Here is a 72,089-nt window from a genome sequence, read left to right as displayed (position 1 = left end):
CCAAAATTTTCTTACAATCATCATTCCAACAATATGTAGCATCCTTTTTCAATAACTATTCCATTGGTGCTGTGATTTGTGCATAGCTCTTAATAAAATTTCTATAGTAACCATTGTGCCCCAACGTGGCGCGTAGTTGTTTGACACTTCGCGGTGTTTCTAGATTGAGAATAACATAAATCTTCGTAGGGTCCACCATCAGACCTTGTTTGCAGACCACATGGCTGAGCAGAGTTCCAAAGGGGATTAGGAATGTGTGTTGGGTGTGGAGCCTGATTATCTTCTATATTCAAAGGTATCGCCACATTGGACCCCAGTTCGAAATGGGGGCGGCAATGCCGCCCGTAAAATGTTCACTGCAGGGGGGGTCTAGGGGGGGGTGGCTATGACCTTTGGGAGCCCCCCCTGGCGGGGGGTTTCGGGGGCAGCGCCCTCGAAGCTAAAAACAGCTGTAAAATTGCCTTGTAAAAGTATTGTAATTTCTTGTCAATCTGGGCCGTTCATTAGGCGGATGATCTGACGGTAGAACTTATGTTTAGTTTAGGGTTTTTTGCCCTAGAAGGCAACCCCTCTCTTTGTATGAGGGTATTGTATTTGAGGCTATGTGATAGATGTGTATTCTGTGAGCGAGAAACAGAGAGGTGAGACTGTGAGAGAAAACAGAGGATATTACAACGGATTTGCTGTAGGTTGTGTCTCTTCATTTTTGCTGGATAATAGAAAGGAAGGACTGGCTGTTCGGGGTGGACGTAGCGCAAACTGGGTGAACCACGTATATCTGTGTCTCTCTTGTTTTGTGCATTTTCTGTGTTTATATTTCTGCAATATTTTATGTGTTCCATTGCTCCGTAATATATAATTTTCTAACAATGTGCACTTCTTAAAATTCAATGCAATCTGGTGTCATTGACAAGTGTCTAGCATCAATCGTAAGATCACTATATGGTGTTTAACTAACCCAAATACAATCCAATCATCCAGATAGACCTCTAAAAACTTGTGGATGTATTCCTTGAATGCGGCCACCACTACGTGTGAAAATATCACCGGCGTGTTCTTCAGTCCAAAGGGCATAATGGTGTATTGAAAATAGCCCCATTCGGTTGCGAAGGTTGTCTTGCTCCTATCTTTCGGCACGATCTTGATCTGATGATACCCTGAGAAACCATCAGTGAATGAGTAAGTTTCCCCTCCACCAACATTCTCCAATACTTCTCTGTAAACGGTATCGGGAATGGATTGTGAACACAGGCGTCGTTAAGCTTCCTAAGGTCCATGCAGATTCTAATTTCGTCATTCTGTTTTTTCTCTTGTACTACCATAGGACTCACCCTGTCTCATTCTTCCGCTGGTTCAATAATTCTGGTTGCAAGCATTTTGCCTAATTCTTCACAGACCTTTTCTTTATACTTCAGATTCAAGCGGTTAGGTCGTTGTTTAATTGGCTTCACGTTCGGTTTCAGAGTGATCTTCATCATCCCTAAATTTCCAATGATCCCCTTTAAGTTCGTGATCTTGGTCGGGAACAAATCTTGATATCTGTGGAGTAACTCGGTGAACTTATCTACCATAGCATCATCCCAGTAGTCCCTAGGCGTCATGTACTTTGGCTCCGCATCTGTACCTATGTTAACCTACTTTGTTTTTAGTGGCGCAATGATGTTGGGGTCCTCAATTGATGGTCCTTGAACTTCGCAACACCCTTCAGTTTCTGGAATATTAATGTTTCGGAGGTCATCATCATCCTCTTCTACTTGTATGTTATAACATTCTAGGGCACAACTTAACTAGGTTGCCCATGATGGTTGAACTTCTTCCTGTGGTTCCTGTGGTATTTTGAAGATGGTGGGTTTCACGGCTTATAGCACGTTGTCAACAGTATCTAACCATCGGTCTTCAAATGTGAATGTTAATAAAAATCCCTCGCGCAAAACATCCCATTCGCCCGTACCATGTCGTTGTTCCATCTCGGTATACCAATTCATGGGTATGACGTCCAGGGTATGATAGAATAAGTGTACCCATTTCGGCTGAGGCTTTTCTCCATAGGCCTTGGTCTATTTTGTGAGTTGTGTGCGCAGGTCATCACATCCATTATATTTATCTGCTAGCCATAGTTCTGGTTTTCTAAATTGTAATTGCATCATCCTCTTGCAACCGCGCCAGTTTTCAAAATTTCCTTGATGTGTTCCCCACCACTGCGTAGGTGTCACATGCAACACCCACTTCAATGCATCGAACCACTGTTGCTCTGGTATTGCACTCTCATACTTGCTCAAGAATTCATCCACCACTGTCAATCCATCATATGTCAGTAGATCTCGGGCCTGGGTTGTTATGCAACGTAGTGATCTAGTCATCATGTTGCAATTCAGCGTTGTCACTTCATTCAATTGATTGTGCCAGCGTTCGTCTTCTTCGTCTGAATTTGAGGTGCAGGAACCTGTGTGCTCCCATGAGATTCTTCCATCTACAGTTGGATTCACCCAATCCTGATCTCACACAGTTATCTTGTAGATACAATCCAAATCATCATCACTGCCATCGTCACGCACAGGTTAAGTGTAGTGTGCTCCTTTGGCTGGATCTAGCGAAATGACTATGCATAGGGAATTTTTCTCAAATATCATCTTTCACTTCTTCAGGTTGATGACTCCATTCATATCAGTGGCCCAGACTATTCCTAGCAATGCAAGGTAATGGTTTCTATTGTCAACAATCTCTATCACTTCAAAGTCCATCTACATGCTCACGCCTTCGATGTCAATTATCACCCCTTGCAACCTCCCCATGGGCAAGATATTTTGTTGGTTTGCCATCCGTAATTGAATAGGGGACCACTGCAATGTGGGCCTGCCCATGTGTTCCCACGTCTACTTTGGTAACACATTCACATCCGAGCCCAGGTCTAGAATTACCTGATCCATTTCATATTCACCAATCTGTGCCATTAATCTCATCTCCCTCCTAGTGCAAAATGTATGCTTTCCTAGTTTCCGGACTACGCATGGTTCACCTGACCCTATGCATCGAGTTATCAATTCCTATAGTCCTTTAACTACCTTATTGTAACGCAACAATTTCATGCATGTCTCTAAAAAGGTAGTAAGCATAGAAGGATCCATTCCTGGCTCTGGTTGATCCTTACTACCTGAAGTAGAGGCCTCCACAAAGCTCTTCTTAGCTTCCATAAATGTCTCCTTTGTGCGTTCCAAGTCAAGCTCAAGTTCCTTTGTAGGAGCCTTGCGAACCGATGTATCTTCCTTAGGCTGCTTCCCCTTGTCTTCCCCTGTGGTCATGCCACTGCTAAGCACCATGTTCACATTTGGGTCTTCTTCGCACAATTCGTACCTCATCATTTGAATATTTTACGTTGGATTAGGCTGAAGTACCCCTTTCTCACGCATCTATGCGATCAACATAGGACAATCTACTGCTTCATGATTGAATTGAGCATAGTATGAACAAGATAGTCTTGTCGGGTTGGTACAATAGTGAGCGTAGTGCCCCAGTCCTCCACAATTGTAATAGATTAATTGTCGACGACCCCTTCCTGGCCCCATTCCTCCTCATCCCGACCTCGCCCTTGAAATCCAACGTGCGCCATCCCTATTGTTGGGTTGAGACATTGCATTTCTGTCTGCATTCTATAGGCGAGGGTTTGTTCTATCATCAACTCATAGTTGCGACAAGTACGCTCGTCATGGTCCACTGATCTATAAAAATTGCAAAAAAACTGTTGGGGAGTCTTTGTATACTTCTGTAACAAATGACAGTTACCTATCGTGTGCTTTCCTCCCACCTGACAAATTACACACCAAAGCACGGGTTCCATACTTGGCCCTACCTGTGCCTCTAGTCTCAATGGAATTGGTCCCCCTCCTGCCAAGTAGTTCGCGAAGACTAGACAGTGATCCTTATCATGGCCTGGCCTTTACATTTTATACACGACACTTCTTCACGTGACTTCAGCCATGGCACGCTATCCTGCTTCAAACTCTGCATCTCTAGGCAGAGATTTTGAAGCTGTGTGTGGATCTGTTGAATTCCCAATCCCGGGTCCTGTATTAGTGTTTCATGTAACCTCATTGCCATTTCCAACGCTTCTGCCTAGGTTGAAAGCTTCTGCTATGACAGCGTCGTCCTCAAGTGTGGGGTCAAAGACGCCACAAACCACACGTGGTTTTGCGCATCCATTAGTGTCATATTAACCTCGCAGATCGTACTCTTCAATCTCTGATCCCGATCCCAAGGGGTCTCTCCTAGAAGCATCGTGATCTCTTTAAACCTGATGATTGACGGTGTCTCTGATTTCTACCAATTAAATTCTTTTTTCAATGCCATCTGGATCTCCACTATTCCTGCATTTGGGTGATCACTTGAGTGCTTAAGTGATCCTTATCATGGCCCTGGCCTTTACATTTTATGCACCAGACTTCTTCACACACCTTCGATCGTGGCGCCCTATCCTACTTCAAACTCTGCATCTCCAAGCAGAGATTCTGAAGCTACGCATGGATCTGTTGAACTCCCAATCCTAGATCCTGTATCAGTGTTTCATGCAACCTCATTACTATTTCCAATGCTTCTACCTGGGTTGAAAGCTTCTCTTGTGACAGCGTCATCCTTAGGTGTGGGGTCTAAGACACCACAAACCATGCATGGTTCTGAGCATCTATTAGCGTCATATTAGTCTCTTGGATCACACTCTTCAATCTCTTATCCAGAACCAAGGGGGTCTCACCTGGAAGCATCGTGATCTCTTTAAACCCGATGATTGACTGTGTCTCTGATTTTTGTTGGCTAAATTCTTTTTTCAATGCCATCTAGATCTCCACTATTCTTGCATTTGGGTGATCATTTGAGTGCTCGATATACCATGTCAGCGCGCGATCCTGTAGCGCGCTCACCAATGTGGCCTTCTTAATTTTTTCATTTGTGACCCCTTGTGCTTCCCTCACTACTCTTACCATGAACCAGAACTGGTCCGGATCATCATTCCCTACTCCTCTGAATACAGGTAGCTTGATTGCGCTTGCCATGTTGAACAGTGGGGTGGGTGAAGATGGAGGTGAAGTAGGTGAAGCAGGTGATGGTGTAAGTGGAGGTGATAACTGTGGAATGCACTATCTTATCAAACTAACTGCACTTCTCGGAGAGACCCGAGTGCACTCTTCCTTGCTCTCTCGCGAAGGTGAAATTAAGGGACTATTTCCTAATCCTTCGATACCTTTGTAGATCTTTCTGCTCCATATCGTTCCAATCATTAATGTGTTCACATAACCTACTTTTCACATAACAACATCTTAATCCAGGTGTTTAGGGATTTAATGTACCTACCTCGCGGTCCCTTGAGAAGATGTCATTCTACTTCGCTATAGCTCATATTTGTGTCTATCGCAAACTCATTGATAAATCCCCCTATTATCCAGTCGAGCTAATGGTCTATAGCCCGGATGATCTTATCTTCTGATGCCTCTAGCCTACGCACTAACTCCGGAGTCCACACTATCGGTTTATCGAGCTTATACCTCCCCTCGCTGTCAGCTAACCTCACGATCCAATCATACAACTCTGAAGAGAAGGATGCAAAGAATATCTAGTGGATTTCCGTATACAAGTAGCGATCTAGCCACCTCTTATTGGATATCTCTAGAGTTATGTTTTCCTATGTCACGAACTCGTGAAGTTTCTGATCCAACCAATCTTCAATTTCCTTGTTCGTAGGATTCCATTGTTCCGACATCAGACATCCCTTAGATAGATCTCGGTCCTAGCAATGGAACCATTTGTTGTCTTGTTGGGGCTTGACCCAGGTTCAAAAGTGATTTAGATGAACAAATCCTAAAACTACCAGCCCTTTCGGCAACAGTCCGTGGTGCGCGGACTGAGGTCTCACCCGAGGTACTATGGGAGGGTGTTGGAACCAGGCTTCCACACCCTAGGGATGTCTTGATGAAGTCTAGGAAGTTCGTGAACCGATCTTGTGTGCTCACAGTGCTCTGCGCAACTGTCTGACCTTCGTGTATCTCTATAAAGAGTGCGAAGAGGCGTGGTATAGATCCTTTATCCTTACTACATTATTATTATAGATCTTAACTTAATTTTGGGGGCCCAATATTCTTATCAATCATTCAACATTCATAACAAGTGTGTGCAATCATAAACTATAAGGAGATGCATAAACATATAACAGAAGCATAAATATACACATCTACTAGATGCACAATATTTCAGAATCTTAGCTTTTATTAAACTTTTGTTCCGTTACAATCCCAACTCCGCCCTGCGCACTCAGCTGCAGGGGTCTGCGCACATAGCTATGGAATCTACCAAGCCTCTGCACACACAGCTACATAACCTCTTCCTATTCCTCCAACCCAAGACTTGGACTTATAGACTCAGAGCGAATATCACATTCAAAAACCCATAACACTTAAGATCAAGACTAACTAAAAACTGTCTTCTACACTTAGAGCCTCGCTCTATTTATACATTCCCATGGTCCATGGACCATGGGTATGCTGACACATTCTATATTAAATTACAATATTTTAGGGCAGAGAACCCTAGACTCTCACACTCTACGCACGCATTTTGTGGGGTCTTACATTACTTTTGACCAAAATTTGGGCTACAAGCCCCAAAAGTCTACTATGGGGGGATCCAATACCCAACATATACAAAAACAATACATTATTGTGTGCACTGATTATTTGACTAAATGGACTAAAACCAAGGCAATTAAGGCAACAACAGAAGAGAAGGTGGTTGAGATCTGAAGGGAGAATGTATTCTACAAATTTGGGTACCCTAGAGAGCTAGTCACAGACCAAGGCAGTCAGTTTACCTCCAACATGATTGAAGAACTTCTCAGCCATCACAAAATCAACAATAGGACCTCCACTCCCTATCATCCACAAGATAATGGGCAAGCGGAGGTGACCAACAGGGCACTAGAAAGCATCTTAACCAAGGTAGTGAGCAGCAGCAGAAAGGATTGGGCAGAGAGACTAGTTGAGGCCACCTGGGCCTATAATACAACATGGAAAACCACCACTAGATTTACACCCTATGAGATGGTCTATGGGAAAAAGGCTTTGTTGTCCATTGAGTTTGAATATAAAACATTAAGGATGGCAAACCAACTAGATTTGGATCTCATTCATGCATAGAAAGAAAGATTATTCCAATTGAATGGCTTGGATGAATTTAGAATGTAGGCCCTCCTACATACAAAGATAGTTCAACTTTAGAGGAAGATCTGGCATGATAAACAGATGAAGGAGAAGAAATTTCAAGAGGGCGATTGAGTATTGTTATATGATTCTAGGTATAAATACTTCAAGGGCAAGCTAAGGACAAGATGGCTCGGACCTTATGTGGTGGAGAGATGCCATGATAATGGTTCAGTGCAAATCAGAACTATAGATGAAGAAGCCATTCCATTTCTCATTAATGGACATCGATTGAAAATGTACAAGAGGCCTTTATCAAAGCAAGAGTTCATTGACAATATCAATAAAATAGTGATGATGGTGGAGCAAGTTCTAGCTCCTCCCTCATCAGGTCACTAAGAAAAAAAATAATAATAAGGACTCAGGTGACAACCTCCATGAGGTGCCTGAGTGCCATCTTTGGGTTGAAAACCTTGTGAGGCAGTCCAAGGATGAGAAAAAATAGAAAGAATAATAAGAATATCCCTGGGTGAAAGCCTTCCTTGATTCGGCCAGGGCAAACATCTAGGGTGAAAACCTCTCTGAGGTAGCCTAGATGTTTTAAAAAAAAAAAAAAAAAGGAGAGAGAAAAAGATGTAATTGTTTGCAGGTGGGCGAGAAAGACAGTCAAGAAGCAAAAAGAGGATCCAAAATGAACCATGCCTCACACATATCCATCTCCTCCACTCCTTACCATGCATCACTCCATCATTTCTATCATTTTCCACTCTACCGCTTAAATTTATGCATAGACTGTTTTTTCTACAGGATCCCTTGTATTCCTACACGATCCCCTAAAAACCTACAGGATGATCCTGTAGGAATTATAGTGGCCCGGAAAACCTATAGGAAGAAATCCGAGCATGAATGGTAGGGTTGGTAGTTGCCTAAAATTCATCCTAGACATTATCTAACACTTCACCTCGTCCATTATCATCATCCCTGCAATCACCATCCAAAACAAAAAGAGATCAATTTGTGCCAGTTATGAAAAAAGAAAAAAAAGGAAAAACAGAGGAGAGTAAGAGCATTACTTGAATGTTTCTTGATCCACACAGACTCGTACTCCCTATGTCCATTCATTACACCATCCTCATAGCCCCAGCCAGCAACATGATTAAGAAATTCTATGGGAGAAGCAGCCACAGGACATCCTGTAGGAAATCCTGTAGCAGTCTATCCCATAGAATGTCAATCATCTACTACAGGTATGCACTAGGATGATCCAAGAGCTCCACAGTAGTACTAGCATTAAATATTTAGTCAAAAACACCTACAAAATCCAAGAAACCATCAGCAAACAGCAAGAGGAGAAATACGAATGACCATGCAACAAATAAACAATGTAGCACCTTTGATCTTCGACAACTACATCATGGCATCAAGACCACAAGTAAGTATCGATTACACAGTAATTTGTCACCAACCCCACATTCCATGATTTTGGACACTGCCCGTCCGTGTTATTGACATATTCTTTGTGTCATGTTGAAAATTATGTGTCAATGTCTTCCTTATCATCTCAGGAAGAATATCTCAGTTTAGTTCTCCTGGAGCAGATCCTTTTTTACTTGTGTTTTTGGATCATTGCAGGAAAATAGTTATTCCATCCACAAAGATGGCCAATATTTCACTAGCCCTAGTGAAGTCTTCACTCTATCTCTATGTTTTACCAGTGACGAGCTACTTTTGGCAAGTTTTTTAAACAACTCGTTGAAGCTTCGAAGTATAACAGCTTCATGGGCAGTCCTAGGGTTGGTTGTTGGATCAAATGAGCTTGCATCTCTCCTTTGGGATAGTTGTTCCACCTTTTGTGCAACCTCTCAAAGAGATAAGCTCTTTCTCTCATCTTTTATGGAAGCTCCTCCTCCTATAAATACTTCCTCCATGACTGAGATCAGCTAGCTTCAAAATCCAAGAATTCAATAGTAAGAGTAGAGAGTTTTTGCTAGAGTGCGGAAGTAGCCTCTCATGTAACTTACATTGGGATGGTTTTGAGTGGAGTTAACTTGGTTATAAGAGTATTCTAACATTAGCCTTTGGGTAGGAGAGTGAGAGTTGTTCATGTTTTGGGAGACAGTATACAAGTGAATGCTTGTGGGGACATGCTGACAGGACCCTTCAAGGAGGCTTATGACGTCAAGGCTTGGTTGTAAGTTCTACTTTGATTTATATTAATACAAATCAACAGTTTATTTCCTATATCTATGTCGAAATGCATAATGATAGCTTGAAGCTCCTTGACTCTTTAAGTAGATAGTTTTTGTCATACTCTATTATTCGCGTGGTTGTATTTTGTATGTTGTTTTTAGGTACAAGTGATTCGAAGAATGAAAGCTGGAGCAACACAACAAGAACTCCATCAAACAACAGTTTGAAGGTAAGCCTTCATGACATCAAATTTCTAAGGAAATTTTCTTTGGTATTGTCTTTGTTGTGACTAGACCCACTGTAGGGCTGAGGGGTTACCTCTTTCCACAGAGGGAAATTGCCTGTGTCACAAGTTGGTGACCATACTAGGGACCCGATTTGTTTTTTTTCCTTTGAATTGAGTTTGTTATTGGTTTATTGTCTCCTTTACATTTAGGATGGATTTTTCATTTTCTGGGTTGTTTTGACTACTCCTGATGGTCTTCCTTCTATCATGAGTGATAGGTCTGACGTTCCCTCAGCTAGTTTTTGAACTTTTTCCTTTGTTTTAAGATATTTGTAGTTTATTTTGTGACAGTCGCGAAGATAGTCGCACTTGAATTGTCTGTTTAGGTGCGCCTTCTGCTATTTGGCGTGATTAAGTTGCCTCACAGTCACGAAGAGATCTGAAATCGGCTCGGCGCTATTAACTAGTGTACTTTGGCGATGACGTTGCCAAGTCATTGGTTAGGGAGGTGTGACATTTTATGGTCGGTGCATGTTTTCCATTTTATGCTTGCAATGATTCTTATAGGTTTCAATTTTGAGGTTTTTCTTGCTGATTGGCCAGTGTGTCCTATCTTTTTGAACTTCTCTTCTATATTTTACTGTGTGTCAAATTGTTGATTACTAGGATATATTGATTTCGAGTTCCATTCCCTTGAAACTTCTTCGTTCGAACTGTGTGGCATGTTTACCTTAGGGTTTCCTGAAACATTAGTTTTCTTAGGTTACTTGTTCGTTTGATCTTTGGGTGGCGTTTGGGACAATCCCTTGCTTAGTTTGAGGCTTCTCTTTATTAATTGTTTTTTTTATCTTCTTAACTGGTACGTGACATTTGGCTACCAAAGCTTTCAAGTCTTGGTCATTTGGTTTCCTTCCTTCACTTGGCATAGATCACATTGCTTCCCGGTCAGTGAGAAAAGATTTCCAGTTTTGCAAAAAGAAACATCTTCTTGGTTTTGAGTCTTTGATTCGTTTTAGAGTAAAATGTTTCTCTTCATTCATTGAGTGATTTCATTCTAAAAATATTAAAACTAGTATGTTTTAGATTTTTTCATTTGGTTGCTAGCTATTCATTTGAAAAAATCAAAATATTGCATTCATATAGTGTTAAGAAATATGAACAATGTTTTGCATTAGTAAGTTCTTGCCATTTAGAAATTGAAAAGAGAAAGTTGTGTTGTTCATTTTCTTGATTAGGTTTCTTTCATTTCTCTTTACTCTTAGTTGGTATGCTTGCATCTACTTGCTTGTTAGTTTATTTGCTTCAAAATGAACCTCTCACTTTGCCTTAGTTAGTCGTTCATTGAAAAGAAATGGTTTCTTCACTCGTCTATTTGCATTCTAGGAGCTTTGGAAGATACATCCAGTAGGGCCTTGAAACTGAAATTTTAATTCAAGATTAATAACTAAAATCCATTGAATCAATCTAAAAACACATTGGAACTTAATGTTTATATCTAGAGGTTTAGGCCAGAGACATGTTCTAGCGTTGTTAAACCTAGTGGTTGTGGGTGATTCCTCCTTATATGATTCGACAAGTACTAGTATGAACTTGTGCTCTTTGTACCGTCACGTATATGATGGGAGACCCCACTAGGTTGTAATCCTATTATCCATAGGAATCTGAGTCGGCCGCCTTGTAGATGTGATACACCAAACACAGCATTCGGGGAGATAGCCTGCTCATACTTCTTGGTTCTCCAGGAGGTATTTTTTAGTTCACGCTTGCCTGGTAAACCTTTTGCCTAGAATTCCAGAGTAGTCACTTTAGTTCCTTTTCGACTCTTTAAAAGTAAAAGGATCATCTGAGCACTTGTCCTTTCAGGCTCATTAAACTTCAAAGGAGACTAGAGTCATCTTTTGCCCTTTTTCTTGACTCTATAAACATGAAAAGGAAAAGATTTGTTCCAGCGTCATAAAATTTATTTGCCCATGATAACATCCTGTCTGTTCAAGTTTGGCCACTATTAGCACCCAGGTTGTTCCCTATGACTCCCAAGGGAATACGGCCGGGGTAACCACTAACCAATCTTTGGATCACAGTTTCTAGCCAAACTGTAATCAGAGAGGGCTCTCTCTTTATGATTTGTCTCTGTTATGATGGTGTTTTAGGCTAGGTATTATGCTCAGGTTTTGGTTTATGTTTTGGTTGAAGGATTTCTTTCGGGGCTTAAGATGTATTGTTTAGAGAGTAAAATATCATTGGGCAATGGAGTCTGGAGTTGTGAAATGCTTTGAAATGCAATATTGGTGGTGTTCAAACTGCAGGGCCTATTGTGTATCTCAGACAAACAAATTTAACTTGAATGGTGAGGCATGTCAGCCAACAGAAAACAATTAAGAAATTCTCTATTAAGCTGGTGAGGTGAAAATGAAACACGTTGCACAGGAGCAAACTTGAATTCCTGAGACAAAGGTCACTGTGAAAGATGTATTCTGAAAGTGCAACAATCAAGAATTACACTTATCAAGATTACAGCTGAAGAAAACATTCATTAACAACACAGATTGAACTCAGGGTATTTCTTGAATAAATCCTGAAAGTTATTCTTTTTCCTTGTTGCTAAATATTCAAAAATTAGAAACATATATGGATTTTAACAAATCAAAAATACATAACAGAGAGAGTTACAGAGACTTATTGTATTGTGTAATACACAGGAATCCAGCAGTTTTCAACAGACACCAGAACGCATTCAACACTTTAGAAATCCGAGAAATTCCATCACTTTCTTTATTAACCTTCTGAAAGGATTACAGCATAAGAACTTCTTCAGGAGAAATCAACAACAACCCCTTGCAAAACTCATGCGAAGGGGACTTTATAGAAGTGTTTATACAAAATATCTCAGGCATTGAGTCATCTGAGAGAGAAAATATCTTCATTACTTCGTACAGAAAAGTAGAAAAGAAGTTATTACAGCTTTGAATGCAGTATAACTGCTCTTGAAGTCTGTCAGAGGATATTTTGACCTTTGGAGGTCAGTGAGTCGGTTGAACCGCTTTGCTTTAATGCTGGAAAATGTGCCTTTAAGTTTGCTGCGCTGTATTTTCTCGGCTCTGCCACCTGTGGTTTCCTACTTTTGCTTCATTGGCCTAAATTTCTGCTGAGTTGGCTCAGCTCTAATCTTTAATGCATGCTGATTTTGTAAACTGTGCTTTACATAACAATTCATATTTTAAAAACAAAATTTGGTGAATGACTCACTGTCTATAAAATTTTCTGTATTGTATTTGTCCACCAGTCTTGTGTAGGGAGTTGATGCCTGAGAATTGCATCCATGGTCTCCTCTGCCTCTGTATACTTGTAAAAATTGGGAACCACCTCAAACAGGTGATTGATCTCATTCATTATAAAAAATAGACTTTCCACCTTGTTGTAGATAGTCTGTCCTGTAGCTGGCCCTGTTTCTTCTGAGTTGCTGGGCTTCTCATTGATTTCGTTTGTGGAAAATGCATTCACTCTTTTGGCATACTGCTCATGAATGAGCAGTCTCCCTGCGCTGTTCAGTAAGCTAGGGAGTCCTCTGTTTTGCAGCACCAGGAATTTATCCATGAACCTTTTCACCTCGGTCTGCATGTCCTGGGTTCTACTCTCCAATGTCTACACCAAATTTCTCAATGTGAGAACCCTTTTGATCAATTGAATGGTCTCAGTTCTATTGGGAATTCCCATGTTTGCCAGCTGAGTACTTGTTCTATTATTCAGCACATTGATCATCCTGGTGGCAACTTCAGGCATGTTGCCTAGAGTAGCCCTTGACTTGTGAATTTCAGCTTGTGCTTTTGGGATGAGCTCTAGCTGCTCATGGATTGTCTCTATATACTGCCATTGGTCAGTAATAGACTGGCCAATGTTGGCCCATAACATTGCCTTAAGCCCAGCTATAACTTTATCTAATTTGAGCTCATTTTCTAGCTCTTTTATCCTGTCTTTGAGGGCTTTCACCTCCCTGCCCTTTTCTGCCACCGCTTGCTTGGATTTATCATATCTGTCATTCACCTTGGCCAATTTATCCCTGGTCTCATTCAGCTCTGCCATTTGAGCTTCCAGGGCTTGAATCTCATTTTTTAGCTTTTGCATGTCCAAGCTAGGGGCCTGTTCTGTTGGTGGAGGTGCTGAAGTAGGTGGTGCAGCTTGATCAGTCTGTTGGGGGGGAGGAACAGTAGCTAGGGCAGCTTCCTCAAGGTTTATGATTTGAGGAGGAGGCTGAGAGGTCTGCCCTTATTCTCTTTGTTTTAAGGCTGCCTGTAGTGCTGTTTCTGCAACCTCCGATTCTCCCAGCTTTTCCTGAGTTTGGATTAGCTGCTTATACAGAGATATCAACAAGGTTGTGGCCTGTTGATCATGTCTTTGCTGGGCAACATCATCTGTTTGAGGGTGAATTGTGGCTGGGAGTTTGATCTTTCTCCTCAAGGCTGCCATGTCTGCATCCCTCAATTTTAATATCTCTTGTATGCCTTTGATATCTTTGGGATCATGCCCCATCTCTATGATGATGTCCTCTAAGGACCTTATTCTGTTGTCCTTTGCCTGGGATGATGCTCTCTCCAACTCTAGCTGAGAGGTTGTATTGTTAAGGCTATTTTGTAGCCTGTAGTTATCCAATGTTTGGTCTGCCAAGGAAGCATAGACCATCTCACCCGTTTGCTTATGCAGTTCTATCTTATCCATAGGGTGGATATCCTTGGCAAGGACTTCCAGGTTAGTCCTCAAGTAGTCAGAGGCAGATTGGGGCTGCACTGCTGTTGGCATAAAATGACTCATGATCATTTCGCCTTCCTGCACATCATATGCAGACATGAGTCTTTGTTGATTGGTGGGAGCCATGTTCAACAGATGGTTATACAGCTGTATCTTGATGGGCTCATTTCTCCTCTTAATGTCGATGAACTGCTGTTTAATGCTGGGTCCACCTTCTCTTTGCTGATTTGAGGAACTTACTTCTCCTCCCATTGCTCTATCCTGTTCCTGTTGAAAGGAACTTGCTGATGCTTCCCTGCTGGGTGGGACCATACCAAAAGACTGTCCTATTGGCATTTCTTCCTCTGAGAAGGGATTAATTCTCTGTCTTTTCTCCCCATGAGATGCTGATGTTGTAAGGGGAGTCTCTCTGTCCCTTTTCCTGCTTGTGTCCTTCTTTTGTGGAGTTTGGAGGATTGATGCCTCAGCTGAAGTTTCTTGCCTTGGAGGCACAGTTTGTTTAGTGGATTTAGGGGCTTCCCCTGTTTGCTCTTGCTGGACAGGCTGTTCCTGCCTTTTTTCTTCCTGTTGTTGCTGTTCTTCTTGCTGCTGCCCTTCTCCCTGCTGCTCCATCTCTTCTTGTTGCTGCACTAGTGTTTCCATTTGCTCTTCAGTCATAGGAGGTGGTTGTTCCACCTGCTTTTCTTTGCCTTTGCTGGTTTTCTGTGGAGTATTCATGGCAGCTTGCTGATGTGTGGTTGAGGATGAGGCAACTGCTCCAAGTTGTCTTTTGTATGAGAGGGGGACCTGTCCACAAGTTTCTAAGTCAGTTTCCTTTTGAATATTTCTGGCCTCTCTTTCTAGCAGCTCTTCACTAGTGATTTCCTCTTCTAGGGTGCCCTCTTCCCAGCTCAATGCATTGGCATACTGCTCAATCTCAGGCTGCCTCACATGTGAATAGGTACCCAATTTGTATCTTATCCTCCTGAGGGAAACAAAATGATTAGGGTCATAGGGTATCCACTCAAAACTAGTTTGCAGTTTGAGAGCCTCTAGGATACTATTTGCCTCTTTCCATCCCTCTTCTTTTTTGTTATATAGGAAGGGGCCCAGCTGGCTCCTTACCTTCAACTGTGCCTTCTTGTTCTTACTTTGGAAGTGGAGGTAGTCGGCATTCCCAAATTGCCTGAAGTATTCTAGGGCAAAAAGCCTCATGGGGACATACCTTGGCAGCCTAAAAGGCTTCAACTCACAGCCATATACTCTGATGACTGTGTGGTCTCGGTAAAGGTACCAATTACCAATGCTGTAGGTTTTGTTTAGATGGAGAATTCTCCTCATGTCATCAGTTAACCTTGGAGGAGGAACACCATACAATAATGTCATAGCTGGATGTATGAATAAGTCTATGAACTCATAATATGTGTATGGTGACACAGAGGTGCAATGAAAAACAGAGGTCCAAAACACAACTGACCTTGGATTCCCCTGGGCATTAACTTGTTTTAGGGGAATGAGGAAGCTGCCTGGTTGATTAAACAAGAATAGATGATAAATGTAGGAAGTATATCTGAATAGTCTTTCCCTTTGCAAATTCATTAGCTGGTCATGGATCCTATCTGCAATATATGTGGCATAGTCATAATGTACAGCTGGAGGCTTTCCAGGAGAGAATATAGACATCATTGCCATTATAATTTGATCCACATCCTCCATTCCCTTGAACCCTAGGACATAGCTGATCAAATCCACTAGCATTCTGCCCAATTCATTTAAGTAAGCATATCCAATAAGAGGAGTTCTGATGGTTTCAGAGCCTGATTGTACAAACAACTGGTTGATTTTGATGATCTGGTCATTTGACAACTTATTCCCCTTCTTTATCAAGTTCTGCATGTAGAGGGGGGTTAATGGTTTTGCAGTGTGGAAATGCAGCATCTCATTTATGCTCTCTGGGGTGATATGGAACAGAATTTAGCCTGTAGGGCTGAGGACACCTCTTTGGCATGGATCATAGCACTCCTGGCATCTGTGGATCAATTCAGGCATAGGATTTACCTGGGGGAGGTTGTAGATGGGCAAGTTTGAGTCCCAAATCCCTAGGATATCAGCTCCACTAAGGTGCTGGGCTTTCAACTCATTTATCATCTGAATATTATATTTAGAGCCTAATGGAAACCAGTCTAACATTTGATAATCCATATCTCCCAGAGCTTTCCATTCTAACTCCCTGTGAGGGGCATTGAGAGGCTTGATGTTCAGTGCAATTGGAGTTTCCATGGTCTATTAAGCTTCTGACTTGTAGGTGAACTGGTTGAAGTAGGCAGAACAACACAGCGGTGATTACTTGCAATAAAAGTGTGAATTTCAGGGACCATAGGGTAAAGTGGGCATACAGCAATTGAAATACTGTTTGAATTATGAATAAGACCAATGTCTGGTCTTACTTTGTCTTTTGTGGCAGGTTTTTGATGGATTGACCAACTGTTTCACGATTGCGCGAGTAGTTTACAGTTTTTTTTATAAGAACTCGGGAAATCAAGGCTCAGCTGGTGGTTTTCGGGCTCACAGTTGTAAATGGGGGCTAGGCATCAAGATTCACCGGTGAATTTTGAGAGTTTTATGTCGCTTAAGCTCTTTCGAGGGAAATCACAGACAGAGTAGGTATATGAAGGATTTTAATGGAGAATACCTGGTAAAGAGCAAGCAATGGTCACGGATGACTGTGGAAATGGCGCGATGGACGTCTCCAAGTTGGCTTCAGCAAAGGTGGTGTAACTTGGACGTAACAATCATGTAGAGAAAGCAACAGTTCTGGCAGCAAAAGTACGAAAAAACGCAAAAATTGGCGTAAATATGGACTTTTGGCATTTTGGCGCGTTTTCTCAGATGACGTCAGCATGACATCATAGGGTGGGGTCAAGCTCAGATGACGTCAGCATGACGTCATCGGGTGAGGTGGCGAGCTACTATTGGTCCATGGGGATGATGCGGTGGCAGACACGTTGGCACAGGGGCGGACAAGAGTACTGATGCGATGGCAGGGTGGCGATGACGTGGGTCTGAAGCGGGACCAGCGAACCGGGCGGTAAGTGACATAGCGGTTACGGTTAAGTGCCATAGCGGTTACGGTCTCCCGGAGCGGTTACGATACGGCCCTGATTTTGTCAGAGGCCGCTCCGAGAGACCCGAGAGGGTGATGCGTGGCCGCGCCATGACGTATCCCTCCGTCATTTTCTCGGGCGCTAATCGTCTGTCGAGGGGGCCGCTCCGATATCAATGAGGGCCGTCGGATCCCACGGGTCCGATCCGACGGTGGACGGGAGGGCGATGTGATCGGTGGATACGGACGCGGGCGGAGGAATAAACAAATATTTCTTTTGGGACACGTGCTCAGCAGGAAAGGTTTAGATATGGTATTTTTCAATGTTTTCAATATATTTCGAAAAATCAAATATATGCGCCAACTTTGGTTAAGCGGCAAAAGTGGGTTTTTTGGTTTTTTTCATAATTTCAAAGGGGTTATGGGTAGGAGGGGTTTTTATAGGGTTTTTCTTTGCAAATGAAGGTTTAATGAGTGGAATGACTTGAAACAAGGGAGAGAGATGAGGTATAGGTTCATCAAAGTGACCAGATGTCATTTTGATTCCTTTTTAGAAAACATATGGCTATAATGCCAAGGGGAGGGATATTTATACAAAATTTGGGGTTTATACACCATGGTGTTAATATTAGTAGGGGAAAGGTAATATAGGGTATTTACATAGTAAAGTTAGAGTTAATATGGGGGGGAAGATGTGAATGAGGGGGGAAAATCACTAAGTTTATTTGAAACTTACTTAGTTTGGGGAGTAGATCAAAATGAAAAGAGTTTAGACAAGAAATGTGGCTTCTAAAAAGATTAAGAACCACCATGAAACCATAATCTCTTCCATGAATCTCAGCTGATGAGGGAGTGTTAGTAATGAAATGGAGAGGGGAGGAAGGGAGGTTAGACATGCTTCCTGCTTGCTGCAACTTGATGAAGAATGACACCTTCTCAATTCATTGATTTTGCTTTGGTAGACAAAGTTAGCACACATGCAACTGATAAGAAATGGCCCTTCTGCAACCCCAACTGCCTACCCATCTATTTGCCTAGCATTTTTTATTTCTTCTTGGGGGGTGCACTTGGACTTGCAGACCCTTACTTGCCTTTTCTTTTCTTTGGATTTTCTTTTGTTTTTCTATCTACTTCTGCCCTTATTTCTTCCAAGGTCCCAGATTAAGCTGTTGGGAGCCTTTTTTCTCTACCTAAGCTACTTGTCTGCCAAGATTAAACAGTTTGGACAGACTCCTTTCTCTATTCTACAACTGAAAATTTAAAACATGACATGGTCCAGATTAGACTGTTGGACCATCCATCAAAATTTGAGTCCATACCAAGCTTATAAGCACAGCTTGTATTCTTATGGAAATATGTGATCTTTGCATCATCAAAGCAGAGCATATTTGGACCTTTTCATAGCCAATCATGAAATATGAAACCTATTGGTATAGGTAGCTAACAGCCACATCATGAGTAATATCTTTGAAAAGCATTTAAAACACTCCTAATCATATCTTCTTTCCTGGTCTTTTGAGTTTAGGCCATCCTAGCGGACTCATCTATTCCATCGTCGTTACCAAGTGACGGAGAGCCTTCTTCCCCCATCCCATCTGAGGTACCATTCATTAGTGTCTCTCTTGCTATTGTTCCAAGTGTTCAGCCTCTTGCCTCTCAAGCTCCGAGTGGGGAACCTTTTGATATCAAATGGACTCCTCCCAACGTTTGGGAATATTTAAATGAGGATCCTCCGTCTACTCCCCCTGGTGCTTCGGTTCCTATGGCCTCTTCCGACATGGATGAATTGAGTCCTATTAGTAGTCAAGAGAGCCTTGCGTCAACTGAGGAATATTAGTTTCCTCCAGAAGGTTTCCATTTTCACACCTCTTTGGATGTTTCTTTACCACTTCGTTTTCGCACTCTAGTTGACATACTTGGTTCTACATCTTTGCATCAAAGCTCTATATGGTCTTGTACAACAGTCCTAACTTCAGGGTCATTCATGTCTACTCAATTGGCTTCGACCTCCATCCCTCAGACGCAGGTTACATCGGTTACATTTGTTCTATCGATGCCAACTATTTGTGTGGCATCTTTAGCTCTTCTTGTTAGTGTGGTTACCACATCTTCGGTGGTCACTCCTATTACTGGAATATTTTTTGGACCCGTTGAAGGTGATCCTTTGCCTCTAGCATCTAGAGTCAGTAAACCTATGGGTAACATACCTATCTCCTTGAATTCCATTTCGGGGGGATTTTCCTATGACCAATATCGGTTTTTTCTTCAAAATCCGACTTATAACCCTCTAGGTTCTCAGCAGATGTTCGTTCCTCATAACCCTTCACACTATTACGATCACTGTGGAGCCCATATGTATCATACTAGACCTCTTCCTCAGAAAAATCTAGTTGATAGTCAAATTCCACCTTCGGTTTCCTGGAATCACACTACTTACTACGGCTCACAAGGAAAACCTTATGCCTTAGTAGGTCAAACTCATAGTCAGCAAGGGCAACCTTTGGGTTCACAAGGAAAACCCTTTTAGGGACAACCTTTAGCCCAAACAGGTTCATCTTTGGTGTATTCAGGACAACCTCCTTTATCCCAAGGACAACCTTCTGGTCAAGTAGGTTAGCCTCAGTTCCCGCAAGGCCAACCTGTTGCCCAGCAAGGGCAACCTTCTGGTCAGTTAGGTCAGCCTCAATTCCAACAAGGTCAACCTGCTACTTAGCAAGGACAACCTTCTGGTCAGTTAGGTCAGCCCCAGTTCCAACAAGATCAACTTGCTGCTCAGCAAGGATAAGCTTTTGGTCAGTCAGGTTAGCCCTAGTTCTAATAAGGCCAACCTGCTACTCAGTGAGGACAACTTTTTGGTCAGGTCAATCCAACTAGTGGTCAACCTGGCATTTAAATTCAAACCGAACCTCAAACTCAAGTTGGTCCCCAACCTCAACCCAGTCCCAAGACCCAGTTTGGATTCCAAACCCAACCTGTCTATTAGATGCAACCTAGGCCCCAGGCCTAGTTTGGGCCTCAGTCTCAATACGGTCCTCAAGTACCTCAACAACCCTAAGGGTAACCTCAGGGTAATCCATATCATAACTATCAACAACCTTAGGTTAATCCTTATCAAAAATTTTAGCAACCATATGCTGCCCCTGTTGGTCAAGCTGGTCATCATTGGTTTTTTGGAGGTCAAAATCTAGGTCAACAACCAGGGTATGGTTTTAATCCATTGAAATATAACCCTTATGGAAAAAATCCTTCGAGACAAGATCCATGGGGGCAACAAGGCCCTGGTTGGAAGCTTAACGCTGGTCCTTATCAAAGACCCATGATGTCTTTCAATCCTTAGTTACTGTTTCTTGCGACTTTGGAACTACCTGATGTGTCGAAGTTGACAAATGATCCTATACTTCATAATCCATATTGGCCACCTGTTCCAACCAAGATCCCTGGTGACTATCCTAAATTCGAGGGAAAGTTCGAAGAATACGCCCAAGCTCATGTCATGACTTATCACCTTTGGTGCTCATCTAATTCCTAGATTGACGATTCTATTCGTCTCCATCTTTTCCAACAGACTCTCACTGGTTCCACTACAAAGTGGTACATTGAGCTTTCTCGTGGGACTTTCCAAGATTTTAACTCTCTTGTGATGGCATTCCTTATGCATTTTTAGTTACTGATTTGCTATGAAACGGGAACGCATCTTCTTACATCTCTGAAACAGGACATGGCTACTCACATCTCTGATCATATTCATGAATGGAGAAGGCATTTCCATTTGATAAAATTTTGGATCCCTCATTAGCTATTGACTGATTGGTTCACTACCTCTTTTTTCGGTCCAATAGCTAGAGATATTGCAATGGGGGCATGCGTTACTAAAGAGCAAGCCATCATGCATGCTCAATATCTTGACTTGGTATATTCCCAATCTGGCATGCTTTATGATGTCTTGCCTAATGCTCCATGGCCTGGGACTTCAAAAGCTTCATCGACGCCTTCTATCGATGGTGTTATTGGTTCTCTCACTCATTCTTCTCAAAAGTCTCCCATGACCTCTGCAAAGCAGAAATCCATTGCTCCTATTGGAACTGCTTCTTAGTCCCCATCCAATCCTGGGAAAACTTTAGAAGTTAACGTTGTCCAGTCCACCACGGCAGAAAAAACTTTGAAGGGTAAGAAGAAGGGGAAAGGTAAAAATAAACTTGACACGCCAAAGCAAGAACCTCCTAAGACTCTTGCTAAAGATGGTTCTAAACAAAATCCTAAGTATCCTTGCCTTATCTATGATGAGGATCACTTCTCTAAATACTGTCCTCGATGGTCCAAAGTAAGTTGTTTTCTTAAAGGGACTTCAGGGATTCTTTCTATGCTTAAAGAAACTTTTCCTTCCTAGAAAACTCAAATTATGGACCAGCCTCAATCATCTTCCTTGTCTGGTTACCATGTCTTCATGGCTAGGACTATTCCTATTCACATATCTACTCGAGTGAAAGAGTATGCTTCATCGACCGGGAAAGAACCCGAAGTCCCTTCTAGTGTTCCCCCATCTAATTCTATCCCTATTCATATTGAAAGGCCTAGAAATGAGTTTTTCATTCGACCACCTGCTAAAGGAATTCTCCAGAAATCTTCCTATAATCCCAATGCTCATGCTGCACAGCAGTATAACATTGTCGAGGATTTAGCCGAAGCTCCTTCGGCTATGTCTGCTTTGGAGGTTCTCCAGATTTGTCCTTCCCAATAGAAGTCATTACCATCCGCCATCGGTGGAATTGATCTGGCTGATTCCGAGTTGATTACTTTCTATCTTGAAAATCATGTGCCACATTTGCCTCACCAGATCACTTTTCTTATCCAAGTTGTGATTAACTCAAAGGCTATTCATCATATTCTTATCGACGAAGGAGCATCAACTTGTATTTGTTGCTTGTTGGAAAGCCATTGGTTCTCCCACTTTGAGTCAATATCCAAATACCCTGGAGGCATTTGACAGAAGAGATTCCTGTTCGTTTGGTATTCTCCTATGTTTGCCCATCACCTTGTAAGGAAAGATGGTCAATGTTGAAGTAGAGGTTGTCAATGCCAATTTGACTTACAACCTTCTAATGGGTCAAAGTTGGGCATATCCTATGCATGTCTTTGCTTCTTCATTGTTCCACATACTCTGTTTTCCTCACCAGGGGAAAATTGTTACGATCAATCAGTTTTCCTTCTTTGCTTCTTCTTCCTCGGAAGGCAATGTTCCATATGCGGAGCATACCGGTGTTCCTTATGAGAGTGTGGGTGCTGGGATTTTTAAAGCTCCTGCCCTCACGGGAGTTTTTCTACTCCCACCTCCTAATGTCACCTCTGTTAATATGTTTTTTGTTAACCCTTATCCTTGGGTGATTCCTCCCCTCGATCAAGTAGAGTCTTGGGGTGATGTTATGCGATTGAGCCCTACTAAACTTAACTATGTTGAAATCATTTCGGCTTCAGCTCCTTCTTTTGAATCTACTCCTTTGAGTAGGTCTCTTGACACATACATGCAATTCCTTTGGCTTGGAGATATTGCTTCTCTCGACCCTTTGCAAGAAGTGTTTCCTTTTGATGAGCCAATTCTTGAAACTTTGTCTTTTGAGGATCCTCCTTGGATCGATAGTCATCATCATTCCTCATTTCTTCCAAGTTTTGGGGCAATGACTGCTTGTCTAGATAATTTTGCTTCCCATATTCCATCTCAACCGCTTCAGACACCCATATTAAACCATGAGGTTTTTTATGAAGGGAATATGTGAAATATTACACAAACCATGCCTATCGACATCTCTGTTAAACCAAGGATTGTCAAAGATATTCACATTGGAGTAACTTGTTCTCCTGAGGAGATCTAGATTTACACTAGTCTCTTCTGAGTGTTTTGCGACGTGTTCGCCTGGTCATATGAAGAAATGGCCAGTATAGATTCAAGTATTGTGGTGCATGAGATCCCTACGTGTCCTGATGCAAAACTAGTTCGTCAACATTTATGTCCCATGCACCCAAGAAAGGAAACTTCCATTAAAGGAGAGGTTGAAAAACTTCTCAAGGCTGGGTTCATTTATCCTATTCCATTGACAGATTGGGTCTCTAACATTGTCCATGTGACTAAAAAGTAGGGCACTATTTGAGTTTGTGTTGATTATCATGTGTTATAGACATTTTTGTGCCTTACAGCTCTAAGCATGAAATGTCCATAAACCAAGGGCTCATAAGTCCCTAAAAGTGTTGTTCCAACCCCTAAAGGAACAAGGTCAACAAATTACAGCTTCTCTCAGAAGTTCTCCACCAGAAACTGCTCAGAATAAGTCAAATCAGGATCATTTCAGCTGCTCCACTAGCCAAGTGCGTTGCATAGACCCTAAATCCACTAGCTAGGTGCGTTGCAACACACCTAGATGCACTACCAGGGTGCGTTGAGCGGGAAATGACAAATGGCAGTGTCATTCCGCGAGGTGGAGAGACAATGGAAGCTTCCAGAATCTTCTCCAATGACACTTACCTCACTGAATTCGACCAAAGATGAGTAAGAGGCTTTCAGTCTCCAAGTGGAAGCAAGAACTGACAGAGAGAAGCCACTAATCAAATCATGAGCTGACTCATCCTCCTTGCATACATCTATATATGGATCCCTCATCCCAGAGATCCAGAGGCTGGAATTTTGCACATTGTAAGGAATTGCTGTTGGTTTTGAGATACATATCAGAGAATTGGGTGATCTATGCTTTGTTGGGGTTGAAGAAGGGACTTCTTTCCTGGGAGGTTGATGCTAGGTCAAGAATCATCGGTTGTAACTCCTCCTGGATCTTCTTGTATATCAATAAAACTATTTGAGTTTCTTCTCCATGCTTGTGTTTCATTGATGCTTGTTACATTTGTATGGTTAACTTGAATCTGATCCTAAGTTATTTATGAATATAAACCCATGTCTTTGTATAGTTTCCTTCTTCTGTGATCTTACAGGTACTTGGTGAAGCTGGGCAAGTAAGGGAGCAAGTAGCTAGAAGCTGTCAAAGAGGAGAGAGATTGGATCAAAGGAATAGTGCAAGACACAGGTTGGTTCATCGTATTCCTCTTTGTTGATAGTTCATAAAGAAGAATACAAAAGTAGTTTTCTCTGTTTGTTTCAAAGGTAGTTGTCACACCTTAGTGAGATAGATCAGTTCTAAATAGACACTTTTCCCGATAACAAAATGGAAACTCCGCTGGGGATCGTGTCTAATTAGTTTGTTTGTGTTTCTCTTGTTGTTTATTTCATAAACTCATAAGTAGCAATCGAACTGCATTTTCCATTAACAAATGCAAAGTAGACATCTGCTGCTTTAATCCATTCACTGGATCTGTTTATGATTTGAACAGCTGATTCATAGACTAGCTGAATGCCCTTGTGATAGCTCTTAGACCCCCTTTAGATCTACCTCTGATTGTGCATTACTGATTGCTTTACTCGGCCAAAATCCAAAGATTAAACTGTAAACCGTGACCCAGAACCCGGATAGAATTCTCGTTTCTGCCCCAGCGCAGGCTCTGTGAAGAGGTTCTGCATTTCAACGCACTTCCCGAGAGGGCTACCTGCGCTGCAATGCAGTTTCTCTGTGTAACAGGTGCGCTGATCAGCCTAGCCCTGTGCAGCTGAGGTTCTTTGCTTCATTCTTCCAGTTTTGTCTCTGATTTTTGCAGCCTGTGATCAGTATATGACTGTTTCAAACCCCTTTTCCTTACTGATATTCTGCCTCAGTTGTATAAAAGAACTGTAGACGTTTTTATGTGTTTGTTGAGTCGTTTACAGTTTTCCATTGCAAAAGTAGAATAGTCGTACTATCGTCCTTTGATTTAGATCTGTCGCAAGTGTCGATTGTGATCATAGGATAAAGTTCATTTGCTGTTGATAGTCGATTATGCTTTTACTTTTGTCTTTGGTTTGAATTTGTGACTTTCTAGTGTCGAAACGAGTATTTATTTCAAAATCATAAAGTGTCGTAATCATATCTACCTTTTGATTTCAAAAAGAAGCTTGTTTGTGTTTGTCACTTGAAAGCAAATTCAGATTTGTACATCAACTTTCTTTTTAGGCATCAATATTAAGAAAGTGAAAAACAAATACATGCATGTGCCTTTGCATATTGACAGTCTGTTTGGCTTGATTTAGGGAAGTGCATTTACAGTGTGCTCTTTTCTCTTTGCGAAAAGATTGTGTCTTTCTTTTCCCCTAGTAGCTAGGATTTTCATTGCTGAAAAGAGATAAAAGTTTGTTTATCATCTTTAGATTGCATTTTAGGAATTATATCTACATCTCGTGGTGAACCCAAAAGGCAAAATTCATAAGAAAGATCAACTTAAAATAAATTCAATGAACCTAACAACGCTTTGGAACTTAACGCACAACATTTAGAGGTCTAGGCTAGAGACGTATTCCGGCGTCGTAAAGCCTGGTAACTGTTGTCCTCACTGATGGTTGGGTGATTCCTCCACTTTGAGACGATAAGTGCCAGTACGGACTTGTGATCCCACGTACCGTCAAGTATATATTGGGAGACCCCTATAGGCTTAAAACCTTTTATCCATAGGAAGCCGTGTCGGCCGCCCTACTAATCGCAATGCATTGAACACAGCATTCGTGAAGATTGACTGCCGTACCGTAAAAAGTATTCTGCAGTTTTGCAATTGGTTTGGTACTCCCTCTACCTAGACCTCCAGAGCAGTCCCTTTCATTCCTTTTCAGACTCTTTAACGGAAAAGGTCCATCTGAGCACTTGTCACTTCAGGCTCATTAAAAATCGAAGGAGACTAGAGTCATCTTTTGTTTTTTCTCGACTCTTAAAAATTGAAAAAACAAGTTGTGTCAAAGCATGTTAAAATTTGTTTTAAACGGAATATTCATACCCCTTTCCTACGTTGATCTTGGGTTGAGAAAATGGAGCCTACCAACCAAGGAATTCCCCTTGGTGGAAATCCTAGTCCCTTCTCCTCTTGGGGAGATGTTGGTGCGCCCCATATGGCCACATGGTCGCTTCCAGGACTGAAAATTGGTTTGCCTGTATGGCTCTTCTCAACCTCTGTCGTTCAGAACACCACTATTCCTGAACAATCGAATCAGAAATTAGACGAGTCCAGAGTTGCCCACCAGCCTTCTACTTCCTCTAATTCTTCCTCTCCTCCTTCCTCTTCGCTTGATGGAGCTGGTAAAGCTAAAAGACAAGTTCCTAAGGAGAAGAAGGAAAAGAAGAAGAAAGAGAAGAAGAAGAAGGAGCCAAAGGCGAATGTGGGAAAACGAGTGTCGTCTAACGAAAATCCACACACTGCACCGACCAAGCCTAAATCGTCATGTGTCATTTGCAAAGGAGACCACCTTCACAGAGATTGTCCTTGCATCCCCCGGATACTAAGGGACTGGTCTCCTCGTTTGCACAACCCGGTGTCGTCAACCTCTGATGATCATGTTGAAAGCACACCGTCAACTAGTGAAAGTGAAGCCCCAGGACAAAAAAGGAAAGCTAGATTTCCTTGTAAACTGTGTGAAGGCAATCACGCCATCCACCGTTGTCCCTTCTTAGATGAAGCTAAAAGAGTTTTGGATGATCGTCCGGTTTCACCGTTACGACTTCCTCCTGGATATAAAAAACTCTTGCCGAGTCCGTCACTAGTTGAGAATCCAGCTGGCCCGCTCAGGTGGTCGGCTGAAGCACCTATCATTGAAGATAAACCATCTGGATCCATACCAGACGAAAGTCAAAAGGTCGAGGCGGTAGTTGACCCGGTCTTGCCTTCAGAGGTTTCATCTTCAGATGATACAATCACTGAAGAGAACAAGGATGACACTGCCCAAATTCTCTTCATATACACAAACTCCGATGAACATGGGGGCAATTTACCCATTCCTTTACCGCAGGAAGGAAGTTCATCAGAGCCCTACCCGACCGTCTATTCAGTCCCACCTCCAAGCAACCCAGTTGTCTCCTTAGACTGGAATCAACTAGGCAGACCCCGCTTACCAGCAAGCGTACCATTCCGAATTATCGTTCAAATATATAGAATGGTTATGGCTGGTACCATCATAGATGAGGGGGCTTCTGTGAGTATCCTTTCCTCAACTGCTTGGAAAGCACTTGGTTCGCCATCGCTTTTGCCTGAAATGAGAAATCTGACAGGATTTGATAAAGGAACCAGTCGACCTCTAGGGATCCTTCCCGATGTGCCCATAACATTGAGAAGGAAGACAGTTCGCATGAACGTAATGGTAGTTCAAGGACCCTTGGATTATAACCTACTCCTTGGACGAGACTATATTTATTGCATGGAAGCAATTGTCTCCTCACTCTTTAGAGTAATGTTTTTTCTGCACGAAAGAAGAGTGGTCAAGCTCGTGGACCAACTTTCATTTCCCGGATCACGCATAGAAAATAGTCATATACCATCCCTAAATGGTCTTTTCACGCAAGAAATGTCTCGGTCTCCAGTCCGTCCTCCCGATGAGCGCGAGTAATTCGGAGGGATATGACTGAAACCCAGGGGGCATGCATCCTGGTCTGCTTCGGCAGGAAAACTTCGGGTATAGGGTAGGTTTCCGCGGGAGAATATGACTAGTCTGTACCCCGTCCGTGATTGGAAGAGGGGTTATTCTGGAATAAGATTCTCTTGTCAAAGTTATGTGAGTTGGCGGGCATCGTCACTCACCTTTGTTTATTTTCGAGAAACATCGCCGAAGAAGTGTTTTGTTTACGCCGTAAATAGAACAATCTTTGGGTAACCTATAAGAGGTAGGCCTCTCTCGGTAAAAAAAATGTTTTGGCGGAAAGAAGTAGAGGTAACCTTGAAACTCTGTTTTATACCTGGGGGCATGCAAACCTTTTGGAGTGCAAGCAAAGAGCGATTATTTATCTGTTTTTTGGATTAGTCGTTTCCTAACTTGCATAAAGAAAGGATGTGGGGCAACGCTCGAAAAGTTGTCGTTTTTATATGAGACATTCTTATCATATGACTGGATTAATCGAGCAATGTTTACCGCGAGGTTCAAGCTCGTTAAAAAATAAACCCGGACCGAGCAAATTTTTCCACCCGCGTTTAAGCTCGTTAAAAAATGAACTATCCCCTGGTAAATAACCACTGTGAATGTAGCATTTTAGCCATTAAATCCTTGGTCGTGTTTGCACCATCACCTCCACTTTTCCATTGGCCGATCATTCACCTCCATTTGATTGTTTACCCATTTTGAGGAACAGCTGCGAAGAGTGATTTCACTAGCCATCCTTGTGACACTGCCATGATTGGAAAATTCCAAACCTTACCTGGAATCAGCTGCTACCCATTTTATCACTCGTTCCTCAAAAGACGAGTCTTATTTAAGCTCTTTTCTGACTCATAAAATATGAAAAGATTGTCGAGTTCTGGCCTTCCAGCTCGTTAAAGCGACGGGAAGTGCTATCCCTCCTCTAGATTTTAATCTTTTTTGGACCTGAGGGATTATTGCACAAAAAGATCGAGCGCTTGTTTTGTTCGGCTCGTTGAAGCGATCGAAAATTCATCCCTTCTGTATTGTTTTATACTTTTTCAGACTTAAGGGATTAGATGACGAAAAAGCAATTTTGGAGTTACCTTTATGTACCTTTTCAGACTCTCTAAAAATAAAAAGGATCGAGTTATCTTTGTCGTTAGACTCGTTAAAAAGATTAATAGCGACAAACTTGTCTTTAGACGAGAACGAGTTTCACTATCGCCAGGCTCGTTAAAACATAGTGATGGGTTTGCCCGAAGGGAAAATTATAGAACAAGCATATGTTATCCTCCTCAAGCTTGACAAAAATAAAGAGGTACTGGTCAACAATGACTGGAGAAAAATTAGGAAGAAAACTCAAAGAATCTTTATTGGTAGCAAGTCGCTCTTGAACATGACACTTCCACTCCGTGCCCGAGTCGGGTTGGGTTGTTTCATTCACTGGTCACATCGCCATGGTCTCGCCATACCATCCACATATTGGGTTAATGCTACCAATCCATCACATAAGTGTCGCCGACATGTTCAAGAGAAGTCATACAGAAAGGCCACCTGTGTCCCGCCCACTACCATACATTATACTCCATTCTTTCATGACCGCCACCCTGAACCATATATCATCAGATCATTTTCACCTCCATCAAAATCATTTGCTCCGTTCCGTGTCATTGATGTGGGATTCATTAAGGCCCTCCTATGACGGATCACTTCTTGTCGACATCAGCTCATTATCCAAGAAGTTGATCTAGGAACACCCCATTCAATACTTTGAAGCTTGCATGCCTCAATGGCAAGTTTCTCACTTCCGGCGATAGGTTTACATCAATGACCTTCGACTGAAAGATTTTCCGTGGTGTTCGACGCCAAGTCCTTTATTCACACCACGTGAATTGTACTGCAGTACCTTGAGGGTCATTATCATTATCGGTGATTCCTCTCGCGCTTGTTAACAGTTTACATCATTGACTGGTAATCAAGTGATGTCTTTCCATGTTCGACTTCAAAACATTTCTCGCATGGATCGACTTGTACTTCGAGTGAAGATCGGACGAGATTGAAGACCCCGGATCTAGTTTCATCCATCCGGGCTGCGATATATATTCAAGAAAATAAAGACATTGAAATGTACAGCATTGCAGCACAGATAATCATCCTACCAAAAGGATGATGGCTCTATCAGAATCATCAGTCTACCATCAGACAATTTTCTGTCCTATGTACATGAAAATGAATTTATAAAGCTGAGCATGGGAATGCCCGCCTCAGCTAGATCATGAAAACAGTATGAAGATAATGTATTGTATTGTATCTTATTACAGGTCTCCTCCCAGCATTGAAAGAACTTCGGATCCTCCTAATAAAGAATTTCACCTGATAAACGGCCTCATACTTTAGGGGGCAACTGTTATAGACATTTTTGTGCCTTACAGCTCTAAGCATGAAATGTCCATAAACCAAGGGCTCCTAAGTCCCTAAAAGTGTTGTTCCAACCCCTAAAGGAACAAGGTCAACAAATTACAGCTTCTTCCAGAAGTTCTCCACCAGAAACTGCTCAGAATAAGTCAAATCAGGATCATTTCAGCTGCTCCACTAGCCAAGTGCATTGCATAGCACCTAAATCCACTAGCTAGGTGCGTTGCAATGCACCTAGATGCACTACCAGGGTGCGTTGAGCGGGAAATGACAAATTGCAGTGTCATTCCGCGAGGTGGAGAGACAATGGAAGCTTCCAGAATCTTCTCCAATGACACTTGCCTCACTGAATTTGACCAAAGATGAGTAAGAGGCTTTCAGTCTCCAAGTGGAAGCAAGAACTGACAGAGAGAAGCCACTAATCAAATCATGAGCTGACTCATCCTCCTTGCATACATCTATATATGGATCCCTCATCCCAGAGATCCAGAGGCTGGAATTTTGCACATTGTAAGGAATTGCTGTTGGTTTTGAGATACATATCAGAGAATTGGGTGATCTATGCTTTGTTGGGGTTGAAGAAGGGACTTATTTGCTGGGAAGTTGATGCTGGGTCAGGAATCATCAGTTGTAACTCCTCCTGGATCTTCTTATATATCAATAAAAATATTTGAGTTTCTTCTCCATGCTTGTGTTTCATTGATGCTTGTTACATTTGTATGGTTAACTTGAATCGGATCCTAAGTTATTTATGAATATAAACCCATGTCTTTGTATAGTTTCCTTCTTCTGTGATCTTACAGGTACTTGGTGAAGCTAGGCAAGTAAGGGAGCAGGTAGCTGGAAGCTGTCAAAGAGGAGAGAGATTGGATCAAAGGACTAGCACAAGACACAGGTTGGTTCATCCTATTCCTCTTTGTTTATAGTTCATAAAGAAGAATACAAAAGTAGTTTTCTCTGTTTGTTTCTAAGGTAGCTGTCACACCTTAGTGGGATAGAGCAGTTCTAAATAGACACTTTTCCCGATAACATCATGATATCAATCGTGCATGTTTGAAAGATAACTACCCCACTCCCTTTATTGACTAGCTTATTGATGACTGTGCTAGAAGTGAAATATTCTCTTTTATGGACGACTTCTCTAGCTACAACCAGATCAATATCTTGCTTGTCGATCAACATAAGACTACCTTTATCTATACATGGGGTACTTTTGCTTATAAAAAGCTTCCTTTTGGCATGAAGAATTCCGGTGTGACTTTCCAACGAGTAATGTCCTATGTGTTTCATGATATTAGAGACATTGTTTAGCCTTATCTGGATGATCTTCCTGCTCATTTAGCTAAACTTGTAGACCATCCAGACCACCTCCGTTAGATTTTTCTTCACTGTAGACATTATCATATTTGTCTCAATCCGCAAAAATGTGTGTTTTGTGTTGAGTCCGGAAGACTCCTTGGGTTTGTCATTTCTAAGGAGGGTATTCATCTCAATCCACTGAAGGTCGAAGCTATTTTGAATCTCTTGCCTCCTACTACTTTGAGTCAGTTGTAGAGTTTGCAAGGAAAAGCTAATTTCTTGCATCGTTTTATCCTTAACTATGCCGAGGTTGCTAAAGGTTATATGATCTGCTTAAGCGGGACATTCCATTCATTTGGGATGACCTTGCCCAAAAGTCACTTGAGAAACTCAAAACCCTTCTTGTTTCTGCTCCTTTGTTGTATCCACCTAACTATCATTATGATTACTCACTTTATCTAGCCACTGTTGACAGTACCATTGGCATGGTTCTAGTCCAGGATGACAATGATGGTTCTGAGCATGTCATATATTATCTCAGCTGCAACCTTCTTGACACTGAGACTCGTTATGTTTATGTCAAGAAGTTGGCCTTGGTAGCTGTTCAGGCCATTCAATGGTTTCATCACTACATCTTGTTGCGTACCACGACTGTGATTTCTAATTGCAACTCGATGACATATATTATGTCACACCAATTGCTGGGGGGCAAATACTCCAAGTGGATCATTATCCTCCAAGAGTTTGATTTGGAGTTCACTACTGCCAAGTCTAAGAAGTCACTAGTTTTCACCGAGTTGCTTTGCTCCTTACCATCTGCTTTTGCTCCCTCTCAGATAAAGGACTGCATTTTAGGAGATACACTTTTCCTGATCAGTACCCTCGATCCCTAGTACAGTGACATCATCGCTTACCTCCAGATGTCTTCATTTTACTCTGACTTGTCTAAGGATGCTCGACGATGCATTCACCATCATTCTCAGCCATATCGTATTATTGGAGACATGTTATACCGTGTCAGCGTTGATTCTATTCTTCCTCATTGTTTAACCCTCAAGGAAGCTGAGAAAGTTTTGAATCACTATCACTCTGGCACCTATGGTAGTCACATGTCTGGTTATGCCACCGATTAGAAGATTCTTTGTTCTAGTTATTTTTGGCCATCCATTTTCAAGGATTTCATTCTTGTCATCCGTTCTTGTCATGTGTGTCAAATCTACCAGCACAAGATGTGTGCACCGCCTTCTCTTTTGCACCCTGTCATTACCATTGGCCCCTTTCCAAAGTGGGGCATTGATTTTATGACCTGTAACCCTCGCTCGGCTGGGGGGCATGGGTACATCATCATTGCCATTGATTACTTTACAAAATGGGTCAAAGAGATGCCTACATTGACTAATGATAGTAAGACAACTGCTCAATTTCTATTCAATCATGTGATTTCCAGGTTCAGATTCCCTCAAGCCATCATCATAGATCATGGCTCTCATTTTCATAGTTACATGATGGCCGAGTTGACATCCCAGTTGGGCTTGCATCATGACAATTTGACACCATATTACCCTCAGTCCAATGGCCAAGTCGAAGTAGTAAACAAAGAGTTGGTTACCATGCTTTAGCGTACCATTGGAATGCATCAATCCAATTGGAATTTGATGTTTTTTTCAGCTCTATGGGCCTATCAAACCTCGGTTAAGGATGCTACTAGATTTACACCATTTCAGCTAGTTTATGGTCTGGAGTCTACCCTTCCACTTGAATGTGAAATCCATTCTCTCAAATTAGCTATCGAATTACTACCGAATACCACTCCAGTGGATGAGTGTCTTCTTTACTTAGAACGACGTGATGAGACTCATCGACTTTCTTTTTTGGTCATTGAAGCACAGAATAAGTGAGTGAAAGCTCACTTTGATCAGATAGTCAATCTGTGTTCCTTCGTTGAAGGGGACTTAGTCCTATTGTATGGTCAAGCTCATGATAGATTGGGGGCAGGAAAATTCGAACCCATGTGGCATGGGTCCTACATTGTGAAACATGTTTTCCAAAAAGGTGTCTATGAGCTAATTGATTATGAGGGCAATCCTTTAGATAAGCCTCGAAACGGGCTTTATCTCAAGAAGTATTATGCATGAGTTTTTCATGCATTTTTGTGTACATAAGTGTGTTTTCATTTTCGTACATGATTGGCTTGGTGTGTAAACATTTTTAGCTTATTGTGTCATTTTTATTCTTATGCAAATGTTTGTCACACCTTATGTCGGTTTCACTGATGGTGCCTATCATAGTACTCAGAATCTTTCCTTCGCGGTGTGGGTTATCTATGATCCTCACGGTGAGTTGGTAGATCTTCAAGGTGTTTGTCTAGGATTCACTATGAACAATGTCACTGAATATAGTGCAGTTATTGATTTATTGACTGAGGTTGTTGCCCTCAATATTCACACTTTGATCGTAAACCTAGATTCACAGCTTTTTGTTCTCCAGCTCAACGAGCATTATTCTGTCAGAAACCCTCACATTTTAAGGTTGTATTTACGTGTTCGTTTACTGGAAAGGAATTTTGATATTACATAACAACACATTCCTAGAAGGCTAAATACATTAACAGATGCATTGGCAAATCATGTATTAGATAGACATTTATGACATTTATAAAAGTAGAAAATGAGACATAGTAAGTTCATAAAACAAAACATAGGTATGAATATATATATATCGTGTGTTGTAGATCGTAGTGCTCAAAAAATATGTGTTCAGGTTACATCATGAGACAACAAGTCTCTCAAAATTGCAAAAAATAAACCTAGGGGTCTAATCTGCATGATGCTCCCTATAGCACACCACTGCTCAGACGACACGTCTGAGCAGTGGGTGGATCTTGTTTGACACCCCTGCTATGTGTCATTAGTACTTTTGAGGGATATCCTTGAATCCTGCATAGTCTAGGATCCCCTCCATCAAGCCCTCCAGGTCTTGGGCAATCTCGTCCTCTACATCTCCACCAGGAGGAGGTAGCTTGAATTGCCTCTCGACTCTACGAGCAATGGGAGATAAACCTACAAGTCATTTCGGTCCAACATTTGCAAGAGTGAAGCATAATAATCAGGATATATATATATATATATATATATATATATATATATATATATATATATATATATATATATATATATATATATATATATATATATATTATAAAAATTATAAAACTCTTTCAAAATAAAAAAATGAGTTTGTTACCTCTATCATCCTAGTGTTCCCCAAGTGGGAGTACTAGGTCTGGGTCACCCCTGAAGTTCGTCCCAGCATAGGGCCAATCCTCTACAACAACGAGCTGGCAATCTAGCCACTCGAATAACTCTGGTCTCCATTACTTCTGTTGGCGGTTGCCTCCTTGAGGCATCAAAATGGCCCAGCAAGTGATCCGCAGTTCTAGTGGTGGTGGCCATGTCATAGCCACCTCTTGTCTTTGGAAGATGGGGAGCTATTCTAGGATGAACGGTATGAGGATCGAGCCATATCCAAACTGTTTGGTATCTCCTTGCTGACATTTTGTCAACTGCCATTTGAGGTTATCTGCTACCACCTCGGCCCAATTGAACACAATGGGCTTTAGGTAGTTAGCGGCTAGCCTTAGTTTCGTTTTGGTGGCCTCATGTGGGGCCTGCAAACTAGCTGCTCTAGTGATGGTGGAAAGGACTCTCATGGACAAGTCAGCCACTGTGGCAATCTTCATTTTACCTCCCTTGTCTGATTTCTAGGCCTCTGGACACATTCTCCCCATGAACATATCCATCATTTCTCCTGTCATCCAGGTACCTATCATTCAAGGCCTTTCCCCCCTCTGTGATAACTCTCCCAAGAAATAGATGTCGTTGGCATCGATTTCTAGCTCTTGCCCCCAAATGTTGAATTTCCCCTCATTCGGATCCCATGCTCCACCTAGATATTGGAGTAGGTAAGATTGTGCTCTCAAACAGGGCACCATAAAAAAAATTTTAGAAGCCCGCAATTTCGGAGCACGTCCAAGCAATTTGGATCCCCCATGGCCAATTCGTCATCATTGCTATGTTCCCGCTCTTTCCACTCAATCACCATGATTTTATCCCTGCAAACACACACATTGTAATTATAAGTACTCTATTTGTGTTTTAAATCTCATGAAATTGCTTAATTTTTGAGAAATTTTGGTTATCGGTGCTTGTCGCGCTTGTTTTTCAAACAGGTGCGCCAAGCCAAAATCCACAGTTTTGAAAATTAGGGCTCTTCACAACTATTTGGTGTACAGTCACGAAGAGCTCAATTTTTCTCCGTTGAAGATTTTGGCTCATCGCGGTCCTGAGCTGGCGACCCGCAATGACTGCCACGAACATCCTCATTCCAAACTCTTCCTAAATGACAATTAAAATTCCTGAAAACGAGCTACATTCTATCTAAAAAACGCAGGAAAAAGTGGAGTGCCTACCTCGACTAGATGAATTTTCCAGCAAACTTCTGAAACTCCTCCAGTTGATCATTGAAATCGCCAATGCACAAGGGTAAATTTTTCAATCCAAGGTAACAAAGTCCAAAGTAAATTGATTTTTACCTCATGGCCCTTTTTATAAGATTTTTTGCAAAAATGAGGGTTTGTAAATTAGGGTTTGTTGGTCTATTTTTTAGTATTTCATGCATATTTACATCAAAAACAGATCTTACACTTGATTTTGTGCAGCATCAGGTTTCGAAGTACTCTGGAGATGATTCACGAGTTGTGTTTTATACTTTTTCGAACTCAGTAAAAACACGAAACAGTCCCTTTTAGAGTCACCCTTAAGCTCTTTCCTGACTCATGAAACGTGAAATATCGTTGAGCTCTTGTCGCTTTGAACTCGTTAAAGGTTACGAACCATCATCTACCCAGTATAAGTTTAACCCTTTTATGGACTAGGATAGATTACTTACGAAAAAGGTGTACGCTGATCTCTCATAGTCAATAGGTTCCCTTGGGTATTGTTTTCTACCTTTTCAGATTCGAGGGACAAATTTACAAAAAGGGACCTTTGGAGTTTTTTTTATGTGTCTTTTTCAAACTCTCTAAATATGAAAAGACTTCAAGGTTTACCTATGTCAGACTCGTTAAACCCTGATGACATTAGACTTGTCATTATGGCAAGACCAAGCTTCTCCTTCCTAGGGCTCGTTAAAAACTGAGTAGGTTGGATTTGTCTGAAGGAAAAAGTTACATTACAAGCATATGATATCCCCTTAAAGATTGTGTTTCAAAAATAATTGGGGTACTCGCTAGCAATGGTGGGGGAAAATTTGGAAGTAATCTATTGGTTGTATTAATTACGACAGCTTGTCACTCTTGAACATCGACACTCTTTATGCTTTGTGTCGGGGTGGGATATCCTCACTTTATCATTGGCCTTCTGGGTTTTGGGTCATCCATTTTTCCTCATTCCATTTGATCCCTGTTGCATCGTCATGACCTTTGATCCCTTGGTACCAAAATGCTACCACACTCCGGAGTCGTGTCGCCAATATGTTCAAGAGCTTAATCCTTTTGCAATTTGTGCCCTTACACATCTTCCTCTGAATCTTTGTTTCATCCACATTCATCTTGTTCCTTTGTCTTACATCAATGATGTGGGAAATACTATGGCCCTCCTTTGACCAATCGCTTCCTTTTGACCTCGGCTCATTATCCGGGAAGTTGATCTAGAGACTCCTTTCTGGTACCTTGGAGCTTGCATGCCTTAATATCAAGTGCTTTGCATTCAATGACATGCTTTCATCATTGGCCTTTGATCGAGTGATTTCACGGGTGTTCGACTTCAGATCATTCTTCACACTTTGTGGATTGTACTGGCGGTACCTTGAGAACCATTGACATTACTAGTGGTCTCTCTCGCACTTGTTAACAGTTTTCCTCATTGACCGATAATCAAGCGATTTTCTAGTATGCTCGAATTCAGCACATCTATTCACATATTAGAGTTTGTACCATTGATCGGGTTCGGATTCAAGACCCTGGGTTCAGATTACATGAGCCTAGGTTGCACAGATTGGTTCATGATTATACACATGAATCTTTTGATTGGATGGCTGCGACCATACCTAAGTCTTTCATGTGCTCCTTTTGATTGGGTGGCTGCATCCATACCACATATCATTGATGCTTATCTTATGGATGGCTATACCCATGCCTTATGCACATATATTTCCTTTCACTATGTACTCATGCATCAGAGATATCAATTTGTACTTTCGTTTTAGGTTCTCCATGATGGTGTTCTATTCAGTTATGGCTTCGTAAAGCATTTCACCCCTCCCACTCTCTCAGCCTTCATGCTTTAGGGGGAATCTGTTACACAGTAATTTGTCACCGACCCTACATTCCCTACTTCTGGACACTGCCAGTCCATGTTATTTACATCTTCTTTGTGTCATGTTGAAAATTATTTGTCAATGTCTTCCTTATCATCTCAAGAAGAATATCTCAGTTTACTTCTCCTGGAGTAGACCCTTTTTTAATTGTTTTTTTGGGTTATCATGGGACAGCAATTGTTCCACCCACGAAGATGGCCAATATTGCACTATACCTAGCGAAGTCTTCGCTCTGTCTCTATGTTGCACCAGTGACGAGCTACTTTTGGCAAGTTTTTTAAACAACTCGTCGAAGCTTCGAAGTATAACAGCTTCATGGGCAGTCCTAGGGTTGGTTGTTGGATCAGATGAGCTCGCATTTCTCCTTTGGGATAGTTGTTCCACCTTTTGTGAAACCTCTCAAAGAGATAAGCTCTTTCTCCCATTTTTTATTGAAGCTCCTCCTCCTATAAGTACTTCCTCCATGACTAATATCATCTAGCTTCAGAGTCCAAGAATTCAATAGTAAGAGTAGAGAGTTTTTGCTATAGTGTGGAAGTAGCCTCTCATGTAACTTAGCTTGGGATGGTTTTAAGTGGAGTTAACTTGACTATAAGAGTATTCTAGCATTAGCCTTTAGGTAGGAGAGAGAGAGTTGTTCATCTTTTGGGAGACAGTATACGAGTGAATGCTTGTGGGGACATGCTAACAAGACCCTTCAAGGATGCTTACGATGTCAAGGATTGGTTGTAAGTTCTACTTTGATTTAGATTAATACAAATCAACAACTTGTTTCCTATATCGTATGTCGAAATGCGTAATGATAGCTTGAAGCTCCTTGAACCTTTAAGTTGATAGTTTTTGTCATACCCTATTATGCTCGTGGTTGTGTTCTGTATGTTATTTTTAGGTACAAGTGATTAGAAGAACTAAAAATGGAGAAACACAACAGGAACTCCATCTAATGATGGTTTGAAGGTAAGCCTTCATGACATCAATTTTCTAAGGAAATTTGCTTTGGTATTGTCTTTGTTGTGACTAGACCCACTCTAGGGCTAGAGGGGTTGCCTCTGTCCGTAGAGGGAACTTGCCTGTGTCACAGTATCCCACCCACTCACTCATATGCATCATTTAATCAAAAGTTGTAAGGGTTACGAGATAATTGGTTTATAAGTGAAAAGGTGGCCAGTTAACTTGGGCACCTTTGTTCAGTCATCACATGAAAAATCGGGTGTCCTCTCACACATGGTTGCAGTCAACTCAAAGACAGAGGAGGAGTAGGACAAGAGGTGGTTAACTGTGGATCTACGAGGTTGGAGCTGATTACGAGCAGAGGAAATGATGTGGTGGTAGTGGGTACCAATGGTCCAAAAATGGCAACGTACCTCTACTTCTAGCACACCACCTCACCCCGAAACACCATAAAGGGAAATAAAACATCGTTTGCATGCATTCATGCATTCCACCTCCTCGAAACTCCCTCATTCAACTCACTCTCATAACGTTGACCACCCACTGGAAGAAAGGATTGTTATCAGAAATCTAGTGTCTATTCAGAGCTTCTAGTCCCACTAAGACGGGTAGCTATCTTAGAAACAAACAGATTAAACTCACTTGTTTTTCCTTTACGAGAGAGAGATGGGAAAGAAGCAGAGAGTACCAACCTCAGTCTTCCGCTTGGCTCCTCGCTTGTTTCCTTTCCCCTTTGACAGAATCTCTCCACTACTTCCTTACTTGTCCCGCTTCAGAGAACACCTGTAGATTCACAACAGCATAATACCATCAAAGCATAGAGATCTTTCACTGTAAACAATATAGGATTAGATATACATTGACCATATAAATGCATATATCAACACAACATTTAGAGATACACAAGAATACGGAGGAAAACTCAAATATATTTATTAATAAAAGTAGTAGAAGAGAGGATTACAACCACTTGGTCTGACCCAGCACCATCCTCCTAGCTTGAAAGCCCTCTTCACCTCATACAAAGAAAGTGTTATAGACATTTTTGTGCCTTACAGCATTGAGCATGAAATTTCCATAATCTAAGGGATCCAAAGTCCCTAAACATGTTGTTCCTACCCCTAGAGGAACAAGGCTAACAAACCACAACAATTCACAGAAGTTCTCCACCAGAAACTGCTCAAAAACAAGTCAATTCAGGATCATTTCAGTGGCTACACTAGCTGTTTGCGCTGAATGTCAAAGCCAACACTGGCTACCTGTGCTGAATGTCAAAGGGAACACTGGCTACCTGCGCTGAACGAGAGTGGACATGTGGCAGGTTCGTTTCTCAAGGTGTCAAAACCCAGGAAGCTTCCAAAATGACACTTGCCTTAGGGAATTCGAATGGTGATGAGTAAGAGGTTCCAAATATCCAAGTGGAAGCAAGAACCTCCAAGTGGAATCAAGAACTGATAGAGGGAGAGGACACTAGTCAGATCTCAAGCTGACTCATCCTCTCTCCAAACATCTATATATGGATCTCTCCTCCATGAGATCTAGAGGCTGGAATTTTGTTATTGCAAAGAATTGTTGTTGGTTTGAGATTGGAATCATTGGGTGCTTAATGCTTTGAAGGGGGTGAAGATAGGAATTCCATTTGCTGGGAAGGAGATGCTGGATTGGAGCCCTCTGGGTTGTATCTCTTCCTGAACCTTGTTATTCATCAATAAAGCTATCTTGGTTTCTCCTATATACTGATGTATTTTTGATGTATGATTGCATTAGTATGTTTAATTTATTTCTAATCCTGAACTAGTTATGAATATGAATCCATGTCTTGTGTAGTGTTCTCTTCTTGTGATCTTGCAGAAACCTCTTGAAGCTGGGCGAGCGAGAAAGCAAGTAGCTGGGAACTCTCCAAGAGAAGAGAAGCCGGATCGAGGGAAAAACGGAAGACACCAGTTAGTCCATCTATCTCTCTCTTCATTCTCAATTCATAAAGGAAGAATACTAGAATAGTTGTCTCTGTTTGTTGCTAAGGCACTGTCACACCTTAGGTGGATAGGATCGTCCTGCATAGGCATTTTTCCCCACAGCAAATTGGCGACTCCGCTGGGGAGATTTGTTTAGTCATTTTATTTGTGTCTCTATCATTGTTTGTTTCATAGACTTGACAGCAACAATCGAACTGCATCTGCTATTCCCAGATGCAAAGAAGACAGTTGCTGCTTTGATCCAATCACTGGACTTGTCTATGATCTGAACAATGGACTCACAAATGATTTGATGATCCTTTGTGATAGATCTTAGTACTCCCTTAAAGCATCCCTTTGATTGTACCTTGCTTGTTGCTTTTATTTGGCCTGAAACAGTAGATTAAATAGCAATCTGTGACCCAGAACCAGTGAGAAACGAGAGTTTCTCCTTCAGCGCAGACCCAGTGAAGGGATTCTGCATTTCAACGCAGGTCCCGTGAAGGCTACTTGCGCTGAATGTCAAAACCCCTGTGTTGAGGTTGCGCTGAAACAGTTTTCCCTTGTGCGGCTGGGGTTCTCTGCTTTGTTTTGCCTTGTTTAGATCTCTGATTTTTTCAGCCTGTAACCAGCATAGGTACCAATCTGATAACTCCTTTTCTCTACTTAAATTCCACCTCCTTTTGTACAAAAAGACTGTGAGTGTTTTTATGTGTTTGTGGCATCATTTACAGTTTTCCTTTGCATGAGTGAAATAGTCATCCTGGAGCCCTTGATTTAGATCTGTTGATTGTGATCTTAGGAGAGAGTTCATTGGCTGTTTACAGTTGATTATATATTTTCTCTTGCTTATTGGTTTGAGTTTGTCTCTTTTAAATGTCGAAACAAGTATTCATTTCGAAAATTGTTAAGTGTTGTAATCTCTTCTACCCTCTCTGATTTCGAAAAAGTGAACTTGTTTGTATTGGTCATTTAAAAGCAAATTCAAAATTGTACAAAAAGCTTTCTCCGTAGGCATCAATACTAAGAAAGCGGAAAACAAACACCTGCATTGTGCATTTGCATTTTGATAGTTTGCATGTCTGATTTAGGAAAAGTGCATTAGAGTGTGCTGATTGCTCTTTGAGAAAAGATGGTGTCTTTCTTTTCCCTTAGTAGCTAGGATTTTCAAAGTTGAAAAGATATAAAGCTTGCTTATCATCTGTAGACTGCATTTAGGAATTGTATCATACATCTCGTGGTGAACCTTGAAAGGCAAACTTCTAAAAAGATCAACCTAAAATAAATTGAATGAACTTAACAACGCTTTGCAACATAACGCACAACATAGAGGTCTAGGCTAGAGACGTGTTCCGGCGTCGTTAAGCCTGGTGACTGTCGATCTCGTGGATGGTGGGTGATTCCTCCTAAGGGACGATAGCACCAGTACGGATTGTGCTCCCACGTACCGTCGTGTATATATTGGGAGACCCCTATAGGCATAAAACCTTTATCCTTAGGAAGCCGTGTCGGCCGCCCTACTAATCGCAATGCACTGAACACAACATTCAAGAAGATCGACCGCCCGTACCCTAAAAAGTATTCTGCGGTTTTGTGAAAAGTTTGGAACACCCTCTGCCTAGAACTCCAGAGTAGTTCCTTTTGGCCTTTTTCAAACTCTATAACGGAAAAAGTCCATCCGAGCATTTGTCACTTCGGGCTCGTTAAAACATCGAAGGAGACTAGAGTCATCTTTAGCTTTTTCTCGACTCTTTAAAACTGAAAAAGCAAGTTGTGTCTAAAGCGTCGTTAAAATTTATTTTAAACGGAACAATCACCCGTTATTCCTACGCTGATCTTTAGGTTGAAAAGATGGAGCCCACCAACCAAGGAATTCCCCTTGGTGGAAATCCTAGTCCCTTCTCCTCTTGGGGGGATGTTGGTGCGCCACATATGGCCACATTGTCGCTTCCAGGACTGATAATTGGCCTGCCGGTCTGGCTCTTTTCAACCAATGTCGTTCAGAACACCACCATTTCTGAACAGTCGAATCAACAGTTAGACCAGACTAGAGTTGCCCACCAGCCTTCTACTTCATCTAATTCTTCCTCTCCTCCTTCCTCTTCGCTTGACGGAACTGGTAAAACAAAAAACCAAGTTCCTAAGGAGAAGAAGGAAAAGAAGAAGAAAGAGAAGAAGAAGAAGGAGCCAAAAGCGACTGGGGGCAAACAAGTGTCATCTGACAAAAATCCACACATAGCACTGACCAGGCCTAAATCGCCATGTGTCATATGCAAGGGAGACCACTTCCACAGAGATTGTCCCTGCATCCCTCGGATACTAAGGGACTGGTTTCCCCGTTTGCACAATTCGGTAGCGTCAACCTCTGATAGCCATGTTGACTGCTCACCGTCAACTAGTGAAAGTGAAGCCCCAGGACAGAGAAGGAAAGCTAGATTTCCCTGCAAACTGTGTGAAGGCGACCATGCCATCCACCGTTGTCCCTTCTTAGACGAGGCCAAAAGAGTTTTGGAAGATCGCCCGATTTTACGAGCACAACTTCCTCCTGGATATCAAAAACTCCTGCCAAGTCCTTCACTAGTTGAGAACCCGGCTGGCTCGCTCAGGTGGTCAGCCGAAGCACCTATCATTGAAGATGAACCGTCTGGATCCATGCTTGATGAAATTCAAAAGGTTGAGGCATCAATTGACCCGGTTTTACCTTCAGAGGCTCCATCTTCGAATGATACCGTCACAGAGGAGAATAAAGATGCCACCGTCCAAATTCTCTTCATCAACACAGACTCCGACGAACAAGGGGGCAATTTGCCCATTCCTTTATCGCAGGAAGGAACTTCGTCAGAGTCATACCCAACCGTCTATTCGGTCCCACCACCAAGCAACCTAGTTGTCTCGTTCGACTGGAACCAACTAGGCAGACCCCAGTTGCCTGCAAGCATACCATTCAGAATTATCGTTCAAATATACAGAATGGTAATGGCTGGCACTATCATTGATGAGGGGGCATCTGTGAGTATCCTTTCCTCTATTGCTTGGAAAGCGCTTGGTTCGCCAGCGCTTTTGCCTGAAATGAGAAATCTATCAGGCTTTGATAAAGGAACCAGACGACCTTTAGGGATCCTCTCCAATGTGCCTATCACATTGAAAGGGAAGACCGTTCAAATGAACATGATGGTCGTTCAAGGACCCTTGGATTATTACCTACTCCTTGGACGAGACTATATATATTGCATGGGGGCCCTCGTCTCCTGACTCTTTAGAGTAATGCGTTTTCCGCATGAAGGAAGAGTGGTCAAGCTCGTGGACCAACTTTCATTTCCCGGATCACGCATCGCAAATAGTCATATACCATCCCTAAATGGTCTATTCACGCAAGAAGTGTGTCAACCCACGGTCCGTCCTCCTGATGAGCACGAGTAATCCGAGAGGATATGACTAGAACCCAGGGGGCATGCGTCCTGGTCTGCTTCGGCAGGGAAACTTTGGGTATAGAGTAGGTTTCCGCGGGAGAATATGACTAGTCTGTACCCCGTCCGTCTAGGAAGAGGGTTATTCTAGAATAAGATTCTTTTGTCAAAGTTATGCGAGTTGGCGGGCTACATCGCTCACCTTTGTTTACTTCGGTAGACATTGCCGAGGAAGTGTTTTGTTTGAAAGATTAACGAGACAATCTTTGGGTAACCTGAAAGAGGTAAGCCTCTCTCATTAAAACAAATGTTTTGGTGGAAGTGAAGTAGAGGTAACCTTGAAACTCTGTTTTATACCTGGGGGCATGCAAACCTTTTGGAGTGCAAGCAAGGGGCGGCTATTTATTTTTTAAATTTTTAGGACCTCTAACCCTTTAAACTCGTAGGATTAGTCATTTCCGAACTTGCGTAACGAAAGGATCCGGGGCAAAGCTTCGTGAGATGAAGCTCCATAAAAATTAGAATCTCAATGAGACACTCTTATCATATGACTGGTATATCGAGCAGTTTTAGCACACAGTTCATGCTCGTTAAAAAATAAACGCAAGATCCGAGCAGTTTTAACGCGGACTTCATGCTCGTTAAAAAATAAACATAAGCAATGAGCAAATGTTTCCACCAGCGTTAAAGCTCATTTTAAAATAAAAAATGAACCTACCCGGTAAATAACCACTGTGAATGTAACCTTATCAGCCATTAAAGCCTTGGTCATGTTTGCACCGTCACCTCCTCTTTTCATTTGGCCGATCATTCACCTCCATATGATTGTTTACCCATTTTGAGGAACAGCTGCGAAGAGTGATTTCACTAGCCATCCTTGTGACACTGCCGTGATTGGAAAATTCCAACCTATACCTGGAATCAACTGCTAACCCTGTTTATCACTCGTTCCTCAAAAGACGAGTCTTCTTTAAGCTCTTTTCAACTGACTCGTAAAATATGAAAAGATTGCCGAGTCCTTGGCCTTCCAGCTCGTTAAAGGGAGAGGAAGAGCTATCCCTCCTCTAGATTTTAATCTTTTTGGACCTGAGGGATTATTGCACAAAAATATCGAGCGCTTGTTTTATTCGACTCGTTAAAACTATCGAAAACTCATCCCTTCTGTATTGTTTTATACTTTTTCGGACTTAAGGGATTAGATGACGAAAAAGGACTTTTGGAGTTAACTTTACGTACCTTTTCAGACTCTCTAAAAATGAAAAGGACCGAGTTATCCTTGTCGTTAGACTCGTTAAAATCATTAAATAGCGACAAACTTGTCTTTAGATGAGAACGAGTTTCACTATCGCTAGGCTCGTTAAAACATAGTGATGGGCTTGCCCGAAGGGTAGGTTATAGAACAAGCATATGTTATCCTCCTCAAGCTTGAAAAAAATAAAGAGGTACTGGTCAGCAATGACTGGGGAAAAATTGGGAGAAACTCAAGAAAACTTTGATGGTAGCAAGTCGCTCTTGAACATGACACTTTTCCTCTGTACCACAATTGGGTTGGGTTGTTTCATTCACCGGTCACATCCATGGTCTCGCCATACCATCCATATTTGGGGTAATGCTACCAATTCATCGCATCAGTGTCGCCACATGTTCAAGAGAAGTCGTTCAGAAAAGTCAACCGTGTCCCATCCATTGCCATACATTATCCTTCATCCTTTCATGACCGCCACCCTGAATCATATGTCACAGATCGTTTTCACCTCCATTAAAATCATTAGCTCCATTCCGTGTCACTGATGTGGGATTCATTAAGGCCCTCCTTTGACGGATCGCTTCTTGTCGACATCAGCTCATTATCCAAGAAGTTGATCTAGGAACAACCCCTTCAGTACTTTGAAGCTTGCATGCCTCAATGGCAAGTTTCTCACTTCCGGCGACAGGTATACATCAATGACCTTCGACTGAAAGATTTTGCATGGTGTTCGACGCCAAGTCCTTTATTCACACCACGTGAATTGTACTGCAGTACCTTGAGGGTCATTATCATTATCGATGATTCCTCTCGCGCTTGTTAACGGTTTACCTCATTGACCGGTAATCAAGCGATGTCTTTCCATGTTCGACTTCAGAACATTTCTCACATGGATCGACTTGTACTTAGAGTGAAGATCGAACGAGTTTGAAGACCCCGGATCTAGTTTCATCCATCCAGGCTGCGATATATATTCAGGAAAGATAAAGACATTGACATGTACATCATTGCAGCAGATGATCATCCTACTCAAAGGATGATAATTTCATCAAAATTATCAGTCTACCATCAGACGATTGTCTGTTCTATGTACAGAAAAATGAATTTATAAAGCTGAGCATGGGAATGCCCACCTCAGCTAGATCATGAAAGCAGTATGAAAAATAATGTATTGTATTGTATCTTATTACAGGTCTCCTCCCAGCATTGGATGAACTTCGGATCCCCCTGATAAAGCATTTCACCCGATAAACAGCCTCATACTTTAGGGGGCAACTGTTATAGACATTTTTGTGCCTTACAGCATTGAGCATGAAATGTCCATAATCTAAGGTATCCAAAGTCCCTAAACATGTTGTTCCTACCCCTAGAGGAACAAGGCTAACAAACCACAGCAATTCACAGAAGTTCTCCACCAGAAACTGCTCAAAAACAAGTCAATTCAGGATCATTTCAGTGGCTACACTAGCTGTTTGCACTGAATGTCAAAGCCAACACTGGCTACCTGCGTTGAATGTCAAAGGGAACACTGGCTACCTGTGCTGAACGAGAGTGGACATGTGGCAGGTTCGTTTCTCAAGGTGTCAAAACCCAGGAAGCTTCCAAAATGACACTTGCCTCAGGGAATTCGACTGGTGATGAGTAAGAGGTTCCAAATCTCCAAGTGGAAGCAAGAACCTCCAAGTGGAATCAAGAACTGACAGAGGGAGAGGACACTAGTCAGATCTCAAGCTGACTCATCCTCTCTCCAAACATTTATATATGGATCTCTCCTCCATGAGATCTAGAGGCTGGAATTTTGTTATTGCAAAGAATTGTTGTTGGTTTGAGACTGGAATCATTGGGTGCTTAATGCTTTGAAGGGGGTGAAGATAGGAATTCCATTTGCTGGGAAGGAGATGCTGGATTGGAGCCCTCTGGGTTGTATCTCTTCCTGAACCTTGTTATTCATCAATAAAGCTATCTTGGTTTCTCCTATATACTGATGTATTTTTGATGTATGATTGCATTAGTATGTTTAGTTTATTTCTAATCCTGAACTAGTTATGAATATGAATCCATGTCTTGTGTAGTGTTCTCTTCTTGTGATCTTGCAGAAACCTCTTGAAGCTGGGCGAGCGAGAAAGCAAGTAGCTGGGAACACTCCAAGAGAAGAGAAGCCAGATCGAGGGACAAACGGAAGACACCGGTTAGTCCATCTATCTCTCTCTTCATTCTCAATTCATAAAGGAAGAATACTAGAATAGCTATCTCTGTTTGTTGCTAAGGCACTGTCACACCTTAGGTGGATAGGATCGTCCTGCATAGGCATTTTTCCCCACAACAGAAAGATCACCCAACAATGTCTTCAAAGAGAAACCAATAGCACTTCCTTGCAAATTACAAAATTCCAGCCTTTGGATCTCTTGGATGATGGATCCATATATAGATGTTTACAGGGGAGTGAGTCAGCTTCTGGGATTTTGATTAGTGTCATTTCACTGATATTTCTTGGTTCCACTTGGAGATTACATTGATCTCTTACTCATCCCTGGGCGAATTCTGAGAGGCAAGTGTCATATGAGAAGTTTCTAGAAGATTCCTTGATCATCCACTTAGAAAACTCTCTCTGCCACTTGTCTATTCTCACTCATCGCACCCTATAGAAGGACTTTTCAGTATGCATCACACCTCCCATGTGTAGTAGGTGAGATGCATCGCACCCTAACCATGGAACAAGTGAGATGATCTAGTTCTGAGCAGTTTTTTAGGGAGAACTTCTGGGAAATGATGTAATCAGTTGACCTTGATCCTTTAGGGTATGAAACAACACTTTTATGGGTTTAGAAGCCCTTGGTTTATGGACATATGTGATTGGGGTTGTAGTGCCCAAATATGTCAATAACAGTTGTCCCCTAAAGCATGAGGTCATAAAACTTTTGATGTCAGGTGAAATGCTTTATCATGAGGATCCAAGGTTTTTCGAACTAGAAGGTGACCTGTAATAAGATACAATACAATACATTATCTTCATAATATTTTCATGATCTAGCTAAGGCAGACATTCCCATGCTCAGCTTGATAAATTCATTTTCATGTACATAGGATAGACAACCGTCTGTGTGCAGACTGATGATTCTGGTGGAGCCATCGTCCCTTAGTTTGGATGATTATCTGTGTAGCAATGATGTACATTTGATGCCGCTATTTTCCTAAATATATTGCAGCTCAAATGGATGAAACTAGATCCGAGGTCTTCAAAACTCGTTCAATCTTTGCCCGAAAGTACAAGTCGGTCCATGTGAAAAGATGTACTAATGTCGAACATGGAAAGACATCGCCTGATTACCAGCCAATGATGTAAGCTATTAACAGGCGCGAGAGGAATCACAGATGATGATGATGACCCTCAAGGTACTGCAGTACAATTTACATGGTGTGAATACATGATTCGATGTCGAACGCCACACAAAATCTTTCGGTCGAAGGCCATTAATGTAAACCTATTGCCGGAAGTGAGAAACTTGCCATTGAGGCATGCAAGCTTCAAAGTACTGAAAGGGTTGTTACTAGGTCAGCTTCTTGGATAATGAGCTGATTTCAATAAGAAGTGACCTATCGTAGGAGGGAATTAATGAATCCCACATCTATGACATGGGACAGAGCAAATGATTTTGTGGAGGTGAAAACGATCTAATGATACAAGGTTGAGGGTGGCGGTCATGAAAGAATGAAGTGTGAAGGTATTGCAGTGGATGAGACACAAGCTGGGTTGGTGAATTCTCTGAGCGAATTCTCTTGAACATATCGGTGACACTAAAATGGATTGGTAGCATTAACCCCAAAAATGGATGGTACAGTGGACAAATGGTGATATGACCAGTGAATGGAATAACCCAACCTGACTTAGTCATGGTGATGGAGTGAAAGTGTCATGTTCAAGAGCGACCTGCTACCAATAAAGCTTCTTCAAGTTTTCTTCCCAATTTTCCCCAGTCATTTTTGACTAGTACCTATTTATTTTTGTCAAGCTTGAGGAGGATAACACATGCTTGTTCTATAATTTTCCCTTCGGGAAAACCCGTCGCTATGTTCCAATGAGCCTAGCGACAGTGAAACTCGCTCTTGTCTGAATGGACAAGTTTGTCGTTATTGTTTTAATGAGTTTAACGACAAGGATAACTCAGTCCTTTTCAATTTTAGAGATTCTGAAAAGTGACGAAAAGGAAACTCCAATATTCCTTTTTCATATTATAATCCCTTAAGTCCGAAAAAGTATAAAATAATGCGAAAGGTATGACGTTTCAATAGTTTGAACGAGCCGAACAAGACAAATGCTCGATATTTTTGTGTAATAATCCCTCAGGTCCAAAAAGATTAAAATCTAGAGGAGGGATGGCACTTCCAATCACTTTAACGAGCTGGAGAGTTCAATTTCTCGGCAATATTTGCATATTTTATGAGTCAGATGAAAAGAGCTTAAAGGAGACTCGTTTTTGAGGAACGAGTAATATTTCGGGTAGCTGCTGGTTCCAGGTTAGGGTTGGAACTTTCCAATCACGGCAATGTTAAGAAGATGGCTAATAGAATCACTCGTCATAGCTGTTCCTCAAAAGGGGTAAACAATCAAATGGAGGCGTATGATGGGCTAAAATAGAGTGGAGGTGATAGTAAGAACATGACCAAGGCTCAAACGCTGATGATAATGCATTTGTAATGGTTATTTACCAGAGGTGGGTTCATTTTCTAATGAGCTTAAACTCTAGTGGAGCATATGCTCATTTCTAGGTTTAGTTTTTAATGTGCTTGAACCATGCAACAACATATGCTCACATTCAGTTTCATGTTTACACAAGCTTGAAACGAGAAACTATGCTTGTTATAAGTTCACATGCCCCCAGCATAATGACGCAAATCGAGGTGCATGCCCCCCAAGCTTCATTGCATTCAACGCGGTGGTTGGAATGAAGGTTTGCCTTTGAAATCTTTGAAAGACTCAACTTGGATTTTACGAGATCATAATCAAAGACTCGATTTGGAAAGGGAGTTGTTTCATTTTTTAATGAGGTTGACATAGTAGAATAACTATCCTCATAATCCACCATATTTACTGTATTTGATAGAAAATCAAAACTGAAGGATGATTAAGGTTGCTAGAATAATCTTCGTGGTGATCCGAAAGATGGGAATGATGGTGGTAATCTTCCCATGGTGCCTATCCTATCATCATTGACTGAATGATTCCTTCATCTGTAGAATGTACATGCGACCAAGGATCTGAAGAGGTGCCATATTCCTTATACGTATCTATCCAAACACTCGATGAACGTTGATTTGGGTTTGCTCCCCAATAGTTCACAAGTTACGGGAAGCATCCCGATGATCCATGGAAGCTCTCATTCGCTTCAAAATATTAGAGTAAGCCTAATAAAAGACCCTACATTTATGGGTACTTTTTCCCTACTACCTCAGAGTAATCTGGTGGAAGTGGCCATGGTGGAAACCTGCAACATGATAACTTCTATATCTAAAAGATTCAGAAGATTCCCGAACATTTTGTCAGCATGGATCATCGCCATTTTAGAAATATTGGTCTGACCTAGTGCCATCCTCCCATCTTGAAAGCCCTCTTCACCTCATATAAAGCAAGATCACCCAACAATGTCTTCAAAGAGAAACCAACAACACTTCCTTGCAAATTACAAAATTCCAGCCTCCAGATCTCTCATATAAGGGATCCATATATAGATATTTGTAGAGGTGTGAGTCAGCTCTGGGTTTTTTATTATTGTCATTCCACTGATAGTTCTTGGTTCCACTTGGAGATTTCATTGATCTCTTACTCATCCCTGGGCGAATTCTGAGAGGCAAGTGTCGTATGGGAAGTTTCTAGAAGATTCCTTGACCATCCACTTAGCAAATTGTCTCTGCCACTTGTCTATTATTGCTCATCACACCCTATAGAAGGACTTTTTAGTATGCATTTCACCTCCCATGTGTAGTAGGTGAGATGCATCACACCCTGACCATGGAGCAAGCGAGATGATCCAGTTTTGACCGATTCTGAGCAGTTTTTCAAGGAGAACTTCTAGGAAATGATGTAATTAGTTAACCTTGATCCTTTAGGGTATGAAACAACACTTTTAGGGGTTTAAAAGCCCTTGGTTTATGGACATATGTGATTGGGGTTGCAGTGCAAAAATATGTCTATAACAGTTTCCCCAAAAAGCATGAGGTCGTAAATCTTTTGATGCCAGGTGAAATGTGTTATCATGAGGATCTGAGGTTTTTCGAACTGGAAGGTGACCTGTAATAAGATACAATACAATACATTATCTTCATAATATTTTCATGATCTAGCTGAGGCGGTCATTCCCATTCTCAGCTTGATAAATTCATTTTCATGTACATAGGACAGACAACCATCTGTGTGCAGACTGATGATTCTGGTAGAGCCCTCATCCCTTAGTTTGGAAGATTATCTGTGCAGCAATGGTGTCCATTTGATGTCTTTATTTTCCTGAATATATCGTAGCCCGAATGGATGAAACTAGATCTGGGGTCTTCAAAACTCATTCAATCTTCGCCCGAAGTACAAGTTGATCCATGTGAATAGATGTTCTAATGTTGAACATGGAAAGACATCGCCTGATTACCAGCCAATGATGTAAGCTGTTAACAGGCACGAGAGCAATCACCAATGATGATGATGACCCTCAAGGTACTGTAGTACAATACACGTGGTGTGAATACATGAGTTGAGGTTGAACACCACGCAAAGTCTTGCGGTCGAAGGCCATTAATGTAAACCTGTCGCCGGAAGTGAGAAACTTGCCATTGAGGCATGCAAGCTTCAAAGTACAGAAAGGGTTGTTCCTAGGTCGGCTTCTTGGATAATGAGTTGATGTCAACAAGAAGTGACCCGTCGTAGGAGGGCATTGATGGATCCCACATCTACGACACAGAATGGAGCAAATGATTTTGTAGAGGTGAAAACGATTTGATGATACAAGGTTCAGGGTGGCGGTCATGAAAGAATGAAGCGTGAAGGTAATGCAGTGGATGAGACACAAGCTGGGTAGGTGAATTCTCTGAATGACTTATCTTGAACATATTGGTGACACTGAAATGGATTGGTAGTGTTAACCCCAAAAGTGGATGGTACGGTGGACCAATGGTGGTATGACCAATGAATAGAATATCCCAACCTGACTCAATCATGGTGATGGAGTGAAAGTGTCACGCTCAAGAGTGACCTGCTACCAATAAAGTTTCTTCAAGTTTTCTTCCCAATTTTCCCCAATCATTTCTAACCAGTACCTCTTTATTTCTTTCAAGCTTGAGGAGGATAACATATGCTTTTTCTATAATTTTCCCTTCGAGCAAACTCGTTGCTATGTTTTAACGAGCCTAGCGAGAGTGAAACTCGCTCTTGTCTAAATGGACAAGTTTGTCGCTATTGTTTTAATGAGTTTAACGACAAGGATAACTCGGTCCTTTTCAATTTTAGAGAGTTTGAAAAGAGACGGAAAGAAGACTCCAAATTCCTTTTTCGTAATATAATCCCTTAAGTCCGAAAAAGTATAAAACAATGCGAAAGGGATGACTTTTCGATAGTTTTAATGAGCTGAACAAGACAAATGCTCGATCTTTTTGTGTAATAATCCCTCAGGTCCAAAAAGATTAAAATATAGAGGATGGATAGCACTTCAAATCACTTTAACGAGCTAGAGAGGCCAATTTCTCAACAATCTTTTCATATTTTACGAGTCAGATGAAAAGAGCTTAAAGGAGACTCATTTTTTGAGGAACGAGTGATGTTTTCAGATAGCAGCTAGTTCTAGGTAATGTTTGGAACTTTTCAATCATGGAAGTGTAAAGAAGGTGGCTAATAGGATCACTCATTGCAGTTGTTTCTCAAAAGGGGTAAACAATCAAATGGAGGTGAATGATCGGCTGAAATAGAGTGGACGTGATGGTAAGAACACGACCAAGGCTCAAAAGCTGATAATAATTCAATCTCAATGGTTATTTAATGGTGGTGGGTTCATTTTTTAATGAGCTTAAACTCTGGTGGAACATATGCTCATTGCTAGGTTTAATTTTTAACGAGCTTGAACTACGCGTAAAACTGCTCGTGATAATGGTCATTGATATTTGATTCACCGTTGACACTAGGTTCTTTTGATGGCCATACTACCTGCTCAATTGCTCCATCAAACTGATTAGAAATGAGGACATATGCTTGAAAAATGAGTTTAAAAACCAATTCCCTGCTTAAATTACATGAAAGGTAACTTAAAAATAGTTTTTACCCCTCATTTTACCATTTCATTTGGAGTTGTGACTGTTGGAGCTTTGGAGGTGTTTTCCCCTTTGATTTTCACCAGCTAATTCTAGGAGATTTTGTGGAAGATTTTTGGCACCGTCTGGACCAGGTAGGAGCTAAACCTGAGCTCTTCAATTGCATTCTTTCCTTTTTGAATTCTGAGCATGTTTTCCTGCTTTTATGGGCCCCTGGGGTTTGAACATTTCATTCTACCCCCATCGCACTTAGTGTATATCGAAAGGTGCGATGCATATTAAGCTAGCCACTGGCCAGAATGTATGCACCACACTCATTACACAGCCAAGGTGCAATGGGCGCAAGGAGAAAAACTTTTGCACTGATTTTTCATGGAAATTTTGCCTTTTCTTTGCCAAATCAGGACCTTGATTCTTCTCTTATTTGTTTTTCAGAGGTTCATCGGAGCAAAATGGTCGTTACATGACATGAACGCAAGCATAAAGAAGAGGACATGGTTTCCCTACATGATCCGGGTCATTTCGGAATTGTGGCTTGCTCAAGTTCTTCCGCATTTCTAGCATGAGGTAACAAATCAATTTGTCGCAATATTTCCTCGATGCATGGGATCCTACCAACCAAGTGTTCCAGATAAGAGGCAAATCCATCCCCATGACTATTGAGGAAATCTACTTTTTTACCAGTTTATCGAGGCGTGGTTCCCCTCTCTCACTTTCAAGTTCTGCCCATGGGGGTGAATCCGTGAGTGATTATATTTGCCGATATTGTAGGGAAGGATCTCAGCCGAGCAGGGACGGTAAGATTAGTATCCGAGATGTCACCAATCAGCCTTTGAGGACTATTTTGTTCACCTTTACTAGATTGGCTGGTAGTGTGGCCCTTCACTTGGCCAACAGGTCTTGTATGTAGTATGCCTTGGAATGTCTTGAACCCAAGGTATTCAACTGGTGTGATGCGGTACTTCTAGTTATAAAAGAACATCTCACCAAGGTGAAAAATGGAAGATCCAAGAACTTTGGCTATGGTTCTATTCTGACTGCTTTCGCCTTGGAGAAGATCCCACTGATGCAGCCACAATACCTTTCACTTGGCCTACCACCATCGACTGAGCCATGGATGCAAAGATGGGTTGACCTTATGGCCAGACATGCTAGTCAACCACAAGTTTCATTCTCTGATGCCTTCTTTGAGTAGTTCAACTGTCAGTAGATGGTTTATGCCGAGTATCCATATCCTGGGATGGATTTCCGGGGTGACCCAGATTTGGTGCTGCCAACTAGCAAGTAGTGGGGTGTCATAGGTAAAAATATCTGACCATATCTCTGTTTATTGTTTTCATCATGTTCTTGTGTTTTTTAAATCTTTATCAAGACTAATCAAAACTCATGTGATTATGCAGATATTGGGCCAGTGTGACCAGTAGCGCGTCTAAGAGGAGCAGCTGTCATTCCAGCAGGAGAGGCTGTAGGGAGGGCCATTCTTTGCGACCTGGATGTATCCGAGACCCTTGCAGTGTTGCAGGATCAGATCGAGGGCCTCACCCTTGGTATTTTGGATGTGACGACCGATGAGCTGCCTCTAAGATTATAGCACCATACCACTGGCGTGCTGAGCCGATGGACCAAGCTCTTATGCATGATTGCACAGGCGATGACTAGTTAGCACAAGCACCATTAGATTAGGGTGCCCCCTTGCATTTTGAGTTTTCGGGTCATATGACCAATTTTGTCCTGGACATAGAACACTATGTACAAACTATAAACAGTTATATATATATTTTTGATTTTCGGAGTTTTAGTTTGGTTAAGATATATCATCCTGATGCAGTTTATTGATAAAATGCTTTTCTTTTACAAATGTTCTATCTAACACATAATTTGCTAATGAATCAGTTAATGTGTTTAAGTTTCTAGAAATATGTTGATATTGAATAGAATCGGATTGTCTTTCCAAAATCTTGACCCTTAAGAACATCTGATATATAGCTGGATTCCAAACATAATAGATGCCTGTAAGCTGTAGAATGACAAGCTGTGAGTCTAGCCTAGCGACAAGTTGGTGTATGCCATGTGCGATGGCATCAGAGAGGATTCCTATCAACGCGCTATATTCAGCAACTTTGTTCGTTGATTGACCAATACACACCCCTCTGAAGCTTACTAACTCACCGCTTGGATCAAATATGGCCCAAGTTGTAGAAGATAGGTTCCTCATACTACGACTCGCCCCGTCAGCATATCCAACAAATGATTCCAATCGGTTCGACATCTGCAAAAAAATGCAAAAGTGGATTACCTACCCAAAACAATCACTCTTAACGAAAACAAAAATGTAACAAAAGCATATGAAGAGGTTACCATGCCGAGTCAAGCATAGTAACGCTTAAGGTACAACCCGTTTTGGGGTTGCAATAGTGGAATTCCATCATAATCTACTAGCTTGTAGGCTCCTTTTGCTAATACATGCTTAACAATACAGGGACCCATCCACAAATACTGGAACTTACGTGCTCTCAATTTATCAAATTCTTGATCATAGAGCAAGACCAAGTCACCTTCTGAGAAAACGCAGGGTTTGACATTCTTGTCAAATTACGCTTTGACTCATTTCTTATGTGCTTCGTTAGCCAAGGTGGCGTCATGACGAGTTTCATCTAGTTGGATTAATTCTAAGAAACGAGCTTCTTCCTCTGAAGTTTTGGGGAGGAGGTCAACTGCGAGCTTGAGAGACGAAATTTCACACTGGACTGGTAAGATTGCTTCCAAGCCATACACCAGCTGAAAGGGTGTAAACCCAATCGCATTTCTCCCTGATGTCTAGTATGCCAACAAATTTGAGTACATGATTAGGTGCCAACTCTGTTTATGGACTCCAATCATCCTTTGCGGCATGTGTTTCAGGACTCTGTTGATCACTTCAACTTGCCTGTTAGCTTGCAAATAATACGGAGTAGAGCTATCATGGGACAGTCCTAATTTGGCAGCCAATTCAACCATCATGTGATTGTGGAAATGTGATCCATGATCTGTGACTATAGCTTGCGGAACGCCGAACCTAGTGACTACACGATTGAAAAAGAAAAGAGTGGTCGTTTCGCCGCTGTTGTTTAATGTAGGCAACACCTCAGCCCATTTTGTAAAATAGTCAACTATGACTATGATATACCCATGCCCCCCAGCCGAGGTGGGGTTACATTGCATGAAATCTATGCCCCATTTGGCGAATGGCCCAACAGCAACTACTGGCTGTAGAGGTGCGGGTGGTATTCTGGTTTTGCGATCAAATATTTGACAAGCATGGCAACTTCTGACTATGGTTATGCAATCTTTGAACATTGTTGGCCAAAAGTATCCTGCTCATAAAATCTTTTGTGCCGTAGCATAACTAGATTGGTGCCCCCCACATGCGCCTGAATGACAATCATTTAGGACTTTTTCGGCCTCCTCATGGGTGAGGCACCTTCGCAGAACAGTATCGACACTCCGACGGTATAGTGTATCACTGACGATCATGTAGTCTTTTGTTTGCTATCGAGTACGTCGATATTCTGAGCGAGTGGTATTAGACCTATATGTTTGGGTTTGGAGATAAATGATTATATCTCCATACCATGGATCATTTGAAGATATTAGAAACAAAGATTCATCCACGATTGTCGCTTTGGATGTTGAATTGTTGGACGATGATGGGAAATCACATAGTAACTCTGCAAATAGTAGAGATTTCTTTGATTTTGATTTTACAAATTCTAGATCAAACTCTTACAAAATTGCTATCCATTTTGAATATTCCCCCCCAAGAACTGTCGCAACAAGATGTAAGTCATGGGGTTGCAATCTGACAAAATGGTAGTTTTTCAAAAGAGATCATAGTGTCAAAATCTTTGTATTGCTTGAACAGTAGCGAGAGCTAGCTTTTCAACATATGAGTACTTGCTTTCTGTATCATTTAAGTTTTGACTTAAATAATAAATAGGATGTTCAATTCCATTGTCTGCTTGAACTAAAACCATTGCGATGGTCGTATCTGCTGCAGCCAGATATAGGTTAAAGTCTCTTTGATAATCAGGAGCGTACATTAATGATGCTTTTATTAGGGATTCCTTTAGAGCATGAAAGGAAGCTTGCACGACCTGATCCTAGTTGAAGGGTACTTCTTTTTTCAAAAGACGTGTATAACCTTTAGCAAGTTCGGTGTAATTTTGGAATGAACCTCCTTAGAAAGTTTGCTTTCCCTTGGAGTTTCTAAATCTAAAGAAAATTTGAAGGTGGAGGAAAATCGATGATTGCCTGAACCTTGCATGGGTTGAGACGGATTCTGTCCTTTGAAACTACAAAGCCAAGTAAATGACCAGAACCGACACAAAACACACATTTGTGCAGATTGAGTCTTATTTTGTAGTGTCGACAACATAGAAATATTGCTCTCAAATGCTGCAGATGATCGGTCCACTTTCGCAAGTGAGCTGGAAGATCATCGAGGTATGGTTGAATGATGTTCTTGATGTCATGGAAGGCATAATTCATTTCCCTCTGAAAATTTGCCCCTACGTTCTTTAAACCAAAAGGTAGCTTACGGTACGTGAATGTGCCCCACGGACAAATAAAAGCAGTCTTTGACTAGTCCTGTGGGCAGATATTTATTTGATTATACCCGGAAAATCCATCCATAAACGAAAAGATTTTTCATCCGATGCATTCATCAATTATCTAGTCAATGAAGGGTTTAGGGTAGTTATCCTTTGGACAAGCTTGATTTACATCCTTGTAATCAACGCACATAGTAATTGTCCCTTGCTTTTTCATCACAGGAACAATGTTCGATACTCAATCAGTTAAAGGAACCGGGTAAATGAAACCAGCATGGAGAAGTTTTTCAGCTTCTGCCTTGATGGCAGCGGCTTTATTTGGGTGCACCTGGCAAATCCGTTGTCTTATTGGTTTGAAATCTGGATACATCTTAATTTCATGTTCAACTATGCTCGAGTCAATTCCTAGCATTTCTTCATATGACCATGCAAAGACATCTCTGAACTCGCGAAGGAGAGCGTAATACATTTCAAGTTCTGAAGAAGAACAAGATTTGCCAACATGAATATTTTCTACAACATCTGGTTTAGTCGAGATATTTATGGCGATTCTTTCTTCAATATTGGATATATTTCACTTGGAATCCACCGTGTTTATAGTATTTTATAGAAAATAAAAAATTGATGGATGATTAAGGTCGCTGGAGTAATCCAGAAGATGGGAACGATGGTGATAATCTTCCCATGGTGCCCCCTGTATGTTCATTGACTGAACAATTCTTTCATCTGTAGAATGTACATGTGACCAAGGATCTGAAGAGGTACCATACTCCTGAGACCTATCTCCCCAAACGCTTGATGAGTGTTCATTGGGGTTTTCCTCCCATGCCCAAAACATTGATTGCTACAATATTTCTATTGGGCTTGGAGGCAACACCTAGTGATGATCCATGCTAATATCGTGTTCTGACATCTTCTGAATGGAAGATACCATATTGGAGGTTCCCACCATTGCTACTTCCGCCAAGTTGTTTGGAGGCAGTAGGGAAAAAGTACGCATCAATGTAGGGTCTTTTAGTAGGCCTACTCTGATATTTTGAAGCGACTGAGAGCTTCCGTGGATCATTAGAATGCTTCCCGTAACTTGAAAATTGTTGGGGAGGAATGTCTGTTGGTCAATGATTGTAATTCCCCCATGGAAGGGAAATGAAATCTTTCTGAAGTATGTCGACAACAGCAGCCATAGCATAAATCTAGGGCCTTCCCAGTAGGATGTTGTAATTGAGGTTTCCATCGATAACTTCTACATCAATTTCTACTATTTTCCCCCAAGTTCGACTTGCAAGTTACTTAAAATCCCGTATGGAGTGTATGTTCATCCATCAAATGCTTTTAACATCGTCGACGATCGTGACAAGGGTGGTGACCCTAAAGTTTTCCAACAACTCATTGACATAATACATGTAGATGCCCCTCATAAATAATTGTTCGATGAACAGTTTTGTTGAGGGCTTTCACTTGAATGAGGAAAGCGAGTTGAGCTAGTAACTGAGGTTCATATCCTTTATGATTAAAGGCCACAAGTTTGGAATCCGCTGGGTCAATCCCACCTATTGCTGATAATAGAGCTTGCTTTTGGGAGGGACAATTTTGCAGTACTTCAAGTGTCGACATAGCAGACGGTGATTGGGCTAGGTACTCTATTATATTATAATTCTGTGCCACTCTGGCATGAGGATTAAATGTCGATTTGTGTACTACTCCCTTTGGCAGCTTTATCATTAGCTTAGGAATGATGGGTGGCACAACTTCGGTCGAAGTTGTTGTCGAACTACTAAGTTGATCAGTAGCCTTATTGTTTGACAGCTGTGGATTCCCGTAATCTTTATTCCTTGTTGATATCAAAGCATCATTTTGTTGTTTTGAAATGGATAGCATAAGGACTTGGGATGGGGAAGCATTGTCACTAGCAACTAGATTGGTTCCTGGGTTTGGAAACGGATCAGTCAATACTGCTGAGATTTTTGATTTCTTAAAGAATTTCTTAACTTCAGATTTATATGGACAATCTCTCATCCAATGATCCTCATCGCATATGAGGCATGGCTGAGTAGGTTTCTTTTGCCTAGAAGGGCTTGCAGAAGATTTTTCAGGAGGCGAATCATCCTATTTCTTATTTTTGCTCTTCCCTTTCTTCATGCCTCCTGGTTACTTCAGTTCTTTGCCTTTGTCAGTTGACACAGCATTAACCTCCGAGGCTAGAATTTCTTCATTTGCATTTTGATCAGAAATATTACGGGCTTTCTTAGATGTAGCCTTTGTTGATTTCATGCTCATCATACCTATCATGCCATTGCTGACATGAGAGTCTTTGTTTTATTTAGGAGGAGGAGGAATGGACAATTCTGGTCTCGGAGCATCAGGGATTTTGTCATAAAGCATGCCAGACTGAGTATAGATCAAGTCTAGATATTGCACATGAGTAATCACCTGCTCTTCAGTGACAACCCCTCCCTTCACCACATATTCTATTATATAAGGTAACAAAGACTTAATAAACCATTCAGCTAGTCGTTGATCAGGGACATATGTTTTTACCATTCTACAACGACGTTGCCATTCATGAATATGATCGAATATGTGAGTGGCCATCGTTTGCTTGAAATTGGTAAGAAGCTCTGTTCCCGTTTATCGGGAAATCTAGTGTCTATTCAGAGCTGTTAGTCCCACTAAGACAGGTAGCTATCTTAGAAACAAACAGATTAAAGTCACTTGTTTTTCCTTTATGAGAGAGAGATGGGAAAGAAGTAGAGAGTACCAACCTCAGTCTTCTGCTTGGCTACTTGCTTGTTTCCTTTCCCCTTTGACAGAATCTCGCCACTGCTTCCTCACTTTCCCCGCTTCAGAGAACACCTGTATATTCACAGCAGCATAATACCATCAAAGCATAGAGATCTTTCACTGTAAACAATATAGGATCAAATATATATTGACCATACAAATGCATATATCAACACAACATTCGAAGATACACAAGAATATGGAGGAAAACTCAAATATCTTTATTAGTAAAAGTAGTAGAAGAGAGGATTACAACCACTTTGTTTGACCCAGCACCATCCTCCCAGCTTGAAAGCCCTCTTCACCTCGTACAAAGCAAGATCACCCAACAATGTCTTCAAAGAGAAACCAACAACACTTCCTTGCAAATTACAAAATTCCAGCCCCTAGATCTCTTGGATGAGGGATCCATATATAGATGTTTACAGGGGAGTGAGTCAGCTTCTAGGATTTTGATTAGTGTCATTTCACTGATAGTTCTTGGTTCCACATGGAGATTTTAGATCTCTTACTCATCCCTGGGCGAACTCAGAGAGGCAAGTGTCAAATGAGCAATTGCTAGAAGATTCTCTGGGTTTCCACCTAGAAAACTACTTGTGCCATTTGTCTTCTCTCACTCATTGCACCCTATAGAAGGGATTTCCAGTATGCATCTCACTTTTTGCATGTGGCAGGTGAGATGCATCGCACCTTTAGCACTGGGTAGTCTGTATGGTCCTGCATTGACCAATTCTGAGTAGTTTTTCATGGAGAACTTTTGGGAGATGATGTAATTAGCTGACCTTGCTCCTTTAGGGTATGAAACAATGCTTTTATGGACATAGAAGCCCTTGGTTTACGGACATCTATGATTGGGGTTGCAGTGCCCAAATATGTCTATAACAGTTGCCCCCTAAAGCATGAGGTCGTAAATCCTTTTGATGTCGGGTGAAATGCTTTATAATGAGGATCTGAGGTTTTTTGAACTAGAAGGTGACCTGTAATAAGATACAATACAATACATTATATTCATAATATTTTTCATGATCTAGCTGAGGCGGGCATTCCCATGCTCAGCTTTGATAAATTCATTTTCATGTACATAAGACAGACAACTGTCTGTGTGTAGACTGATGATTCTGGTATTGCCATCATCCCTTAGTTTGGATGATTATCTATGTAGCAATGATGTACATTTGATGTATTTATTCTCCTAAATATGTCGCAGCCCAGATGGAAGAAACTAGATCCGGGATCTTCAAAACTCGTTCAATCTTTACCCGAAGTACAAGTCGATCCATGTGAATAGATGTTCTGATGTCGAACATGGAAAGACATCGCCTGATTACCAGCCAATGATGTAGGTTGTTAACAGGTGTGAGAGGAATCACTGATGATGATGATCACCCTCAAGGTACTGCAGTGAAATTCACATGGTGTGAATACGTGAGTTGATGTTGAACACCACACAAAGTCTTTTGGTCGAAGGCCATTAATGTAAACCTGTCATCGGAAGTGAGAAACTTGCCATTGAGGCATGCAAGCTTCAAAGTACTGAAAGGGTTATTCCTAGGTTGGTTTCTTGGATAATGAGTTGATGTCGATAAGAAGTGACCCATTGTAGGAGGGCATTGATGGATCCCACATCTACGACATGGAACAAAGCAAATGATTTTATAGAGGTGAAAATGATCTAATGATACAAGGTTCAGGGTGGCAGTCATGAAAGAATGAAGTGTGAAGGTATTGCAGTGGATTAGACACAAGGTGGGTAGGTGAATTCTCTGAATGAATTCTCTTGAACATATCGGTGACACTGAAATGGATTGGTAGCGTTAACCCCAAAAGTGGATGGTACGGTGGACCAATGGTGGTATGACCGGTGAACGGAATATCCCAACCCGACTCAATCATGGTGATGGAGTGAAAGTGTCATGTTCAAGAGCGACCTGCTACCAATAAATTTTTTTCAAGTTTTCTTCCCAATTTTCCCCAGTCATTTTTGACCAGAACCTCTTTATTTTTGTCAAGCTTGAGGAGGATAACATATGCTTGTTCTATAATTTTCCCTTCGAGCAAACCCATCGCTATGTTTTAACGAGCCTAGCGACATTGAAACTTGCTCTTGTCTGAATGGAAAAGTTTGTCGCTATTGTTTTAACGAGTTCAACGATAAGGATAACTTGGTCCTTTTCAATTTTAGAGAGTTTGAAAAGAGATGGAAAGACAATTCCAATATTCCTTTTTCGTAATATAATCCCTTAAGTCTGAAAATGTATAAAACAATGCGAAAGGGATTTAACGAGCCAAACAAGACAAACGCTCAATCTTTTTGTGTAATAATCCCTTAGGTCCAAAAATATTAAAATCTAGAGGAGGGATAGCACTTCCAATCACTTTAACGAGCTGGAGAGGAAAATTTCTTAGCAATATTTTCATATTTTACGAGTTAGATGAAAAGAGCTTAAAGGAGACTCGTTTTTTTGAGGAACAAGTGATGTTTTCAGATAGCAATTGGTTCCAGGTAATGTTTGGAACTTTTCAATCACGGCAGTGTAAAGAAGGTGGCTAATAGGATCACTCGTCGCAGTTGTTTCTCAAAAGGGGTAAACAATCAAATGGAGGTGAATGATCGGCTAAAATAGAGTGGAGGTGATGGTAAGAACACAACCAAGGCTCAAAATCTAATAATAATTTGATCTCAATGGTTATTTACTGGTGGTGGGTTCATTTTTTAATGAGCTTAAACTGTGGTGGAACATATGCTCATTGCTAGGTTTAATTTTTAAAGAGCTTGAACTTCGCATAAAAATTCTCATGCTAGTCGTATAATAAGGATGTCTAATCGATAGTTTCAGTTTTTAGGAAGCTTGCACCATTCAAAATTATGCTCCAACTCCTTTTATTATGTAAGCTAGGAATAACCAATCCTATGAGTTTAAAGGGATAAGAACCTACAAACTAAGAAAATAAATGGTTGTTTTTCACTTTCACGCAAAAAGGTTTGCATGCCCCCAGGTATAGCGAAGTAGAGTTTCCCAGGTTACCCCTCAATTTCCAGACAAAACATTTGTTCTATCGGGAAAGGCCTACCTTTTCCAGGTTACCCTTCAATTTGCAGACAAAACATTTGTTCTATCGGGAAAGGCCTACCTTCTAACAGAGGTATCTTATTCCAGTCTAATCCCATTTTCCTAAATGGACGGGTGTGTCAGACTAGTCATATATCCTCTACGGAAACCTACCCTATACCTGAAGTTTTCCTGCCGAAGCAAACTAAGGTGAATGCCCCCTGGGTTTCAGTCACGACCACCGAATCACTCGCAGTCATCAAGTGGACGGACTGGAGATTGATGAGACATTCCTTGTGCAAAAAGACCTGTTAGGGATGGCATTTGACTATTAGCTATGTGTGAACTGGGGAATGAAAGCTGGTTTATGAGTTGGACCACTCTACCTTCATGCGGAAAACACATTACTCGAAAGAGTGAGGAGACAATGGCTCCTGTGCTATAAATGTAGTCACACCCTACCTGGTCCAGACGGCTCCGAAAATAATCCACAAAATCTCCTGGAATTAGCTGGTGAAAATCAAAAGGGAAAACACCTCCAGAGCTCCAATAGTCACAACTCCAAATGAAATGGTAAAATGAGGGGTAAAAAACTATTTTTAAGTTACCTTTCATGTAATTTAAGTAGGGAATTGGTTTTTTAACTCATTTTTCAAGCATATGTCCTCATTTCTAATCAGTTTGTTGAAGCAATTGTGCGGGTAGTACAACCATCAAAAGAACCTAGTGTCAACGGTGAATCAAATATCAATGACCATTATCACGAGCAGTTTTACGCTAATTTCAAGCTCGTTAAAAATTAAACCTAACAATGAGCATATGTTCCACCAGAGTTTAAGCTCATTAAAAAATGAACCCACCATCGGTAAATAACCATTGAGATCGAATTATTATCAGCTTTTGAGCCTTGGTCATGCTCTTACCATCACCTCCACTCTATTTTAGCCAATTATTTGCCTCCATTTGATTGTTTACCCCTTTCGAGGAACAACTATGATGAGTGATCCTATTAGCCACCTTCTTTACACTGCCATGATTGAAAAGTTCCAAACATTACCTGGAACCAGCTGCTATCTGAAAACATCACTCGTTCCTCAAAAAACGAGTCTCCTTTAAGCTCTTTTCATCTGACTCGTAAAATATGAAAAGATTGCTGAGAAATTGGCCTCTCCGGCTCGTTAAAGTGATTGGAAGTGCTATCCCTCCTCTATATTTTAATCTTTTTGGACCTCAGGGATTATTACACAAAAATATCGAGCGTTTGTCTTTTTCGGCTCATTAAAACCATCGAAAAGTCATCCCTTTTGTATTGTTTTATACTTTTTTGGACTTAAGGGATTATATTACAAAAAAGGAATATTGGAGTCTTCTTTCCATCTCTTTTCAGACTCTCTAAAATTGAAAAGTACCGAGTTATCCTTGTCATTAAACTCGTTAAAACAATAGTGACAAACTTGTCCATTCAGAAAAGAGCGAGTTTCACTATCGCTAGGCTCGTTAAAACATAGCGACAGGTTTGCCTAAAGGGAAAAATATAGAACAAGCATATGTTATCCTCCTCAAGCTCGACAAAAATAAAGAGGTACTAGTTAGAAATGACTGGGGAAAATTGGGAAGAAAACTTGAAAAAACTTTATTGGTAGCAGGTCGCTCTTGAACATGACACTTTCATTCCATCACCATGATTGAGTTAGGTTGGGGTATTTCGTTCACCGGCCATACCACCATTGGTCCACCGTACCATCCACTTTTGGGGTTAACGCTACCAATCCATTTCAGTGTCATCGATATGTTCAAGAGAATTCATTCAAAGAATTCACCTACCCACCTTATGTCTCATCCACTGCAATACCTTCACGCTTCATTCTTTCATGACCACCACCCTGAACCTTGTATCATCAGATCGTTTTCACCTCTACAAAATCATTTGCTCCATTTCGTGTCGTAGATGTGGAATCCATCAATGCCCTTCTGCGACGGGTCACTTCTTTTCGACATCAACTCATTATCCAAGAAGCCGACCTAGGAACAACCCTTCCAGTACTTTGAAGCTTGCATGCCTCAATGGCAAGTTTCTCACTTCCGGTGATAGGTTTACATTAATGGCCTTCAACCGAAATAATTTGTGTGGTGTTCGACATCAACTCATGTATTCACACCACATCAATTGTACTATAGTACCTTGAGGGTCATCATCATCATCAGTGATTTAACAACTTACATCATTGGCTGGTAATCAGGCAATATCTTTCCATGTTCGACATCAAAACATCTATTCACATGGATCGGCTTGTACTTTGGGCAAAGATTGAATGAGTTTTGAAGACCCCGAATCTAGTTTCATCCATCCGGGCTATGACATATTCAGGAGAATAAAGACATCAAATGTACATCATTGCTGCACAAATAATCATCCAAACTAAGGGATGATGTCTCTACCAGAATCATCAGTCTGCACACAGATGGTTGTCTGTCCTATGTACATGAAAATGAATTTATCAAAGTTGAGCATGGGAATGCCTGCCTCAGCTAGATCATGAAAAATATTATGAAGATAATGTATTGTATTGTATCTTATTATAGGTCACCTTCCAGTTCAAAAAACCTCGGATCCTCATTATAAAGCATTTCACCCGACATCAAAAGGATTTACGACCTCATGCTTTAGGGGGCAACTGTTATAGACATATTTGGGCACTGCAACCCCAATCATACATGTCCATAAACCAAGGGTTTCTAAGTCCCTAAAAGTGTTGTTTCATACCCTAAAGGAGTAGGGTCAGCTGATTACATCATCTCCCAGAAGTTCTCCATGAAAAACTACTCAGAACTAGTCAAAGCAGGACCATACAGACTGCCCAGTGCTAAAGGTGCGATGCATCTCACCTGCCACATGAAAAAAGTGCAATGCATACTAGAAAGCCCTTCTATAGGGTGCGATGAGCGAGAGCAGATAAATGGCACAAGCAGTTTTCTAGGTGGAAACCCAGAGAATCTTCTATAAACTGCTCATTTGACACTTGCCTCTCTTAGTTTACCCAGGGATGAGTAAGAGATCTAAAATCTCCATGTGGAACCAAGAACTATCAGTGAAATGACACTAATCAAAATCCCAGAAGCTGACTCACTCCTCTATAAACATCTATATATGGATCCCTCATCCAAGATATCCAGAGGCTGGAATTTTTTAATTTGCAAGGAAGTGTTGTTGGTTTCTCTTTGAAGACATTGTTGGGTGATCCTTCTATGTATGAGGTGAAGAGGGCTTTCAAGCTGGGAGGATGGCGCTGGGTCAGACCAAGTGGTTGTAATCCTCTCTTCTATTACTTTTACTAATAAAGCTATTTGAGTTTTCCTCCATATTCTTGTGTATCTCTGAATGTTGTGTTGATATATGCATTTGTATGGTCAATATATATGATCCTATATTGTTTACAGTGAAAGATTTCTATGCTTTGATGGTATTATGCTACTGTGAATCTACATGTGTTCTCTGAAGCGAGGCAAGTAAGGAAGCAGTGGCGAGATTCTGTCAAAGGGGAAAGGAAACAAGCAAGGAGTCAAGTGGAAGACTGAGGTTGGTACTCTTTGCTTCTTTCCCATATCTCTCTCGTAAAGGAAAAACAAGTGACTTTAATCTGTTTGTTTCTAAGATAGCTACCCATCTTAGTGGGACTAGCAGCTCTGAATAGACACTAGATTTCCCGGTAACAATCTATTCAGAGCTACTAGTCGCACTAAGATGGGTAGCTATCTTAGAAACAAATAGATTAAAGTCACTTGTTTTTCATTTACAAGAGAGAGATGGGAAAGAAGCAGAGAGTACCAACCTTTGTCTTCCGATTGGCTCCTTGCTTGTTTCCTTTTCCCTTTGACAGAATCTCGCCACCGCTTTCCCCACTTCAGAGAACACCTGTAGATTCACAGTAGCATAATGCCATCAAAGCATAGAGATCTTTCAATGTAAACAATATAGGATCAGATATATATTGACCATACAAATGCATATATCAACACAACATTCAGAGATACACAAGAATATGGAGGAAAACTCAAATAGCTTTATTAGTAAAAGTAGTAGAAGAGAGGATTACAACCACTTGGTCTGACCCAGTGCCATCCTCCCAGCTTGAAAGCCATCTTCACCTCATACAAAGCAAGATCACCCAAAAATGTCTTCAAAGAGAAACCAACAACACTTCCTTGCAAATTACAAAATTCCAGCCTTTGGATCTCTTGGACGAGGGATCCATATATAGATGTTTATAGGGGAGTGAGTCAGCTTCTGGGATTTTGATTAGTGTCATTTCACTGATAGTTCTTGGTTCCACTTGGAGATTTCATTGATCTCTTACTCATCCCTGGGCAAATTCTGAGAGGCAAGTGTCATATGAGAAGTTTCTAGAAGATTCCTTGATCGTCCACTTAGCAAATTGTCTCTACCACTTGTCTATTCTCGCTCATCGCACCCTATAGAAGGAATTTTCAGTATGCATCACGCCTCTCATGTGTAGTAGGTGAGATGCATCGCACCCTGACCATGGAGCAAGTGGGATGATTCAGTTTTGACCAGTTCTGAGCAGTTTTTTCAGGGAGAAATTCTAGGAAATATGTAATCAATTGACCTTGATCCTTTAGGGTATGAAACAAAACTTTTAGGGGTTTAGAAGCCCTTTGTTTATGGACATATGTGATTGGGGTTGCAGTGCCCAAATATGTCTATAACAAGGATCCATCGTTCTGCAAGAGAATTTCTACAGGAGCAGTATACAAGATACACAGAGGCAGCCCACAAGATAGGCAGAGAAGAGTTCAAGAGGGGATATCACGAGAATTGTCAACTACCACTATTCTAAGGAGGTAGGATCTAAAAATCCATCCCCATTTACAAGAAAATGAACTAGAAATGCCCTAACAATCTAGTGGTGTTAGCAACTATAGGAGGTAAACTACATACATAGTAAACACTATTTTCCTCTTGAATTTAAAATTTTTATGTCAAACCTCTTATTTTCTCCTCAAGCCTCACAAGCAAGATGACAGGAGGGTTTAATAGGAGAGAACCCACAAACACTGTGAGGATACAAAAACACCCCCAAGTGCTTGAAATCTTTACAAGACACAACTGGATGGGGTTTTTCGAAAAATTCACAGGTTATGATGATGAGGTGGCTCACGAATTGGCTCATTCCCTCACCCCACACAAAAGAATCCATGCCACTGTTATAGTTAGAGGGCTCACTATAGATCTCACCCCAAAGCACATTAGTAGGATCACAACACTTCCCCTAGGAATTCCTTGGAGAAAAGAATACAAAGCAAACAGTTAGGTGGCAAAACAGAAATTCTTTTTAGAAGGTGAAGAACCCACAGATGATAAAAATGGAGTAAGGAGAGAGTCTGCTAGACCCATGGAGTGAGGTAGGCTACCAACTCATCAAATATATCTCATGTGAGGGTAGATACAGTGTTGTTTATGGCTACAACTTTAGGATCCTTGAAGAATTAAGATTTTGGGTAGAGGCACCAGTTCACCGAAGACTTAGCATACCCTATTTCTTGATGTAATCACTCATAGACTCCAACAACAAAGTAAAGGAAGGGAATTCTGAAAAATTGGCTCACCATGGGTTGATCAGGATCCTCATTGGGGATGCCCTCCAAAACCTCAGGATCCCTATAACATGGTCAATCTTCATAGACTTGCTAGCATAGGATGACATCAAAACCCTCATCTATGATGGTAGTCCCTTTTGTTGGGTTGTGTTATATTCTTTCCATGACTAGCCCACATAGTTAACCGGGGGTTAGAGGGGTACCCGTAACCCCACTTTACAGGGTCTGGGGTAGCGCCTTGGAAAATTTTGGTTTTGGACACTATGTTAGGTTGGGCGGACCCACCTATGGTTTTGTGCATGATTTTTGCACATGTATTGGACGTGATGGTTTTCGGTCCATGGTATTGGATGTTTTGGCATGTATAGATATGTATTATAACATTGAAAGGAAAATAATGAAAAATCAAGTTGGTAGTCCCGGTTTTGGGATCTAGGGGAAAATCTTTGTGTATATGTGTTTTATGTGTTATGCTCTCGCATTGTTTATTTTCTGTGTTTTTAAGAATTCGTATGCAGGTAATTTATGTACGGTGTTAAAAACTACATTTGGTATCGGAGTTGTTTTCGCTTCAAGGGGACACCTTTGTTGCTGAGGGGTTTTTCTCAGGCCTGTGGTAGACCCTGTTCAGTGGGAGATATGCGAGATCGATTCAAGTGGTGAAAGAAGATGGAAAGCAGTGGAAAGATAGAGATCGAGAAATTTAATGGTCAGAGTTTTGAGTTGTGGAAACTCAATATGGAGGATCTGTTGGTGGATAAAGATCATTGAATCGCGATAGATCTGGGTACTAAACCAACGAGAGTGTTCGATTAAGAATAGAAGAAGTTGGATTGGAAGGAAAAGATCACAATACGATTGTGTGTCTCAGATTCAGTATTGCTGAATGTATCAGGGGAAGCTATGGCGAAGGATTTGTGGAACAAGTTAGGGACTTTGTACCAATCTAATTCTCTGGTGAATAAATTGTTCCTACAGAAAAAGCTGTATAACCTGAGGATGAAAGATGGAGACTCAGTGACAGAGAATCTAAACGCATTTAATACGGTGGTAATTCAGTTAGCATCTATTGATATTAAAATTTCAAATGAAGATAAGTGCATTAGTTTGTTGCGTTCTCTACCAGATTCATGGGATAGTTTGTTTATTGCAATAAGTAGCAATGCAACTACCTTGCAGTTTGATGAAATAGTCTCAGCCTTACTGACGTAGGAGATGAGATGGAAAATTATGGAGATCTAGAATGGTGATGCCTTGTTTGTAAGAGGATGATCCCATAACAAAAACAAAAATAAGTCATCGATTGGGAGATCTAAATCTAGAGGGAGATCTAAATCTCTAGGAAAACCTGTAAAGGTGGTGTGCTAGAAATGCGGAAAGGAAGGGCACTTCAAAAGGGACTATAAATCTAAAGCTCTTGATAAAGGAAAGGGATCTGATGATGCTCCTTCTGCAGAGGCAAAAACCACCTCAGATGAAGGTGGGGATGTGTACTTGGCTTCTTCAAGTACACATGTAGATCATGAGGCATGGTTGATTGATTCAGGTGCATCCTTTCACTTCACTCCCCATAGAGAGTGGTTCTGCGAGTATGAGAAATACGATGGTGGTGATGTCTTCTTGGGGGATGACAGGAAGGCTAGAATCGTTGGTCGCTCAAAAATAAAGTTGAAGTTGCAAGGTGGAAGGGTTAGAACACTTTCGGGTGTTTTGCATATTCCTCCATTAGCCAGAAATTTGATTTCTGTAAGCAAGCTGGATGATGTAGGTGTAAAAATAGTGTTCGAGAAGGATACCTGCAAAATGGTTCGGGGAGCACTGGTATTGATGTGGGGAGTTCAAATTGGAACTCTGCACAAGATGCAAGGTAGCACTGTTATTGATGGGTGCAACAGTTCTGTGGTTCCTGAAAGTGGAGTAGAAAATCTAGTGGTCTTTGGAGAGAAGACCATGTTGTGGCATCAAAGGCTTGGACATATTGGAGAGAAGGGCGTTTGAATACTTCATGTTAAAGGTACGGTAGAAGGTATGAGTAATAGCTCTCTGGATTTTGATTTCTGTGAAAATTGTGTATATGGGAAGTAGAATCGGGTGAGTTTCCCCTTCGGTAGTAGGAGGGCGAAACAAATATTAGAACTTGTGCACAGTTATGTGTTTGGACTTGTGAAGGTTCCATCATTGGGTAAGTCTGTGTACTATGTA

The sequence above is a fragment of the Pinus tabuliformis genome, chromosome Q (genome assembly GCF_031772625.1).
Source record: "Pinus tabuliformis cultivar Carrire ecotype Pingquan chromosome Q, CPIR1, whole genome shotgun sequence".
NCBI lineage: Eukaryota > Viridiplantae > Streptophyta > Pinopsida > Pinales > Pinaceae > Pinus > Pinus tabuliformis.
Note: the sequence above shows the minus strand (reverse complement) of the source record.